Below are 72,089 nucleotides of genomic sequence, written 5' to 3' on the forward strand. Positions count from 1 at the left end.
ATCTATCTATCTATCTATCTATCCAATACACAGTTAGGCAATATCAGATAAGGGAGCAAAAGTGGCCAGTAATCAAAAGAATGGTCTATTCCTAACTCATACTAGCTCTATTTCCTGTGTCCAACATGTTTGTATAGGCAACCCCCAAAAAACTCTTATATGCTCACACTAAAACATACGTGTTCTCTTAGTCCTGCAGACTTGAACCCTGACTGTCTCAGAATTAACCACTTCCTCTGTGGTGGCAGTAAAAAAACACAGCCATGAGTGTAGCAAGCACTGGATGGGTAGACCCTGCCTCCCATCTAAGTATGCTGAAAGTTTTGCGTCCTTGAGAATCAACTTTTCAGCATCAAACACACAGAAAAGTCATACTAATTGATGGTGCATCTGATTAAAATGAGTGGCTAATGAGAGTCGAGCCAAGAAGAATGTGAGAGAATCCGTGTTCAAGCTCAACTTTTAACCTTTCTGTCGGAGGGCGAACCACTTTGATGTTCCTTGGTCTTTTCATCAGGCCCGTTTTTGGTTATGAAAAAGGCATTTTCAAAGTACAAAGGCGAAACTCACATTTGTAATTTGTCTCCTCTTCAGGAACAAATGGTCATCAGAAACATCGTTTTTTTCCCCCCTTGTGAACTATGTAGAGGGGAACTATAAATAAAGCTGCAAAATGAGAGGTGAGGAGGCCGAGGGCTGTGCTGTCAATCCACTGACTAGATTGGGAGGTTCAGATCTGCAGCCATTCTGCCTGGAGTCTTACACCCAGAGCAACTACACTGTGATCACACCCTCTACAGACTTAGAGGCTCTCGCCTAGTTAGAGGGAGAGGGAGCGGGAATTGGCGAGGGGTTGTAGGAGTTGTGCATGTGGGAGTGTGTGTGCGTGTGTGTCATAGTGGGTGCAAAGGGGAGAGCAGGCGATACATGGATGGAAATAAAGGTCGAAATCCTTGACTGCGAAAACTGTCATAGCGGGGGACATGTGCAGAGCCTGTTTGCCTAATAACCTGGGTCTTGTAAAAATATGAATGTGGAGTCCTCTGGAGCATATAATTTAACACCCCTATGCCATGGAAGATGAGTGAGAATTGAAGCGAGTACACCTTGACAAAGGCTATTCTCTTGGTTTCACACCAGCGGAGCAGTACCATGCAGGGTGCTGCTGCTGAGGCTAGGGCTGGCACAGCAACCAGCCTATATGAATTAAAGCTGCACAAAAAAAGTCACATTCATGCAAAGTCACTCATCTTATACACCTCTTATGCTCCTCCTTAACACTGCAAAACATGCTATAGAGTGCATCACACATCACTGGTTGGTATTTTAACATGGTATCACATAATTTTCAAAAGTGTGCACAGTTTTAGTATGTAGTAGTGATTGTATTCCATGTTGGAATTTGTGAAGAGACCAAGAACAAGACATGGCACTTGAGAACAGATAAGAGCACAGTCATCCCTGGGTAATGGGGTGTCTTTCTTGAGGACCTCCAAACTTAATGAAACATGGCAACGCTCCATATTTAGATCATGACAGAAAAAGCAGCAGGAACTTACTGTTGTAGTTTGTCTTCAAAATGCATATGATTGTTTACAATGAAAAAAGGAAGCCACTTGGCTCTGATGGCTGATCCCACAGGTGCTCTTTGGTAGGGCAGATGAATGTACATAAAACAAGGATCAAGGAAGTCTTGCTTGTTATAAAATGGTGCAGACAACCCCGGAAAAAAAGGGCACTTGGACTTCAGGTGAAAAAATATTATAAGTGTAATATTTGAGCATATAGACAAGCTGACAGACCAATGTGTATTCATTCAAGGTCTACATCAGGGTCTGAAAAATACAGAATGAGTCTGAATTTCTACTGAACATGAGGTCTAGTACGAAACCCATAGAGGGTGCTAAAACAATAGCATTGGCCCCATACATGCCTACAAGCTAGGGAGAAATGTATCTACAAAAAGGCATAATAGTATTAACATTAGGTGAAAATGTATAAATTACTGAAAATGCCAAACAAATACTAACAAACAATAATTAATATTTCACTTAAGAAATAAGTACAGTTTAAGTATAAAATAACCCTGTCTGACTCAGAAGTCATCGAAAACCGCACTCGGGCAGTGACTTTTGGCATCAGACACTGACAACAAAAGCTTTTCTTTCACATCGGCATGGTACGCTGGTTGTCATTATTGTTTAACGGTGCCTGGCAGCATCGAGGAATTTCAGCAGGACAAATGTACGATAAATGGACTGCACTTACATAGCCCATTTCTAATCATCCAACCACTCAAAGCGATTTTTACACTACGAGCCACATTCACCCATTTGCACACATTCATACACTGGTGGCTGAGGCTACCATACAAGGTTCCACCTGCTACTCAGTTTTTAACACACTCACACACCAATGGAACAGCCATTGGGAGCAATTTGGGATTCAGTATCCTGCTCAAGGATACTTCGACATGCAGACAAATTCTGAATTCCGATTAGTGGAAAACCCGCTCTACCTCCTGAGCCATAGCCACCGACAACAACGAAATTTGTTCTAAACCCAACCACGTGTGTGTGGCAAAAAATTGCAGTGTTGCAGTGTAGTGTGTTGATTTTGGAATAGAGTGTATGCAAACTGTACATTTCCTGTGAAAACAGTAGTGGATTTTGAAAACAGACAATGCATGTAACAGGCTGAAGTTGACATAGCGTCCCTGAATGTCAACAACCAAAGCAACCAGGGTACCTTGCACGTCATATGTTGACATGGAAAGTCCAGGACCAAATGTCAATATGTGATGAGGTTGGAGTGAGAATGTGTTGTACAAAAAGGCAATGCAATGAAGCAACAAGGTTTAGTAGGTGCTCTTTCACCAAAAAAAGGGAATTCTCCAAGGCTCAAGCGTGGGTAAACAAATCTCAGTTTGATAAATAGTGATGTGTTCCCCTGCAGAGTGGCCAAATTGTTAAAGTAAGCTCTGGAGTCTATTATATATTAACACTGACATATGTAAGTGATAACCATCTCCACTTTTGCCATATCGAAGAATATTATATTATGCTTGAGTCAGTAAAAGTCAAATACTATTGTCTCAAGTAAGTGGGGCATTCTACCGATTTTGTGCAAAGTGCTGTCCCTTACCAGAAAAACAACAAAAATAATAAAATTGAGTATTCAGACATAGATATTTACAAAGCTTATGTTATGACCTATTTAAACCCAGGACAAATGAGAAAGTGATAAGCTAAATATATACACAATCACCATTTATAGGGTGCTTTCTATTGGAAAGTAGCTGTCCCCAACCCTGACCTCTAAAATTCAATTGATGTAAATAACACTTAAAACATTTTTGATATTTTTTTCAAAAGTCTAATTTAAAACATCTTTGTGATTAAGTTTAAACAGAAGTTGAAAGATTTAGATGTGTTGTGGGATTAATTTTTAAATTAAGAAATTATGCTAAAAATGTAGCGTCCCTTGTTTTCATGTCACTACCGAAACACAAGAATTTTAATGCTCTGGTTGAGTCTGGATTTTAGCCACACCCCTGAATTTCTGAGAAGGAGGGTAGTACAGCACCCCCGTCCCAGATGGCTGCATGGTAAGTCGCCGACTCCCATCATTTTTTAAATGTCTTCCAAAGTCTGAAAATCAGTGTGTAACTTTTAAAGTTGTCACTATCGAACACATGTTCTCTTCAATTATGTAAACATTTGGGGGTTTATGCAAAATATTATGTTTTTCTGTGTGAACAACTCTTCAAACGTGTGCTTGTTAGCCATGTGACTGCTAGCATTCTTTAGTTATCCTGAAAAATAGCTAGGAATGTCACTACCGAAACAGTCACTACTGAAACCTATGGTAAAGTTTCGGTAGTGACATGATCATTTTGGTAGTGACAAAATGGAATGGTCAGTAGTTAAACCACATAATTCTGTGGTCCAAAGTCTTGCTTTTCTCTGCTCTGCTCTCCTCTACTCTACCCTGGTCTACTCTACTCTGCTTTACTCTGTACTCTACTCTTCACTTCTCTTCTCTACTCTACTCTGCTCTGCTCTACTCCTCTCTACTCTACTTTGCTCTGTCCTGCTCTGGTCTACTTTGCTCTACTCTACTCTACTCTACTTTGCTCTCCTCTATTCTGCTCTGTTCTACTCTGCTCTACTTTGTATTAATCTGCTCTACTCTACTATACTCTTCTCTACTCTGCTCTGCTCTACTCCACTATGCTCTGCTCTACTCTACTCTACTCTACTCTGCTCTGCTCTACTATAATCTGCTTTACTCTATTCTGCTCTACTCTGCTCTACTTTGCTCTACTCTGCTCTACTCTGCTCTGCCCTCTCAAAAATTAAATTGTTTTATTGACCACAAAACATTTGTCTTTGAATTTGTAATTCCCACCATAAGGCATACATTTGAGGAAATATGATGCAACCTTAAAGACAGAATAATGGTCACTACCGAAACAGGACAGTCACTACCGAAACAGTGCAGTCACTACCGAAACACTAGGTGTTTTGTAAAAAATAAAGTATATTGATTTAGCAACTAAAGTATTAGGATGCTAATCAGTTACATTTATGTTCTGTTTCATCAATTATTAACTCTGAAATCAATCTGATCAGCGTTATGCATTTTACAAAGAAAGACTGCATTTAGATTTTGAAGAATTCTATAATTTGAACTTCAAAATTAAATCTTTAAACAAGGGAAGGAACAAGCATAACAGGTTGATATATCTTTTTTTGTGTAATATAATACTATATGTTTCGGTAGTGACAAATTATGGGAGAGGAAAAACATTCCAAAACAGTCTGAAAATACAATATAAAAATTTACAGTCATTTTACTAGATATGTGACCTTTACATATGGTACAATATATATAGGGACAAAGTTCTGGAAATAAAAAATACAAAATTTCAAAATACTTCCAGCCCAACTTTGCACACATTCAGTAGAATGTCCCAAGTATGTATTGACTTATTATAGTCACTAAAAAATAGATGCAGGCTGTTCTCATACACTGTTCATACCTTTGAAAAGGAATGCACCAAATTCATAAATACCCCATGTGAGTTAGTAAAGTTAGTAATTTCTGTATAACCCACATAAGCAGGAAGGCAGCAATTAGGTGAACAGTGCATTGACAGAATAATTAACTGAGTAGTCTACATAAGGAGTCTACATAAGGACACAGGCTGAAGTGGGGGATAGGACATTAACACAGGACTTTTCCCTGTGTTGTCACAATGTTTTTTTTTTTGTTTGTTTGTTTTTTGTAAACCTAACCAAAATAACTTTACTCACCCAAACCAAGCCTATGTGACCTCTGACCTATGATACCTCTGTGCTGTTGACATTCTGGGACACCACAATCAATGCCTGCGCATAAACAAAAGCACTTGGTTAGGTTAAGAAAAAAACATAGTTTGGTTCTACATTCACACAGGAAGCGAACACCTGGCTCCTGAGTGAAAGCCCAGGGTGTGTTAGACACATCCACCACCCCGCCCACCTGCCCAATAGGGACTTTCCAGCTCCTTATACTATGTTGTTAACAGCAGTATTTCAACCTGACACCATCCAGTGGCATATCATAACACTGAAAGCATCCATCCAGCTGGATTACAAATTTAAAAACACTGTGCTTGTTTCACAAACTTTCATCTGATGAGGCTGCTTTTTTTTTTTTTGCCAAATGCAATCCGTGAAATTGCAAAACTGTATGGACATTGCTGAAAAGCAAATACAAGCAGAGCTACAGAGCAGCTTGACCCATTCTCATTCATAGGGTCCACTGGGCACACAGCTCTTCACTGGCTCAATCACAAGTCATTCACTCAGTTCAGTCATGGGGCTTTGGAGGACTTTTGCTGCTGAGATGGAATGAGAAACAAGAGTGCTGCTTTCTTTTGTCTCCTTCTTCTCATTCCTGGTACCAGTGCTGGCTCTGTCCTGCATCTGTGAGGTGGATTAGGCTGACAACACGGAGGTTGCATTATGTCCTGAGGGGGCTGTACTGTAAGGTTCGCCGCCAGTTCTCTCTCCCTCTGTCTCACCCCACTTAATGTACCGCTTCACTCAAAAGCAGCTAAATCTTTGTTAACATGGAAACTATGAACTCACAGGGAGTTAATCAGAGTCAGTGCAAGCCTGGCTATTTGCATGTGAATTGGCTGTGGCTGTATACCAGGCCTCTTTATGTCATTCACTCCACAGTGCCTCGGGCTTCTGTCCTCTGAGACATCACACTGTCACAGGTACATGTTAGGGAGAAATATCTGTTATGTCCTTACTTGGAGGAAATCTGCCCTTAAAACAGCCAGAATAACCTTGGACAGTGATTTGAGTTTGTGGTCGGCACCAAGAAATTCAGATTTTTCAAAGCGCTGAAATGTGCATTTTATGTTGTCAGGAGCAAAAACAAAATAATAATAAATAAAACAGCTTTATTCTCTCTTCCAGCTTGGCCACTTTTACAGCTTTAAAGCTTCTTGTCAGACGCTTTCTATAAAATATTGCAGTAAATGGGTAGACTCTGACAAAAGAAGATTTGAATTTCTTTAGTTTTATTGAAGCTGTGTTAACATCCCTCCCTAAAGCCAAACTTCCTTCCTTCTCCTTCTTTTTCTATATGGTTTGAATTGGAGAGGTTATTGAGAGGGGGAGGAGAGAGGATGTTAAAGAAGAGACTAAATCTGATGTGGAAATGTAGACTTAGAAGGATTTATCCATTTGAGAAAAGACCTTTTCACTTGTTTTGTTGGTTTATCCCCTAAACCCCATCTCACCCCCCTGCCTAAAAGCTTTTGACATCTTCATCTTGTTCACAGTGGGCAGGCTTTGTTTGCTCTGCTTGAAAAAGCGGATGGGGCTCGGCCCTCCCCTCTCTGTGGCACAAGTGTAGGACTTTGCCATGGCAAAGGGGGGATTTCTCTTTCCTCCTGCCCCCTCCCTTTCCACATAACTACAATATGGTCATTGTCTGCCAGTGAATAATGTGGCCACTCGGGCAGCATGGACTGCTCCTCGGGCTTTGACTGTGAACCAGCTCTTTTCTTCAGCGTGAAAGGACTCTAATCCATGTAAATATAAGACTCAGAGTACAGCTTGGCCACGGTGGGGAGAGCGAAAGGGAGGAATGGAGGGGAGGGTCAGCAATTTAACCTTTGACCCAACAAATAAGAGGCATGTAAGTTTTAGAATTGCTCTCCAAAGAGGGGCTCCTGTGGCAGAATGAGCTTCTTTTGTAATCCTTGCAGTCTGGGGTAGATTGACAGGAGCTGGGATGGGAGCACGGTACAGCACAAAACCAGGAGAAAAACAGTACCACATCGCTGCAATGAGAAAGAAGACAAACAGACCGTGCTAATTATTATTTATCTCCTTCCAGGATAAAACCTTGTAATCTTGCAAATTTGAATAATTTAATACAAAAACGTTTGTGCGAGAATTTCAGACTTTGACGGTTCTGCTCTCAGAACGTATAAAAATTAAATCATTATGAAAAGGCTGGTTTTCTTATTTCCTCAATCATTTTGAGTGACCAACATTTTTCTCTTTATTCAGCTCATGTACCACAGCAGCACATTATGCTGTCTCCTCAACTTTATTACCATCAACAGCCATTAAAGCCATAAAGCACAATGCTGATCAGATGCAGAGTTGGACAGAATCAGCTGAAGATTCCCCACCGAGACATGACTTTGACTACCTCTTTGAACAGCCCTTTTACAGAACAGTAGAGTACATTGAGCCTCATCCTGACAGCACTGTGTCTAATATACTGCCTGATTAAAGGAAATGGCCACTTTAGAATGAAAATACAGACAGTACTTACTGACCCTCATGGCGACAAGAAGTCCAATATAGTTTTATAATCCACAAAACTCGTTCGGGGTATCGGGGGATAACAGCTAGCTGGAATAACAGCTACACTTGAAGTGCAGGGAACCCACATTTTGAAAATGTAATAAAACTCCGCTAATGCATTTCAAAAACATCAGAACGACTTGTCTGTCATAATCCAAGTACCCTGAAGCCGCATCATGCAAAATTGAAAACACGTAATTTACTCCACTTTTATAGCATCATTTCTCACCTTGGTTAGTTAGCCTGCCCTGCAGGAGTGCTGTGTTTACATGTCAACTCACACGAGACTAGGTGATGGCTAGTGGTGGTGCTAGTTCTTGAGTCTCGTGCGAGTTGTCATGTAAACACAGCACACAAGCAGTGATGAATGGGCCCTCGCACTATTGCGCAATTCGGGGGAGCTGGCAGGACGCCGGCTGACGCAACAGGTCATTTCTGTGAAAGTCAGACATCACACGCAGGAGTGAGATGGCATATCCTTCATAGAGTGTGGGTGCTGGAATGACCTATTTCGCATTTTGTATCACTCCCTCCCACCCTACTATGGGGTGCTGGAGAATGTGCTAATAATACATCATGTTATTGTACAGCAAATATAGACCACAGCATGTAAATTTCAAGTAAATCAAAAGATAAGTGTCTGAAAAGACAAACTTCTTGTTGCCACTGGGTAGCGCTATGACTATCATGGAATACTGTCATATAGATGTGTTCAGTTCAGGACGGGACTATTATGAATCATGTGAACCATTTACTTGTATATAACTTTTGATCACAAAGTAGTATAGCTCGCACAAACCAATTTTGAAGTCAAGCAGATTAAATATCTAGGAGTAATTCAATAAAATGTGAAACATGGAAAATGCCTAAATTGACCATGAAATCAAAAATGTTGGGTTTGGCCTATGGGTCCAAGAGGCTTTTTTTTCAGGGCGTGATACCTGATATATCTGTGTACCTATTTTCGTGCATGTCAGTGAAACATGCCTTGGGAGCTGCTCTTTAAAAGGTGTGGCCAAGCCATATCATGTGTCCAGGCCTAGACTATTAATGAGCGTGTGAAGTTTCAGGCAGATTAAACAAACTACACTAAAGTTAATGCCAATTGCTGTGTTTTGGCAAAACATCATTTGGTGACACCTCACCGTCGTCACAATATAACGTAGTCTTATAACAAAGGTCTTAAGGCCTTTATGACAGCATTTGACTTGGATATGGTCAACCTACCAGGAGGAGCATGTTAAAGTCTTAAACATGTCATTTCCTGTCGCCACTAGGTGGCGCTCTAAGTATCAAGGAATCAGGGCATGACTAGTAATTTCATGTTTCTTGACAAGACATCAAATTGCCCTTCAGTGTGAGGTAGATCTTGTAATAACATTTGACCACAGAGTAGTCAAGCTTGCACAAACCAATTTTGAAGTCAGTTCAAAGAAATCTGTATGACTTTGTTAAAATAGAATAGGTGGGAAACATCAAAAGTGACCTCAGAATTCAAAATGGCCAACTTCCTGTTGGGTTTTAGGCAAAGTGTCCAAGAGACCTTTTTGTGCGTCAAAGCGTGAAACATGCTCTTTAAGGGACTGGCTAAGTACTTTGCCCCGTCCAACAATGAAAGTCATATCACACATACATTTACACAGCAACTGAAGCACATTTTGTTTTGTGGTATATTTTGTTTTTATGAGGCATATAAAAAATAATTGTAAATTGAAGCGCATGCAAAAATTGATGCATTCTCAAGCATGTTAAAAGCCCCAAAAAGCCAATACTATTTCATGCAGTTTCTAGGGTCCTTGCACCAAGGTCAGAGCTCAGGCCCTAATTATAAAATAGAACAGAATGAAATGAATATCCAAAAATAATAAAACAGAAATATATGCACATTGTTCATTAATCAGCCAGTAATTTGGACATTGACCAGCTGATTTAATTCATTTTTTGACACTACATGTGTAACACAGAGGAGGACCTACAAATATTTGTTGATACCTCTCACATAGCTAAATGATTGTGATGATTGTGAGAAAAGTCATTATAAATGCATCAGTAATCATATGGTTGCATAATCCTTCGATCTTCTGCATTTCAACGTGTGACTTCTCAGTTTGATAATAAAACTACATTTTTACAATGAGTTGTGGAATTTAATTAAGCTCTTAGTTACAGTCCCCTGCTTTAAGTACAAATACTTCATTTTTATTTCTTTTACACCGAATCTCCACCACACCACGTCAGAAAAACACGTTGTACTTTTTACTCCACTGTATTTGTTTGGCATCTCTAATTACTTTGCAGATTGTATAAAGAAAACATGTGATCAGTTTATGAAATGTGATTCATCATTGTAGTACCCAACAGTATTTATGGTAGCAAAAATCAATCGAATGATATACACAACACATTAGTAAAAATTTCAATGCAGGACTTGTGTTGATTTTTTAGTAAAAGTACTCAAATACTTTTTCCACCACTGTTTCCAACATTACACTCATTTCCAAAAGTCTAATTTATCTGGCTAATCACACTAATTCAGTCTTCCAGCTTCACTAGAATTAGTATGAAACAGGTATTTAAATTAAAAATATAAATATTTCTTCATGAATCCACTGGTCTTACTTAAAAAAATGAAGGTAACAATTTGCTTGCATCTTTATGAGTAGTTCCAACTTTGGCATTATCTAGTAAGTCCAATGAGTCTTTTATAATCTAACGAACTCAATTCAGTTAGTACGATAAACATGATTTGCTTTGACCCCAAAAAGCTTAAATGAGTTTAACCAATTTATATATGCAAAAGTTGTGGTTATATTTAGTGGTGAAATTATTATTATGTTATTAAAGATAATTTCTAACTTGTTATTTCAATTCGATCATACTCAAAAATGTTAAAAATATTTTTTATATTGACCAACTTCTTAAAATAATTTGTCAACTGACTAAAACATGTTAATGAAGCAAACATAATTCCTTTATGCTGGAAAAAACTCTTCTTTATTTTAAGTCATATCCACTAACCCCATCAATATTTTTTAGTGTGTGGGTGGAGTACTGACCTTTAACCTTCAGCCTTAATTAAGCCCTTGAAAAAAAGGTGAATTCAGAATTCTTATTATATCATTACAGTCTTTACATCTCAGATCTGTCTTGTTTTTAACATGTGGACCTGATACTTATTCTTAAAATATTTGATTCTACACTGAAGCTGTACTTTCCTTAGCCTTGCACCGCAGATTTTTTCCCACATTGAAAAATGGCAGGATATGTAAATAATTTAAAACACATTTCCTAAGCTCACTAACATTTCATTCTTATTTGTATCCATGTAGTTTATATCTGTGTAGAATCCTTTCCAGCTCCCTCTCCATCCCATCACTGGAACCCCATGCATTTTCTCTCAATTTCTGACACCATGTCAGTGTGAGCATATGCAGTCTCAGTGTAAGCAATGGCTCCTGCTTTATGTTGTGCTGAAAAGTGGAGAATAAAGAAACGTCAGGGCATTTTAACTCAGAGCATCTGTGTTCTTCACTGCCCTCCTCAATTCACTGCTCTTTCCTCCTGCCATTACTGTGACTACCTGTAATTTTGGACAGATCATTACAGAGGTATTCCTGTTGGGCCGTACTCTACATTTCTGTCTGTGTATTTCTTGATACTTTCAGTCACTGGTGTTTTTCCCCAGCGCTTGCTGGAAATCACCTGTCAATCAAACAATATGGTGACTAACTTAGTGGAGTTGCAGTTTTGAACTAACTGCATTTGTTCAGTTACATTTAGAATTCCTCATTTCCTTCTCCCATCTCCTTCTTTCCTTTGTGAACCAGAAACTGATTTGAGTGCTGCCATCTTCCTAGCTGTCCCAGTGCTGTATGAAATGAATTAAGTGGTTTGGGAAAATGAGCCTTAACATATACAGCCCCAACTGCTTACCAAGTATTTATTCAAATTTTAAAAGGTCATAAAAGGAGAAAAGGTCATGTATTTAACATGTCTGTATCGTTAAACAAGAGGGTTGGGAGTTTTACATCAAACATACCTTGTTTTTGCTGTTTCTGAGTGTTTTTTAATGATGTATCAAGAAAAGAGAAGAAATTCACTAACCTCTCAAGGCATTAATATATTTTTTTTATGATTAACTGTTGGATGGATAGATGTTGCAATATCATGAGCAAGTGTCCCAATTCTCTCTTGTCTCCTTCACTTCCCTCCCTTCCTTTCTCACTTCCTCTAAATCACTTCCTGCCAGGAGAAAGGTGATAGAAAGGGTGGACAGGAAACGAGCAATAAAACAAATCTGGATACAGGCTGACTCATTACTGTACAGAGCAGTGTTTTCCAAACGTATGGCCTCAACTTGATAGAAATGTGTGCTTACAGCCCTGTGTCACTTATTGAAGTGACATATGGCTATGAATTAATCAGTGACTTTCCTGTCTTTTTTTTCATTTCAGCAATTTTAGAGGCCCTTAAACGACAGTACCACCAGATGATTTGATTTTGAATTATTTTCAGATAAATTGAAGGATTTAGGGTTGTTTCGTTGGTTGATAAAATGCTCTTACTGTACTTCTTCAAAAAAAAATATATTTATAAAGGTCCCTGTTTCGACTCAAACCAGGCATGTTAATGTTAATGGATGGTGCCTTACACCCAAAGCCACAGGGCAGGAGCGTAGCTCCAAATTCTGGGCCTTATGCACAAGCAGTTCCTGTGGGCCCCCTGCTCTGCCTCTCTTGCCTCTCCACGTGTCTGTCATACACCTTTTGCATTTTTTTTTCAAAAACTGTGGCATGATAGCACGATCCAGGTATTTTTAAAGATCAAGTGAAATAGCCAGTAGTGCATCTTGAGCTGTTTTTAGGTTTCATAATGTGATATTTTTCCGAGTGAAACAAAACGAGTAGTGCAAAAAAACCCAAAACAAAACAAAAAAAAACAGCACCAACATACATTGTTGTGTCCTTCCCCAAAAAGAGGGAAATTTGGGTTCCAAAAAAGAAAAGAAAAAAAGGAAAGGGATAGAAAGCAAACTGACCTTGTAAAAAAAATGGATTCCCTCACCAAGAAACCCCTACCAAAAAAGCTCACAGACTTCCACTTATTAACTGAGGAGGTCTGATGTGTCTTTTGACCCTTTATGAGGTCCCCAGCCTCAGGTTGTGGACCCCAGGCATAGAGAGTTTAAAATGCCTTTTGTTTGGATGAGAATGAACGCGATGGTTGCATTCTATCTGATGTGCTCTCAGTGTACTCCATAAGAAAACATGCTCCATGGATGAAATCTGAGAGGCTCAGCTGCACTGTCTAAAGCACGCTATGTGTTTACGCTCATGTGTGATTCTTCCTCGCATTAAATATGTGTCTGTATACATGCCGGATGGTGGATGGTGCACATAGGGAGTAGGTGACGCACCACCTGCCCCCCCCCCCCCTGTGTTTTTAGTCTCCTCTGCTTTGTTCCCTATCTTAATTACAGCCGAGCTCTCCTCAGAGCGCGTAACCCACTCCCCACTTCCACAGCAGCATCCCATTAAAGCCACGCACCCCGATGCCTCCCCTTTACCTTTATGCAGAATACAATTAAAAAACGGGGGGAGATCAAAAAGATGCCAGAAGCCTGACGAGGGTGATGTTTTTCTGAGAAATGCAGATTTGTCTTATTGATGGCTGCCCCGTTTGGAAATCATTACGGGACGGGAGTAATCAGTAGAGCCGCATCAGCATTTTACATGCAACAACACCACCTCCTAACACACACACACACACACACACACACACACACACACACACAGTATATACACACAGTATATGCTTTCAACAAAGTATTTCGCTCCTCACCTCTGAACTTGTTGTTGCATTTGCTCAATTAAACAACAGCATGAGCCTCATATCAGCTCATCATTTTTAATACTTCTACTTCTATTAAATATCATATAAATTATGATATTAATATACATGATTTGCCAGTCTAAGCTGACATAAGGGTGTATTTCCTCTATCCTTTCCCCAGTCTCATTAGTCTCAGTCAGTGGTGTTGTTAGGCATTTGTGGTTTCAGCCCTAAATGTTTTAAAAATAGCCCCTGATCTAAATATATTGGTAATATATGTTTTAATAAATAAGAATAGGTCTAATAATTTAAAAAAGCCATAGAGTCATAGAGGGCCTTGGGAATGAGTCCTGATAATGACATAAGGTCTGTGGTTAACACAAGCTTAAGAGACTTTCAAATTTTATTTTACCACATAAAATATGTCAGTAAATGCCCAACTCCTGAATTGTGAAGCTTTTATGTATCTTAAAAACAACGGTTGCTAACAAGTTGCTAAATGAGACTACAGAACATCCTCACACTGAACACAGGTTTACAGCCTTGTTTTGGTAGGGATGTTAAATCATGTGACTGTAGTTAGTTTATAGCCTAAAATTAGCTTTTGAATTCTGGTGATTGCATTTAGGCTTCAAAAGTCATAAATGAGGTACCCATTGGTGTAGACTGTCTTGCTGAACAAAACTTATAAGTATCATAAATGCTTGTTTCCCACAAAGTTTCTTTTCTGCAATAATCCAAAATCCAATGGAAAATCACAAAGGCTTTTTGATGAGGGAATCCGTGTGATGCTAACTTTCGCACTGGCCTACATAAAACACATTTCAACACGTATATTTATTAGTAACAACTACTAATATTTTTAACATCACAATTCATAATTAATAAAAAAGTTTTAAAAACTAAGCACCAAAAAAAAAAATTAAGGGTAAATAAGGTACCAGAGTGCATGAATATGCATCAAAACTGAGCTTGTTTGTAAAAAGAATAGAAATAACAAAATAGACCCCCTGCAGGAGTCTGGGCTGGGCCCCCTATGTCCTGAAACCCTACAAACGCCCCTGCTCTCAGTTTCAGTGTCCTGAATGAGGCATTGTAAATCTTCACCTTGATAGGAGGTAAGTTTTGTAGGAAACATTGTTTTTTTTTTTGTTTTTTTTTTTTAATGTTTTGGCATTCAAGTTGGCAAACTTACTTTTTTTATGAGACCTCAATAATCCAAAAATGTTGGCCACATTATTTGAGGTTGGAGTGACTGGTGTGGATAAAATCCTACATCATTTGATATTGTGACTGGTACCAGGATACTGACGTTTTGTATACTGGAGTTTTTGTGGGTTTCATCAAACTAAAGGGAGATGACAAATAAAAAAAAAGGTATTGTGGAATGGGCTTTGATGCTGCATTGAGACCTCCATGTTGGTTAATAAATCTGAAAGAAAATCTGCATAAGTACTTAATCAAATAAAATGAAAATATCCAAAATAATGAATACAGTTTGGTGATTTTGCTGTTGGTGGAAAACTTGTTTTGGGGGGTGTCAGGGGGGCCCATTCATCTAAAGTCATGGTTATAGCCCTTACCATGATATCAGTTTGTACCAACATACTATGCTTTTATTTTACTGAGAAATAAAAATGCCTGTTTATGGCAACAATTTACATATCCAAATGTGTCACCAACTTGTGATGAATGTCATTCCTCAGAGGCAACTCTTTCGCATGTTGCATGTGCTGAGGTTGCATCTTTTTGGTCTGATGAATTCAACAACATCTCAGAAATGATTAACAATTCACCAGAACCTATATTAATCATTCTTGGTGTATCTGACGCATTAAGACAATTCACCACTGTCAAACAACAAAAATGTCCCTTACTGTATCATTGCACCAAAAATCTGCTACTCATGTCATGGAAAGGAACAGGAGTTTTGCAATATGTGGCTACGTGATCTAACCAGTGCACTGCATTTGGGAAGGATAACATATGTCTTAAAGGGCAGACTCCTTCAGAATATCACAATCTGGCAACCTCCCCTATGACAAAGTGCCATTCCATTGTTTTGTCTTGTTTCCATTACTATTTCCTGCACTTATTATTTCAAAATGTTTTAACATAAATTAACATGAGCACGGCACTACAATATGATATATGTACTTCCATCTTTGACTCAATAAAAATTCTTGAAGACAATTTATAAAATACCTACAATTTGTATGCATCTTTATTTCCAACTCTGGCATTATTGAGAAAATCCTATGAGTCTTTAACAATGTGACAAACTCAATTAGTTTAGTACAGCCAGCATGATTTGCTTCGACCTTGAAAAGCTTATTAAGGTTAAACCAACTTAATATTAAACCAAAAGTAATGGTGATACTTAGTGGTCAAATTATTTTATTTAAGATATTCCAACTTGTTATTTTATTTCAAACTTACCCAAAAACGTCAAAAATGTTTTGGATTTTGACCAAAAGTATGTTTTCAGCTGACTAAGACACTTTAATGTAACCATTGCAGTTTCTCATTATCCACTAACCCCAAGAAGCATTTTAAGTGTGTTAGGTACCACAATGTAAACAGCATGACAAAACCTCTGACAGTGGACACATTTATATCATTTTACAGTATATACCATCATATCATCCAGACCTAATATGAACTCGGCAAGCATTATAAAATCAAATACTGATACCAAATTCATACCAAAACTAGGGTTTCCTAAAATTGTTGCAACCAAATCTCATAGATCAATGTTAAAATTTTAGAAGTAGAAAAAATATAGAACTACATTCAAAATAATTTACTTGACAATTAGCTCATATGTAGTCCTTGCTTGATCATTAGTATTAGTTTAAAATGATCCTGGCACAATGTAGCGAATTCTCACAATGGATCCTGAATTAATTGTTTTAATGTGAAATCTGTTCAGAACAGTTTAAACCTTTTGAGTTACTAAACTTTTTATGATGAAACTCTCAGTAAAGTTGCCTTTTTTTATATACAGTAATATGTCATAGTGAGTGGTATGAATCTGATGGAAGTGTATGTATAAAGCTTAAATAATGGTATCCTGGTGTTGGTGATGGTCTGCCTTTTGATTCTCTGTCTTGCATCTTTTTATCTCCCAGCACTGAAGATGTGAGTCTACTGCCCCCATGTAAAAAAGAGAAAAAGCGTGTGTGTGTGTGTGTGTGTGTGTGTGTGTGTGTGTGTGTTTGTGCGCGCGCGCGCGCGTGTGTGGGGGGGTCTGGCTGAAGTGTAATTAATTCAGTTTTACCTTTTTAAATAAATGTACCATAGATGAATTAAATATTGGACTATTTTAACCAGCGCGGATCTGCCTTAACACTCTTGATACTGTTGTTAATTAGCATATTGTGAGTTTTCTCCTCCTCTGCTGAATATTGTGAACACATATTACTGAGAATGTTCCAACATATAGTCCAGACCTCGGCCTACATTTACATAAATCATCTCTAAATTCTGTGTAAACGTGTTCTTCTTCATCATCATACTACGAAGCGACTTAAACCAGTGGAACAAGCCAGTCTCGCTTTTCTGATACAAATACATACAAACTGATATTTTTCCCCCCCCCTTAATCTTACACTCCCACCTAATATTATATTTCATACACGCCCGCAGAAATGCCCGTTGCCGCTATGTTTAATGTATAAACCCAGTCTTACAGCAGATAGAAAACGCAGATGATAAATATGCATGTATTCAATTAAGGGTATTACAGAGGAGTTGATTTGCATAAGGATTTAGGAGCTTAACATCATATTTGTGCTATAAAACTTCACAATAGCCTAAACGAGAGCTGTTACGCACGGGAGGGGGCAGGACAGGTATTTGTGAAAGAAGCGAGGAAAAGAAAAGGAATTCAAAATATCAAGCAAACTGAAAATAATAATAATTCTGATATTGTTTAAGCGCATAAATTTACAGCTATAACATGATTCTGGTATATAAAAAGTCAGGAGGTTGGATGGCTGGATGGATTTCGTTTTAATGATTTAATTAACTGCTTAAATTGACTTCAGTTTCAAACAACAAAAGACAGAGCGGTGATGTGATAACGTGTAATTTTCTCCCACACCGCTGTAACTACCGTCTTTTGTGCAAGATCAAACCTCTCCTACTGTCCTCAAACACGTCCTCTGATGACGACGTCCACTTTCCCCTCCCAATTAAGAGCAGAGAGCTAATTAGAACAGAGCGGATCCGGGATCAGTTCAGCCTCACGCTGCAGCTCCCGCTGCTGAACCAAACTGCTCGCTCTGTCTGTGGTGGGAATACAAGACTGAAGCCGCTGGGTAACAAATGACATCAAATGACAGAGTGGGGTTCACGAGATGAAGCTCGTTCTGTTGAATAAATAAATAAATAGAATCACTGACGCTTAAATGTAGAGATGACAAGGAATGGTGCCAAAATTATGTTTATAACACTAAGTTGACCAATCCTATTAATGGCAGTGTTGCGACACACTTCCCGCCCTTATCAATAAATTTTGGGGCCTGATGTTCTGCTGTCTTGATTTGATTTTATTATCTCTGGAGAAAGGTGACATTTAATAATGTCATTCTAAGGGCCGCGCCTTTAGACCTTACCACAAATAGCTTTAGTAGTTAAAATAAATCAGTTCTGAGTTGAAATTAGCCCAATTTACCTTTCACAGAATAGAGGTCAAATGTGGCATTACATGAATAAGTCAAAGTTGTGGATACAGTTAATGAGAAGCTAAATTATCTTTAGTTTCAGGTAAAAGTGTTTTCATGGGTTGTTTTGTGGTTCTATTGCTTGTCCTTTTTAAACAACAAAAACAACAAAAGTCGGATTAAAAAGCGAAACGCAGTTTCTTTATTTTATGGCTGGTTTGGGATACTTCATGCCATTTTGCTCACCCCTGCAGGTTCTATGCAGAGCCTTTTGGTGTCATAGAGAGGCTGTGAGCAGCAACAGTGTGGTGCTGTGTGGAACCCTATCTGTGCGTCACTTGAGTAAAGGTCCCAGTAGACCTACTCAGTACACACAGACAGATGAACAGACAGACAGCTCCAACACCTCAGAAGACCGAAGACGGGGAGATCCTGCTCTGACTCCTCTTCTCTTTCTTTCAAAGTGACCTTTCAAACTGCAGCTCCAGACAGACAGATAAGTCCGTGTGTAAGGGAGGCAGAGAGGCGCTGCTGCTTTTTCAAACCGGTCGGTAAAAGTATGGCCAAACAGTTCGGTGACGGCAGAACAGCCAATGAACATAAATGGTGCGTCGTGACGCAACAGGGCCCCGTTGATAAGGAGCGGAGGGTCCAACCGGGACCTGAGAAGGAGGAACGGCAGTTTTGGAGGGCCAGCAAACACTCGCCTATCATCAGTCAACGTAGAGCCAACTCCTCCTCTTCTGCTGTTACGCACATGTATGCAGCCTACTTGGCAAAAGACAAACATTAACCAAACAGACTACTGTAAAGGAAAACTGCTTCTCCCAGACGACCAGCGGGATTCTATAAAGCAAAGACTGTGTGCTGCTATGTTTTCTCATTTTCTCTTAAAAGCAAAAGTAATTTGAGCGACATTAATCCGCTGCAGTAAGCACCAACTTGGACTGTTGAACCTGGAGGAGAGGAGGAAGCTCCCTGTCAGCTTTTTTGGACATATCTTTTTTTGTTATTTCTGACTGATGCATTAGAAGGCTGCTACCCTGTGCTGGCAGTGCTAGTTGCACAGAGTTACTTATTGTTCTGCAGAAAAGGGGGAGACATTTGCCAATGCCTTGCAGACAGTCGAAATCCTGAAATATTACTCCCGGCGAGGAGGAGGCATCGGTGCTGAGACCCATGCAGCGGAGGCTTCCATAGTTGGTATGTTTATTCATCGTAAATGGAAAAGAATATCTAGAAAGAGAGATTGGTAGTAAAAAAAAGAAATAACACCATACCTGAGAGAAAATTGATTCCAGTAAAAGAAGCGAAATCTGTGCGGTTATTTATGAATTAATCATATCTTATTAATAATGAGAGCTGCAGAGATTCGGATGATGGTTTCCATTGGCAGATGAGACGTAGTGTGGAGAACACGTGTCCAATTTTCCCTCATATTTTTTCCTCCCTGATCTGGATTTCTCACTTGTCACGGCAAGAAAGGAAACCCTTCAAAAAAGCGAGAATTTCAAGTGGCATTATTGCGCTGGGTTTTGCCTCTGATGGACATCTTGGCTTGCAAACCCGAAGAGAACAGTTATAATATCCTCCCCTCTGCGGCAACGATGCTTTTCCATGGCCTCCCTGGAGGCGACGTACACGGTGTGGTGGAAGAAATGGACCGGAGAGGAAAGAGCGAGTCAGCAGCCATCAGCTCGGCCATCGATATGGGGGAATCAGAGACGGTAGGAGAGATTCATTTGGCCCTCTCGGCTTGTTAGCGCAGGCAGCATGGCATCCTAGAAACATGTGACAGTGGCTGCATTCTCACAGCTCCAAGCACCTTGATTCATTTTTTTAACAACAACAAAAAAACTTTAATTCACTCTGAAAAACTGTTCAACAAATACCCCAGCTTATTTTTAGTTAATTTTTAAACGCCTCTCAAAGTTCCTCCAAAGGCCTGAAGGTTGTGATTTCTTCAGCCACTGTTTAACCCAAAACTTCTTTTAGTTCCAGCAAAGCTTCAACCAAACGGACACAGAGCTAAAATTATTCAAAAAAACAAAACGATCACATTTATTTTTAAAACTCAGCTATTCATTTCTTTAAGTGTGCCTTTTATGATGCATGACAACACAGGCAAGTTGGTGGTGGTTCACAAGCCAAAGTAAATGCATATTTTTGCACCGGCAATTTAGCACAAACAATAACAGCAGTTCAAAGTGTTTTTACTCTAATTTGGAAAATCGACATGTAGCTTTAGATTCTGTTTATTTGCTATTTTGTGAACACATTACAATTCAATGAAATTGCATACATGTAATGATTAGAAAGTTCAATAAAAAAAAAATCTGAAATGCGCTGCACTGAAAATTCAGAAAAGTGGAGAAAATCTAAATTTTAACCCAGCTTCCATTTTCAGTTGCAAAGTATTTGTGAATTGTATGCGTTTGTGTGCGTGCACATGTTTGTGTCTATTTTGCAGGCCTCTTGAAAATAGCAATTCATGACAGTCCTGTGTCATAAACCTGTTTTTTTTTGGTACCTTAAATCATTTTTTTGAGAAATTAACAGCACATATAACTGATGGCCTCCACTAAAAATAATATTTCCAAGACCATACAGAGCGTGTTATTGGCTCTTAATAGTAACTTTACAAATTACTTTGTTTTTGTTCTTTAATCTGCTGCTGTGGGATGGTACTATCAGACATACAGTCATATTACAATGGCCTTATCATACCTTATATAGTCTCCTGTGGTAACAGAGTAATTTATATTCATAACTTTCGAGTATTTTTATCCTACTTTTTCTCTATTGTAACAAAATATTCCTATGCTTTTTTTAAAAAAAATATTTAATTTATTTATTTCTTACATTGTGGTTGTAGAGCCGTTGTCTTTTTCTGACTGGATTGTATTTTAATATCATGATTTTATTCACGTTTAGTATTATCGAAGTTGTTGTTTTAAACTACCTTTTATGTTTCTTCATAAAAGTTGTAAAATCATCCCACATTTGAGTGGTGGATGTGGTCATTTTAAGTCTTTAATATTCTTATCATAAAGCGAACAGAACAGTCTTTTGACTTGTTAGGCTTTTATTTGATTTCCTCCCCCATGTTAGCTTGACTACATGTTTCAGAGTGTACAGAATCTTGTTTTTCTCACCAAAATCATGTCCTGACGCTGTGTCCTCGTGCCTCTCTCCCGTGTTGACCTGCAGTCCATGCCGTGTATGAACAGCGAGCGCGTGGCTCTGTGCGCGGGCTGCGGCAGGAAGATCGCGGACCGCTATTACCTGCTGGCAGTGGACAAACAGTGGCACATGCGCTGCCTCAAGTGCTGCGAGTGCAAACTCAACCTGGAGTCTGAGCTCACCTGCTTCAGCAAGGACGGCAGCATCTACTGCAAGGAGGACTACTATAGGTAGGAGGGCGTGCAGCGCCTGGAGCTCCACAGTCCAGCCAAAAGTGTCCGGGATACACCGCTGTGTAGGATTTCTTAAGTGACAGTATGTGTTTCAAAATATGGTGGTTGGTGAAAATACTTTTTTTTTCTTTTTTTTTTTTTTTAAGTTAGGCTAGATTAACACCACACATGACCAAGGATGGTACATTAAAAAAAGGCTGATTGAAATGTAAAAATGTCAGTAACATGTTTATTGAAATTTCAGTTTCATTTAAAAAAGAAAGCACGATCTACATTTTTGCTTTTCTCACAGCTTCTATCTTTGTAATAAGGGTTTGTAAAAACTGATACTGACATTTTCCCACTAATGACAGCTTATATTTTTTTGTAATGTAATTCCATTTCATTTCAATATAATTCACGTGTTTCTCGCAGGACCTGGCTATACATATTTCATTCATTTACAATATCACCAAGTTGATGCAGGCTATCTGTCTAATTGACCTGATTAGTGTGCGGGAAAAGTTAAGCCATTGGTTTTTGAGTGCATGAAAGTCCGAATGCTTCGAATAATTAAGCGCCACAGATAGTTTATCCAGCCTGGCCCACACTAACACAGCAGCAGGCCTGCCAGGCTCGGTGTCCAGCCGCTGATGAGGTTTCTGTGTTGTCCGCAGAAGATTTTCGGTGCAGAGATGCGCTCGGTGCCACCTGGGGATCTCTGCCTCGGAGATGGTGATGAGGGCCAGAGACCTGGTCTACCACCTCAACTGCTTCACGTGCACCACCTGCAGCAAGATGCTCACAACTGGGGACCACTTTGGCATGAAGGACAGTCTAGTGTACTGTCGGCTGCACTTTGAGACTCTCATCCAGGGAGAATATCAGACACATTTTAACCACGCGGACGTTGTCCCACACAAAGGCCTGGGCCCGGCCAACACGCTCGGACTATCCTACTTCAATGGCGTGGGGACAGTGCAGAAAGGCCGGCCCAGGAAGAGGAAAAGCCCCGGGCCGGGCGCCGAGCTGGCCGCTTATAATGCAGGTAAGAAGGAGATTTATAAAGGCATTCAAAACCAAGCATGTTCACCTACTGTTGCGGGATGATATTGTTCACAAAATATGGACAGAGTTCAGGAAGAAGCTGTCGTGGCTACTTAAAAAAAAAAAAAAAAAAAAAAAAAAGCATAAAATTAATGTCTTTTTCGTACTTTATCCTGTTTTGATGCCGAGTTTAGGCCTACATCAAAATATTAAAAAAAAAGTAGGTTATTTTTGATCTTAAAAAAAAAACCTTGAAAACTGAAAAAACCCCAAACAAATCGCTGCTTAGTACAAACTAAATCTCACTCCACTGTTTTAATGAACAGCGACCCAACGTGAGCTGATTAAGACCGACAGGCTTCATTAATGAAAAATCTTTGTAACATTCCTATAGGGGGTTATATTGTCTCTGCGCTCTCCCCGGTAATGACTTCATCATAACTTCATCACTGAAAACTTTACAGTGTGTCTTTCATTCCCTGCGGTTTCATATCCCTTTAATATTTCTATAGGGAGTTTATAATAGTAGGCCTGGTTTTAAACAGGTCTGGGTGTCACTGTAATATATATTTAACACCCCTAAAGAGACTTATTGTGCTAAATATTGAGTTTATAGCGGCCTCAGTGCATTGTGTATTTTTTTTTATATGATCTTCCTTTTGGAAGTTAGTTTGCTTGTGTACGCTTTTGTGTTATTTGAGAATCTTTCACATTATGATAGTCTCCACTGAGCTAAGGATTTCTGGCAGAAACAACAGCAGCATGTTCATGATGAGGCCAAACATTTTGCTTGAATAAGCCTGAACACCAACTAATGCACAAAGAGGAAAGCATGCAGGCCAAGTATGAGGCCAGGCAGGACGAAAGCAAAGCTATGTACAGAGGAGAACAGTGAATATACTGTCAGATGGGAGGAAAAAAAGGGGGGTTTGCAGTGAGAGGTTTGTCAATAAAGTAAGGCTTCTAACATGAATACATTTAGATCATAGTTACATTTTTTTTGCAAACACTTTAAAGCTCCAGTGTGTGGATTAAAATTTTCATGCAGCTCCATATAGATTTCATTAGGTCAGTGAGCTACAGCAATTCTTAAACTTGCATGTAGTCAAGGTCTTTCTGGATGGTCATCTAGAAAATAATCATTTTTCATTGTTGGTGGTTTGTAGTCATGTTTCAGTTTAGTCAATCTGTCATGAAAAGAAGACTTTTAATGCTTTCGCTCTTTTCCACTTGTTAGACTCCATAGACATCTACAGACCCTAACACCGCCCCTGCCACACACACACACACACACACACACACACACACACACACACACACACACACACACTACTGGGGCCTTTTTGCATTGAAGCTGGGTCAAACTGGGTGTGTACCAGAGAGATCAATGTGATGTGATGAGTTATTCACTGGAACAGAGAGCAGGGAACACAAGAACATTCAGCAGAACTATCTGGAATCTCATTTATGTGGCTTTTACATTAATTCATTAATATTTGAACTGAATAGATTCGAATGTTCATATAAAAAGAAAGTTGATAACAAACTAAACAAAGGAGTCTGTTTTGTTAATCGTTTCGCAAAACTTTTTTTGTTTTGATTTGTTTTACACTTAAGTCAGTTAAGCTTAAATAATGTGCAACATGATTTATCGGGTTAGTGGATAATGCTAAATATAACTTTTTCAGCATAAAAAATAGGTTTGTTACATTACAGTATTTTAGGAAGTTGGTCAAAATCATGAACATTTGTGACATTTTTGAAACGGATTAATTAAAATAAATGAGTTAGAATATGTTAAATAAAATTTGACTATTAAATATCACACAACGTTTGGATAGACATTCATTTGGTTCAACTTAATTAAGCTTTTTGAGGTCAAGGCAAGTCATGTTGGTTTTACTAAAATAATTGAGTTTCTCAGGTTCTAAAAGACTTTTAGGACTGATACATTAATGCCAGAGTTGGAGCTATAACAATGCATGCAAATCTTTACCTTATTTATGTATCTATTTTAATTTGAAGCAGTAGATTCTTTACTTTCCAATCCAAATCAGCTTATTTCCCTTTTCCCTCCTGGATCAAGTTATTCTATTTTTTTGTTATCATTATTATTATTATTATTATTATTATTATTATTATTATTATTATTATTATCATTATCATAGTAGTAGTAGTAGTAGTAGTATTGCTATTATTTATTAATCATTGTAATTTCTGATACAAGCAAAGCTACTTTTAAAACAAGTCAAATGATCTCACCTATCAGTGATGGACTTTGCTTTTAGAAAATACAATCTTTCAGAAAATGTAAGAACACAACATTTCATCATAATGATAAAAGGAAGAAATGAGGGGAAAAAACTCTTTTTTCATTGTGGTATTCAGTAAATACATTAAAGAAAATGAATTAGAATTAGAATTAGGAGAGTTAAAGAGGCAGTGCGCCCTCTCCTGTTTACAGCCAGAAACAACATCCACACCTCACCTGAGCAATCACATGAGAACATGTGGCAACCTGGAGGAGCCTGAAGCTCTGAGATGGTATTAACACTGCGAATAAGACGTTGTGTATGAGGACAAAGAGACAAGCAAGAAACAGGCTGCTTTTTTTGTTAAAATGCTGCAGCATATGCTTTGGCCAAAAAGCAGCATTTGTTCTGCCTGGTGTGTATGGGCTAATTAAGTGAAGTGTTATTCTGATGGTTTTCACTCACTTCATATTCATCATTTGCGTTCTGATATTGAACACGAACTGTTATGCATGCAGCAACACTTTGATTATTGCCAAGAAATTTGCAGGCTGGGACACATGCATGTGTGTTGTTGTTGTTGTTGTTGTTGTTGTGTGTGTGTGTGTGTGTGTGTGTGTGTTGAAGCTAGGCTAGCACCTCCTCCTAGGATGGAATCCCATGTAGACGGGGACAGACAGAAAGACAGACAGCCGAGGTGTGGAGTGGAAGGTGATCTGCAGCTGGAGGAAACAGCTGTCAGGTCACAGCGTCTCCTCGGATCAGATTGATTTTATGGATTTAAACGAAGAGAAAGATTCCAGATTGACATTACCACATTTTTCTAAAATGTTAAAAAGCAAGATGTACAATAACAAAAAAAAAGCTAAAAACAGTTTTTTAACAGCAAAATTGTAGCCTCAATCACCTTAAAATCTTTCTTTCTTTCTTTCTTTCTTTCTTTCTTTCTTTCTTTCTTTCTTTCTTTCCATGTTTGATATAATGCACCTAAATGCGGATTCGCTTACATACAAAGTTTTGGGACATTTCTTGATTGCCGTAGGAGATTAATAGGTTTTTCAGCTATGTATTACCGCTAAGTACACTCACCAGTAAAAGGCATGATAACATGCATGTATATGATGCATTTTGGAGCTGCCTCTGTGCTCTCAAAAATGGAATTTTTAGAATAAAAATGGGGTGAGAAAAAGGAAGTAGTCCCTACAGTGCTCAATGCAAAACAGCCAATCTGAAGTGAAGGACTAAACAAATCTCAGTGATGATGATTGGTGATTGGATCAGAGTCCCCTCTCTCTAACAAGCTGCTCTCTCCTGTTCCCTGTAGCGCTGAGCTGTAATGAGAATGATGGCGAGTCCATGGATCGGGACTCTCAGTACAGCTCCAGTCAGAAGACCAAGCGCATGCGGACATCCTTCAAGCACCACCAGCTGAGGACCATGAAGTCCTACTTTGCCATCAACCACAACCCAGACGCCAAGGACCTCAAGCAGCTTGCCCAGAAGACTGGCCTGACCAAGCGGGTCTTACAGGTAGCCACAGCAGCCTCTCACTTCAGATGACACCACAATCTGTTTCCTTTGCTTCACCAGGGAGAAGGAGACAAATGCCAACAGGAGTGAAGGAATTTTACATGTTTCCAATGAAAATCAACCTGCTTCCAAGTGTAAAATATATGACGTAGGTTTTCCCTAAAGAAGCCAAATCAGCTGCTCTTTTTGAAGATAGTGCTGTTTTTCATTCTAGTGAAATGCTTGGAAAACTTTCAGGAAACTGCAAACAACCTGAAGAGAATCAGAAATAGATTGTCTTGTTCCCTTTTCCTTCTTATTTTAATAAAAGCACAATAAGAAAAATAAATAATTCAGGGTTCCCACAGTTTTGGAAAACCTGGAAAAGTCATGGAATTAGTAAAAATCATTGAACGCTTTGGAAATGTCATGGGATTTTCTTGTGTGTAATGAAATTGTTACAGTAATCTTATGTGGATAATGGATAATGTAACATAATAGCAAGTGTATGTTCTTTGGCTGTTGATGTAATGTAGTGTTATGTGTGACAGCGTTTTGTTTACCATCACACATGTTTGTTCTTTTTTTTTGTTGTTGTTCATTCTCTCCCTTCATGTATGTCAGGTAGCTGAAATGATGTGTAAATAGAGTTTGAAACTGATATGTTTAAAAACACCTGGCAAGTGGGGCAAGAAATGGAAAAAAGTATTATGGGTCCTTGAACAGTCATGGAAAAGATTTGAAATTGTGTCCATGAAAATGCTGGGAACCCTGTAAATTCATTTAAAAAGCTCCACTAAAAAGAAGCAGAGTTTTTAATTTTCCTCAAGGAAAACAAAACAAAGTCAAGGTGTTTTCATATTGCATGATTACCTGGAAATTAAAAGAAAGGCATAACAAAAGAAAACAAACAAAAAACAAAAAAACAAAAAACAAAAAAACAAAAAAACAAAAACAAATGTAATCTATTTAAGTGGACGATGTGATGTTATGTTGAGGACTGAGGGATGAAAAACAAAAAGCTCTGTAGTACACACGAAGAAAGAGGAAGCACAATAGAGTGTTTGATTTCCACAAAAGACGACAGCAAATTATCTGGGGGACTGAGAGGAAGAAAAATGAGACAAAAAGGTTTCTGAATCAAATTTTTTCTGAGAAGGGGAAAAAAAATCATCCTGCTGCTTTAATTAACGCTTGCAGAAAACAAAGCAGTCGTTTTGCTTTGATGCATTCGAGTTTTCATGCCTGTTATTCCAGCTGAAGCGCTTCTCCCTTCGCCTGTTTCCCATGGCTCCGTCATGATAACAGTGCTAACACGCTCCAACACTCGGCTCAGTACAGACTGCCAGTTCACCCACTCACTCACCACATCTCAGATACACCTTTTTACTATTGGAAAAGAGAGCAAAGATTAAATGTAGGAATATGAATACAAAAAAAGGAAAGAAAATAGATTAACATCAGGGACAATGAGGAGCAGGATGCTTGTTCCAAAATTGGGGTGCAGTGCCTTCTTGAATGGGTTCATGAGGTCCTCAGGACAGCAACGAAGATCCGTTCATTTGTTGCCATTGCAAATATAAGCATAATGACTGAAATCATAGCTGCTTTTATCCCTGTACAAACTATAGACAGGTCCATTATTATCTCTAACTATCGTTGAAAACAGGAAGCAATGGCTCTCTATTTTCAAGTGCAAACATAAAAGAAAATGTTTTTTTTTTTTTCCTGTGGCTACCACTGCCCTTTTCTCTGAGACTAGCCCTTAGCCTACATAAAGGTTGTTTTAACTTTTGCAGACAGAGGAGTGCCCAAGCATTTAAATGTTCTTTTATCCTTGACTCCAGCTGAGCATCTGCAAACAGACTTTTAAAAGACATGGGGAGATGCTCACTGGTATGGACTCTTAACTAGTGAATGGAAGGAATGTAGTGTGGTGGTGGTGATAATTGATAATGTAGTTCTGCTTGGGGTTCTGCAACATCAAAGTGTTTTAAGGATCATATCCATATTTTACTTTACACATTTCAGCCCTTTTGGGGCAAAATTTCTTAAATCCGCCAAACTAAACAACAAAATATGTAGTTTGTCATCAGCAGGGTGACATAATTTTTCAGTGGGTTTCAAGACTGTTCTAGAAATTAGTCATATGACTGCTCCTCATCTGTTATAGCTTGGGTTACCGTTTGGTTAGGTGTAGGCACAATATGTCTTGGTTTGTGTTAAGGAGATATACAACAAAACAAAATTTAAACACAACACTTTTGTTGTTGCTTCCATTTTCAACAGTTAAAGTTAAAGTCTAATATCTGTGTTAGTGAGCACTCCTCCTTTTCCAATATAATCCATCCACCTGATAGGTGTGCAGAAGAAGTATTTGTTTCCTTAATAAATCTGTATGGATTTTGGAAAGTAAGAAAATCTACTAGTAGGCTTCAGAAAATGGTTGGCAGCTAAATGTTTGCAGTTACTGTGCCTACATATGCAAAAGCACAGGTGTGGTCAATTATTAGTAGGTGAGTGGAATTTTGCTTTGGTTGCTCACAGCATTGAAAAAATACATTTATATAATCAGTACCATCATGTCTTTTCGGAAAGGTGTCCTTATTACTCTTGATAATTGACATACTTTGCAGTGAACGTTGAACAGCTATCATTTGAATTTCTCATCATGAAAATTGTTTACAGTGTTCTCTAGGTTATCTAGAGCAACAGGAACACTGTGGAAAAACATGCAACTGCAGATATGAGTTTTAAAGATAATTATATGTAATTTTTCATACTGTAAGATTTACACACTATAAAAAAGAATCCACTGGTTCAACTTTTAAAAAAATCAAGATAACAATTTGCATGCATCTCTGTAAGTAGTTCCAACTCTGGCCTTATTGCGTCAGTCCTAATCTGACAAACCCAATTAGTTAAGTATAACCAACACGATTTACTTTGACCTTGAAAAGCTTAATTAAGTTAAACCAACTTAAAATTTATCCAAAAGTTGTGGCAATGTATAGTGGTCAACTTTTATTGTTGAAGATATTCTAACTAATTTCTTTTAATTCCATTCCATTCCACAGTATCAAAAATATCAAAAATTTTAAGAATATTATTAAGTGTAGAAATCTGTGGTGGAAAGTTCCATTAAGCATTAGCTCACTTTAGTAGATCACTTCTCCTGTAGTAATTGATTTTGTTATTTTATTCCCGCAGGTCTGGTTTCAAAACGCCCGAGCCAAGTTCAGGAGGAACCTGCTGCGGCAGGAGAGCACTGGGGTGGACAAGGCATCCGACGGCTCCACACTGCAGGGTGGGACGCCATCAGGCCCGGCCTCGGAAATCTCCAACGCCTCCATGAGCCCCTCCAGCACCCCCACCACCCTGACAGACTTGACCAACCCCACCATGCCCACTGTCACCTCCGTACTCACTTCGGTGCCGGGCGGCATGGACGTCCATGAGTGCAGGAGTCCGTCACAGACCACACTGACCAGCCTGTTCTGATGGACAGAGTCCTTCACCACAGCCTCAGCCCCACCCTGTCCCCTCTCACCTCTGCTCACCTCACTGGATCTAAAACTGAGCACTGTTGACTCCTTAAAACATTAAACGGATTAGGAAAGAAAAGGTAACAGAAACATTAAAAAAAAAAAAAAAAAAAAAAAGATTTCATTTTGCTCTGAGCCCATTAGAGACTATTTGCATAGTGAGGCGGCCAAGCCTTACAGATGGAACAGTTGTTGTTATTTTGATGTTGTTGTCTTGTTGAGAACTGAGGAGACTTGATTTGCATTTTTCAATGTTTACAGAAAGAGACTGCGGGAAAAAGAATCTGCTTAATTTTTAATTAATTCATTTTTTTTCCAGCACAGTATTTATGTTGTTGTACAAGAGTCACTGTTAGAGAGATTGTAAAAAAAAATCTTTTTTTTGAAATTCTGAGATTAAACACAGGTTACAATATCCTACGACTGCCATGTGCCTTACAGTCCATTTTATCCCAACTGCTGTTCTCAGTAGTCGGCCACAATCTGACACCAACAATTTATACCTCTTTTGCTTGCGCGCGTGTGTGTTATGGTTAGTTTCCTTTTGTGTTTGTGTATTTTATGCACAGTGATATACATTCTGCTGTGCTTTGATTTCAAATGTTACATTTCACGATTCAACCTGAGTTAGAACCAACTTACTATCCTCCTCGTCATGCTTTTACCTACTAGAATCCTCTGTCTTACGTTGTTAAAAAGAGAATTTAAAGAGAGCTCAGACCTGCTGTATATGAGGACACAATGGGCCTCATACAGCAACATTCTCTTAAATGTCTCCCATATCTCCACCTTATTTGTGTTCTGACAAAAAATAAGAGACATCAACTCCAGATGCACCAAACATTCTTAACCATCCAAATCTGCTCTTACCCAGGTGTGCTGAATGATGATCATAAGAAACTTTAAATTATTACTGGCAACATCCCCATAACACTAAGGACAGGTGTTGTGTCATGCGCAAAGACTCTGGCACATGAATCAGAGAGATGCCACCGAAAAAGGCTGTAAAAAGAAAAAGAATTTGTGCAGGAGTGAAACTGACATACTGTTAAATGAACTTAAATAAAGTAAATGTCACTGGTACTGGTGTTACTGGAAAATCACAATCCCAGCAATGGCAAAACATTTGCTGTGTCAGCAGAAGTGGTGAAGGAAGTATTCAGCTCCTTTACTTAAGTAAAAGTACTAATACCACACTATAAATATACTTTATTACTGGTAAAAGTCCTGCATTAATGTATGGTCAGGGAAATGTTTACATACATTTAATAAATCTAAATAATTAAAAGAAAAAGCAACACATGCTCATACATATATGTGAGGAGCTGGAACCATTGAATGTTTTTGCACGAAAAATGACTAAAATGATTATCAGAATAGATGCCATTTAATTTTGATTTTGAATAGACTAGTAGTTTCAGCTGCACTTGAATATCTTCATAGGGTTTGTGTGCAAAAAATCTTGATTTGTAAAGTAATTGCAGTTATCAAATAATTGTGGTGGAGTAAAAAGTAAAATATTTTCCTCTGAAGTGTAGTGGAGTCAAAGTCGAAAGTGGCATGAGATTAAAATACATAAGCAAAGTTAAAGTACTTCAGGTTTGTACTTAAGTACAGTACTTGTGTAAATGTACTTAGTTACATTCCAAATTACAGTACTTGGGATCAGTAGACTAAGTGTAGTAGTATTTCTTTAGTCCTCCCATATATGATACTCATGCATTTTCAGAAGTTCCTAAAATATAAAATCTGTTTTTTCTTGCATTGGACAACAATTTGTGGACCATGAGAAGAGAATGTTTTTCTCTCCTCTTGCTCAGAGTGCTCTTTACCACTCATAAAATGTTGTCTTATTTAAGAGAAGAGCAAAAATATGAAAACACTGGTGAATCCTGCACATAAATGGATACAAACAACATAAGAACAAATTGTGGATACGAACAAATATAAGAGAAAATTTGTTCGTATATTGTTTCTTGCATGAGGCCAATTATTAAACACCAGGTATTCTTTTAGTTTAACACAGGTCAGATGGAGAATTCTTACTTTCAACCAAGACGCTGGAGTAACCCTGATGATGACATTTCAGATTTGTCACATTAATCTTAGACTTTTAACATGAGTTTGCTAATGCACATTTTTCATTTCAATTCAAGACATTTGGAGGCTTTGAATAGTCTCAATTTGTCAAATTCAAATCTACACCTTCCACTGATGAGGCTTATGTAATTAGCTTGTATAGCATGCCAACAATATTCCATATCTCTGTGCATGGAAAATGTCACTGTAGACACATATAATATGATTTTTAAAGCAAGAGAGACATATCTCTTTTAAGACGCAATACAATTATTTGATTCTCTAAAGATACAACACATATTAATATCCAGATTATTTCACAATATTCAAAAAGATCTTTCATTAGTAGTAACAATCAATGTAACTATCTCACATTAACAACATTTTTCTTAAAGAAATGTTGAGTTTGAATTTGTCAAGTTGGATATTTTTGAGTACGATAGAAAACTGCTATGATTGGGAGGAGAGCTGCTAGTGATGCACACTGAGTAGTCTCGTACTGCTGTAACGATCTTGCGAGAGCTTCTCTTGCTGTGCGGCTTCTGCATATTCTTGTACACGTCCCTGTTGTCCTCACTTCTAGAAGAAATACAAACACTACCAATTATAAGACTATTTAAAGATAATTTGTGCCTCCAAGTGCAAGTGTTCTTCATCGACTGATGTGTACACAGTACTGTATATACACAATGGTGCACTGCTCTGATTGGTCAGAGGGATTTGGTATTATGGTGCTTCTAAACCAGAGCTATGAGTAGAAATGCAGTTAAGTACAACCACAAGGAGGCTAGGGTGCACATATATAAATCCATCATAAAACACGTCAGCAGCAGTAGAGGTGAAATCCCTCTGGTTTACATGCATTTCTACTAATTCTTCTTCTTCTTCTTCTTCTTCTTCTTCTTCTTCTTCTACGTCTTTCATTCCTGCTCATAACCATTCAGCTGTTTAATGCACATTTAGCTTTTTTAGTTTTTTATTTCAGGGTGGAAATACTACAAGTTTTTTTCACAGTTGTGTGAAGGGAAAAAGTTGGTGTGTCGACACAGAAAAGGTCTGATAAAGGTTTACAGAGACAGATTTTTCTTTCAAAAAGTTATTAAATCTGCTTCCTTTTCTTTTTTTCCTTTTTCCTCCATTCCACTAAAAAAAAAGAAAAGAAAAAAGAAACATGGCAGCAGACAGCAACCACCACAGGCATTCATCTTTATGATGGGAGCAAACACTAAATCCCATTTTGTTTTAATGACTTTTTTGGTCATTTTGCTAGAAATTTTTACAACATTAGGATAGAATCATACCTACTTAAACATAAACAAGTTAGCCAGTTAATTATGTTTTCATTTGCATGTCACTTTTCATTGAAGGCAACAAGTTCACTCACATTCTCTGTGAGGGCCCACTGGGCACGCCCCACTGCCATTTTTGCCTGTCTTCAATAGTTGAGAGTGTAGAGACATAAAAGAAAAATCATGGGGGAAACCAGTGTATGACACACAACAAAGATCCCTGGCTGTAGTTAAAATTTGCCAGTTTCAGGTTTAATTTGAGATTTAGTTTTAACATATATATTTTTTAATCGCTGCAGTGCAGACTTAGGCTTCAACTACACTAAGGCTACATTAAAATTACAGGTGTCCTTTGATGGATTCCTATGCTATTTTGTATGGTGCCTTACAGATTTTGGTAGTGAGGAGTATCAGTGTGGCTTTGGTAGAATGCATCACTTAACTCACTTTACTGCTCACTATTAGTGGGGGTTTATGTATACGTGCCAAGGGGATCCATTGTCTCATAATACGCCCATGCTCTGGGTGGTCAGTGAAAGGCAATATGGGAAATGTAGTAACACAGCTTTAAAAAAAAATGTAAAAGCTCCATAATCGGTCCATAATAATATATATGCATATTATGGACCATTACATTCAACCCCTTTCACCAAATGTGGCACTAAAATCAGAAGAAAGGAAAAGAAATACTGCACTCCTCCAGTCACTTAAAATAAGCATCTGTGCCTAAGCTGAGAGTGATAGTAGCTGACAGCCTTCCCGAAAGTGTAATCATAAAAAAAAAATCTGTTTTCATGGGCAGCTTTTCCTCAGTCTGCCAGAGCAAAATGTTACATATTTCCCATGGCTCCAGTAGCAGGGACTTGAGCTGATCATAAAGGTAGGAAGATTTTCCACTTAAAAATATCACTTTACAATCCCTTCCAACACGGAAGTTTGACAAGGAGGTGGTGAGTGGGCGGTGGAGGGAGAGGTCTACAGAATTGCAGTCTTTACACTTTGTAAGCAAAACATGAATTATGAAAAACAGACCTTAACTTCCCCTGCAGTGCATAATTAGAAATGGGTGTACATAAAAAACCCTCACAGCATACAGACTTGGTAATTATCTCGGCAACAGTGTGAGGACGTGACCACTGACAAAACACACTCCATGCGACAAAACCAGTTCACTGTTTGTCTAGAATATTGACAACATCCCTAAAGGTCTGTCTGCATGTTCATTTGACAAGAATATGAAGTGTGTGTGTGTGTGTGTGTGTGTGTGTGTGTGTGTGTGTGTGTGTATGTGTGTGTGTGTGTGTGTTTGGAGCCCTTACTCCAGAAAATTCAATTCAATTTCAATTTCATAAAGCCTAATATCACAAATCACAATTTGCCTCAGAGGGCTTTACAGCATACAACATCCCTCTGTCCTTTGGACCCTCACAGTGGATAAGGAAAAACTCCCAAAAAAATCCCTTTTAATGCTCAAAAAAAAAAAATGGTAGAAACCTCAGGAAGAGCAACTGAGGAGGGATCCCTCTTCCAGGACAGATGTGTAATAGATGTCATACAGAACAGATCAACATAATAAAACGGCAGTAATCCAGATGACAAAATGAAACATAAAGAGAGACAGAGACCGAAAGAGACAGAGCCAGTGAGAGATGCAGGGCAGACAGTAATGATAATAGCTACAGTAACATTAATTAAGTAAGTAATTAAGTAAATTGTGGTACAGTATGTAGTATGTATTAGTATATAACAGTATATGTACGTGACAATAATAATCATATGTGTATGATAACAGTAGAAGTATGATTAATAATAACAGCAGCAGTAGGAGGCATCAGGCAGGACCACGGCAGCAGCCCAACCACCACACATCATCCAGGCGTAGCTGCGGTACGAGGGAATCTGTGAGACAGTGGAGCACAAAGGCTTCGGAGAAGAGGCCGAGTTAGTGACATGCAGTAATAGGATGTGAATGTTAGCAAGTGAAGAAGAACCAGCGGAGACAGAGAGAAGGGGCTAGGTGTATTATAGGAGGTCCCCCAGCAGACCTCTGTCAGCCTAACTAGGGGCTGGTCCAAGACAACCCTGAGCCAGCCCTAACTATAGGCTTTATCAAAAAAGGAAAGTCTTAAGTCTAGTCTTAAATGTGGAGATGGTGTCTGCCTCCCGGACCGCAACAGGAAGATGATTCAACAGAAGAGGAGCCTGATAGCTGAAGGCTCTGGCTCCTGATCTACTTTTGGAGACTTTAGGAACTACAGGTAACCCTGCATTCTCAGAGCACAGTGTTCTGGTCAGATAATACGGCACTATGAGCTCTCTAAGATATGACGGCACCTGACCATTTAGAGATTGTAAGTTAGGAGAAGGATTTTAAAATCAATTTTGGATTTTACAGGGAACCAGTGCAGATAAATATGATCTCTTTTCTCAATACCTGTAAGTACATGTGCTGCCGCATTCTGGATCAGCTAGAGAGGTTTTAAAGACTTATTAGAGCTACCTGATAATAGGGAATTACAGCAATCCAGCCTAGAGGTAACAAAAGCATGGACCAATTTTTCTGCATCTTTTGGGGACAGGATAGGAGGAAAGAACACAGTCCATGAAGTTTGTTTTATAAATGAGTTAAAAGACCAATCTTGATCAAACATTACTCTGAGGTTTCTTACGGTAGTGCTAAAGGCCAGAGCAATGCCATCCAGAGAAACTATATCATCAGATAAAGAATTTTTGAGGGGTTTGGGGCCAAGAACAATAACTTCAGTTTTGTCTAAATTTAACATAAGGAAATTGGAGCTCATCCAGGTTTTTATGTCTTTAAGGCATTTTTGAATTTTAGTTAATTCTGGCTTCATTGATAGATATAATTGTCTATCATCTGCATAACAATGGAATTTACAGAGTGATTTCTAATGATGTTACCAAAGGGAAGCATATATAAAATGAATAGAATTGGTCTGAGCACAGAACCTTGTGGAACTCCAAAACAAGCTTTAGTATGTAAAGATGATTCATCATGCATGTAAACGAACTGAAATCGGTCGGATAAATAAGATTTATACCGGCTTAGTGCAGAACCTTTTAGGCCAATTAAATGCTCCAGTCTCTGTAGTAGAATTTAATGGTCCATTGTGTCAAATGTGGCACTAAGATCTAATAAAACAAGTACAGAGATGAATCCTTTGTCTGAAGCAATCAGAAGAGAGAAGAAAGATCATTTGTAATTTTAACTAGTGTTGTCTCAGTTGTATAATACACTCTAAATCCTGACTGAAATTCCTCTGATAGATTATTATCGTGGACAAAGTCACACAGCTGGTCTGCGACGACTTTTCAAGTATCTTTGAAAGAAAGGGAAGATTAGATATGGGTCTATAATTGGATCTCTGGATCTAGGGTGGGCTTTTTTAGGAGAGGTTTAATTACAGCTACCTTAAAGGACTGTGGTACATAGCCTGTTAATAAGGATATATTGATCATGTCTAGTAAAGAACTGTTAACTTAAGGTAAGACTTCCTTAAGTAGCCTAGTTGGGATGGGGTCTAAGAGACACAGTGATGATTTAGATGAAGAAATCATAAAGTTCAGATGTTGAAGAGTAATCTGGGAGAAACAATCAAAGTATTTATCAGGTTTTACAGCTGTGTTTAACTTCCCTGTGTTTGAAAGAAGATTGGTGCTGTTTGAGGGCAGGAGGTAATGAATTTTGCCTCTTAGGGGGTGATAACACAGAAATGAGACGCAACAGACACAGACGCTTCAAAGATGCTTGAAATGCTGAAAGCGCTTATTCAATGTGCGCTAGTTACTAGACGCTGGAAAAATGGCCATCTAAAAAGACACTTGAACACCGGTCAGACGCGCCGTATCATAGGAAAACAATGGTTTTACTGGCGTCGCGTTTCTAGCGTTTCATCTCAGTGTGATCGCTCCCTAATAGTTAGAATTTTCTCATTAAAAAAAATCATTACTGCTAAGGGCTAAAGGAATACAAGGCTCAATGGAGTGGTGACTTTCTGTCAGCCTGACTACAGTGCTGAAAAGAATCCTGGGGTTGTTCTTATTTTCTTCTATTAATGCTGAGTAATAGTTTGCTCTGGCATTGTGGAGGGCCCTCCTGTACATTTTAAGACTGTCTTTCCAGACTAAATGAGATTCTTTCAGCTTGGTTAATTGCCAATTCTTTTCAAGTTTCCGTGATATTTCTTTTAATTTTCGTATTTGGGACTTGTACCAAGGAGGGAACTTTCTTTGTTTTGTTAACTTCTTTTTAAGAGGTGCTACAGAGTCCAATGTTGTTCACAGTGAGCCTGCAGCTCTATCAACAAGATAATTGATTTTGGAGAGTTAAAAGTCAGTATGGGAAACCTCAGTTACAGAGAGACATGGTATTAACATTGATGGAATCATTTCTTTAAATTTTGCTACAGCACTAGTAACTGTTGCTGAGTTGAATTGAATTGTTTAGAGAGAAATCAAAGGGAGAAATGAATTCTGTGGAAGGACTATTAAGTTTTCAATTTCAATTCCATGCCTCAGAACTAGATCGAGGGTATGGTTAAAACAGTGAGTGGGTTTATGTACTCTAACTGAAGCTGTATGACCCATACAGCCCAGAATAATAACTTTATCTGATTTAAGAGCTAAACTAGATACAAACTCTGAGAAGTCAGATAAAAATTCAGTATACGGGTCAGGAGCACAGTACACTAAAAATAAAAGTGGCTGTGAGTTTTTCCAGGTCGGATGTGAAAGACTAAGGACAAGGCTATCAAAGGAATTATAATCTAGTTTAGGTTCAGGGCTGATTAAAGTTAAAAATGGCTGCAACTCCCCCTCCTTGCCTTAAGGAATGTGGGTATTATTATGACTGGGAGGACTGGATTCATTTAGACTGACATATTCATTGTGACACAGCCAGGTTTCAGTGAGGCTGAGTAAATCAATATGAAAATCTGATATTAATTTGTTTACTAACATTGGTTTAAATGACAGAGACCTGATATTTCACAGTCCACATTTAATTCTTCTGTTTTGTCTTTCTGTCACAGAAGAGGTTTTAATTTTATTAGGTTTATATGCACAACTCCTCTTTGTTTAACTTTAGATTTAAATAATTTAGGTGATCGGAGGACAGACACTTTAGGTGGGTATCTGCACTAGAAGCTTACAGAAGCATTTAAGACTACGACTCTGATTCCTGGTCTCAACTCTGGGTTGTCAGGGTTTTGAATTTCTAATAAACTTGGACAGGTTCCTAGAGACGAGAGTGGCTTCATCCAAAGTGGGATGAATGCCGTCTCTCCTAACCAGACCAGGTTTTCCCCAGAAAGTTGGCCAATTATTTACAAAGCCCACATCATTTGCTGAATGACGAATCAATCAGGTCAAACAAACATATGGATGTTTTGGCCAAGCCTGGCTGAAACTGCATATCTGTGTGATATAAGGACAAAACATAGTTCAGGCTATAAATTCTCACTGTTGAAAAAAACATATTTGGCTGCCTACTTTATGTTAATGTGTGATGTGAATTTGATCCAGTAATTACAGGGAAAGGAAGAGCCTTGGCAAGCATCACAGAGAAATAACACAACAAGCTCATAACTGAAAATTTACTGTGTGTTAATAGATGCTTATGTTTTTATTTTCCCAGAAATTGTTCTAATTCTAATTCTAAGGACAATAAACTGTCTATTAAGAATTCTCCAGAGCAAATGGGGAGGGTTCAACACCTTTACAAAATCCAATTGATATTAAAACCAACTTTAATTTCTGAATCAGTAGAATTCTTTTACTGTTTCAAATAACTGGCTGTATGCCAGTTTAGTGAGATGGCATGGCATCCATAGATCCAGATTTGACCTTTGACTTTTATTGTAAAACTGAACACAGATAAAACAGAGGATATGATCAAACCAGCGTTATAGCACATTTTATTTCATACATTGCCAGTGGTGTTGTTAGGCCTGGGTGTCCAAGGCTTCAGCCCCAAATGTTTTAGAAATAGCCCCGGATCTAAATAGGCTGTATATATTTTTCAAAAATAAGAATGGACCTAATACATAAATTAATAAATACATTAATGAATACCAATACTAATTACTATAATAATAACAATAGTGTGTAAGTTTGTTCATGCATTAAAGCCCTCAAAAATAACATGATAATAAATTTTGATGATGGGAGTTGCAAAGTATTCTACTATCAACTACTAATATTTGTAACATCTCAGTTCATCATTAAGCTGAATGAAATGGGATAAAATGAATGTTTTATGGGTACATGAGATGCCAGAATGCATAAAAACATGAAAATAGAGCTTGCTCATTAAAAGAAACTTCCTGGCAGACGATCCCCACAGATCCCCCTACAATGGTCTGGGCTAAGCCCCCAGTGTCCTCCATTCCTAGAAACACCCCTATACTGTACTACATTCAGTGTTGTCAAATCCATAGAAAACTGCAAAACTAAAAATGAACTGATCTAGACTTGAAACTGATTAGTCAGTTAATCAGCAAATATACTGCATTTGATTAATCACGTAACTTTTTCATGCCCTACACTTTCTTTTCACCTTCTGTAAACTAAGAATTTGATGCTTTTCTCTTGATAGTAAATAGAATATCTTTAGGACCTAGGGCTGTTGGCTGGATTGAATAAGACATTTAAATAAGCCTTGGAGATTTTTTTTTCACTTTTTGATAACCTACATAAAAAAATAATAATCAAGAAAATTATTTACAGAATGTCCCGGTGTCCCAACCGGATGTGACGTGAGTGAGTGCCAGTGAAAAAATCAGTTTGACTTCATTGCTTTCTATTGGACTGTCCTGATTTCCTACAGGCAACATGACACAACTCAGCGCAATGCGGCAAGCTGTTCTGGGCTGAACTTTTGTTGGACGCCCCATTTCTATTTTTATTTTGCCACTCGCATTGGAAGCACCACAATGAACAAGGAATGGCTGATTCACAGGATTTAAATGAGGAGTTACCTACAGGATACGCACTTATTTTACTATAAAAACCTAAATACATTGGCTGGAGGGAGATCTCCAGGAAGATGAAGGTTTCTTGTAAGAATTCAGTAGGATGCTCGCAAGCTGGCTTGTTTTAGAAAGTGGAAATGGTGGTATGATGTAGTGTGGGAGCTTCAACAATGATATCTATAAGTTACCCGCAATAGTATTGTTGAGAGTACGGTGGTGTCATCTTCTCCATCTTTTCCTCAGTGTTTACTGGTTTTTACATTTGAAAACCTCGACACAGCTAGCAAGCTAGAAGTCGTCAGAAGGAGAGTTTTCAGACTGGTGAGTTGATTTCCTCATTCTGATGAGTGATTCACAGCCACATGCCACCAATTCCCCAAGCCAACCACAAAAAGCAGCACCAAGACTTGCAAAATAGAAATAAGAGCCTACATTTAGCAAGTTTATCAGAGCTGACAGAGAGCCAACCAGAAATGTCTGCCCCTTCATTATGCTACTGCTTATTACAATAACTCAACAATGGTCAGCAGTCATGTAAAATTCATGCATTTTATGCAAAAACACCAATATGGTGTTTTGAAGGGGTGTTTTTAAGAAATAAAATAAAATAAACAGAAACTTCCAAAAGTGTTTTAGGACCTAAAAGCCATTACAAGCTAATAATTTCTAACTCTGTATCAACACATCTTATTGTCAGTCATTACAACATAACTATAGGTCAGGAGTGTATAAACTAACCCTCCTAACTAGCAGTATTTTTTCTCATAAGTCTTCTCTAGGACATGGTTTATTCACTGTGGAACTGAAGCCACATTCACATTTGCATTTCAGGCATTTAGCTGGCACACTTCTGCAGAGTGACGCACAACCACTTACAGCCACTTACGGAATAGCAGGAGAGGCTTAAATTCCTGGATCACCAACATTACAAGCAACCAAGAGTAAGTAGAGCAAGGGTCATCGTCTCTCTCTCTCTCTCTCTCTCTCTCTCTCTCTCTCTCTCTCTCTCTCTCTCTCACTCACACTCTCTCTCTCTCACACACACACACACACACACACACACAGCTCTCGAGCCTGTCCTGATTCAGGGCCACTTCTCCCAACCCAGCTTTCCCAGAGGAGCAGATGCCAGGCAAGCTTGGTGCTGAGGGCTTTAAGGTCTCATGTTAGGTGTCTGAGCCAGGATCTACAGAGGATGCCAAATACATTGGCCAGATGTACCCACACACTCATATAAAGTGGTGTGATGACGGTTTTAAAAGAGAGAGGCCAGTCTTAACAACGCATGACAGGCAATATAGAAACACTGGGCCCTGTAAAGTTTAATATGCAGGAACAGTTCCAGATTTCAGCATTAGAGCAGCCCTCTAAATACTCAGATTTTTTTCTTTGAACTGGGGAGTGGGGTGGATTCAAATGTTACAGACATGCCTGAAATATGCTATTTAATGACAACCAGCCATCCAATTAACACATAGACCATTTATATTGACATACAGTTCAAGTAGTTGTTAGTGAGTTAGTTTATCACGATTTGACTTTTTAAATAAGAATGTGAGTTAATGCTGCTCTCAGCTGTCACTCCTTGAACATGGGGTGTAGACAGTTGTGATCAGCTCAGAGGTCAGGCTTGAATGATATGGGCAGAAGCTCCACATGGATTGCTTTTTCTTCAAGTGTTGTTCATTGTTTGGTAAAACTGTCCTTTTTCACCCAATCCACATGAAAACTTGATTTTCATGGATGTTTGCAGACCCTCCTCACTATAATAGTGAATATTTACATTGCATTGCATCTACATTGCAAAATGAATCTTAATTCATATTGGTCCAACCTACTCTATAACTCCAGTTCAGGCAAATTCATATCTTTTCACAGACTATGATAGAGAGATTTCGTTCTTACTAAGCATTTGTAATTTCAGCAAACTAACAATTGTACTACATCCACATCAGTTCTGTTTGGGATTGTGCAAAAATTGTTAAAATGGTAAGGTGGGATCAGAAAAGGGGGAGGGTATTTTATATCAGCCTTTTCCCGCCATGTAGTTAAAAGCTGCAATAATATCTACATCATATAGAGTATCAGATGTTGCAGCTTTTGTTTGCCCTGTGGCTGATAAGGGTGCATTTTACCATACAGATGACAACAGTCCTGTTTATTTAACAGGGGTTCATTATGTCCATCATACTCAGCTGGTAGCTAACAGAACCATACATTTTGAGAAACACAAAAAAACACGAGGATCTTTCTAATTACTAAGTCACTACAATAATCATTATTTCTTTAAATAGCATTCCATTTTTTACCCAAAAGCCACTCACAACCAGCACTTTATTCTGTACTGTAAACCTCAATTTGCTCACTCAACATATTTTTCTTTTTTGGAAACACCTTACACACTTTTAGTTTATTACAATACAGTAACATAAATGTTTTGAGTACACCACACAAAATGAATGTGCCACATGTCAGTTTAACATATTGTTGTTGTTTGAGCATTTAATTTTGAACATAAACAAAATGAGTAAACATTTTTCAACATTTTGATTTGAATTTCATTTAGCTAAAAACATATGTTATATTGTGCTTAGGTTTCTCATGATCATAAGGATAAGGCAAAGAGATGAACTTTGAACTAAAAAATTCTCTTCATTTTACTTCAGCACAACTTTATGTCTAAAACCCACACAGGGGGGAGGTTCCTAACTGTGTATGTCACTTATCTCATGGTGCAAAATGTCTTTTATCACATTAACTGTGTGAGCGATTTACAACATATTTTAACACACTTTTTTTTTGCTTATGACCTTAAACACATTGTCTCACGACATGCTGTGGAAACTCCACCCATTTGTTGTCAGGCTCCCAGGTCCACCTCTGCCTTGCACCACTGTACCGAGGATGACCTTGTGCTTCAGCCGAGTTTAGGTTTGCTGGACCGCCTCAGCTGCCCTCCACTTCCCCCCTGTCCTCACCATGATCCCTGCCCCGGACACTTTGGCGTCTCTGGATCCAGAGCACTGCAGGTGTTCCCGTGCCACGATGAACTCCTCCCTGACCAAGCTGAAAGGGAGCCTGAGCTTGTTGGTGTTCCCATACAGTCCAATGTTACATAGGCTGCGTGGCAGTCTCAGCCATCTGCGAAGATAACTGTTCACTCTTTGCTCAAAACCTTCCACCACAGACATGGGACCCTCATAGATGAGCAGAGGCCAGAGGATTCTTGGGAGGATTCCATGCTGGTAGATCCAGACCTTGAATCTTCCATGGAGCCCAGACTTGTCCCCTGCTCTCAGCAAGCCCTATAGGTCAGCACCGGTCGCCTTGATGGAGTCCCTGTCATTCAGGCTGCAGCTGAAGACCTTCCCAAGGCTCTTCACTGGCTTCTCAGTGACTGATGGAATCAGATGTTCTCCCAGCCTGAAACGGAATTTGTCTGTGACCTTCCCCTTCTTTAGAACCAAGGACCTGGACTTTGCAGGCTTGAAGCTCATGCGCGCCCATGCCATGATCCTCTCCAACCCCTGGAGAATCCACCTGGCTCCTGGTACAGTCATCACCGTGAGGTCGTCCATGAAGGCTCTGATGGGCGGTTGCCTTACTCCAGACTTGCTGAGTGAGCCTCTGCATTCTGTTTCAGCTCCCTTGACCAGCATGTTCATTGCCAGCACGAAGAGGGTCACTGATATGGTGCAATCTGTAATTATGTCCACTTCCAGCTGGTGCCAGTCCTATGTCAACTGGCCAGATGAGACTCTCAAGCTGAACTCACTGTAATAGTCCAGGATGAGGTCTTTCACCTTCTGGGGTACATGGTGTTTCTCCAGTGCGACCTCCACCAGCTTATGGGGTATGGAGCCATAAGCATTGGTGAGATCTAGCCACAGTACAGCCAGGTCACCTCTGCCCTCTCTTGCCTCCCTGATGAGCTGGGTTACCACGCCTGGTAGTGTTCCAGGCAACCAGGAACTCCTGGTATTCCTCCCTTCTGCACTGACATGTCAATGTACTTATTACTCAATAGGAAGTTGGAGAGTCCCTTGGCCACGATGCTGAAGAAGATTTTGCTCTCCACACTGAGCAAGGAGATTACCCGGAACTGGTCGATGTTCTCAGACTTCTCATCTTTCGGTATGTACACTCCCTCAGCATACTTCCATGTCTTGGCAATCTTCCCTCTCCTCTAGATCACCTTCAGGGCCCTCCAAAGCTGATGTAGTAGCTTTGGGCAGTTCTTATACACCTTATAGGGCACGCCACTTGGGCCTGGTGCTGAGCTCGATCTTGCTCTCCTCACCACTTCCTCCACTTCACCTGGCAGCCTGTGACTTATTTTTAATAACAACATGGTGTGCTAGTGTGTGTAGCATGCCAGTGATGTATGTCTCATGATATATGTCATGTGACATTACATTACATTAGTAACAACCGTATTTATTTTAGGCCAAACCATGATATTTTATTCTCAACCTAACCATGTGCTTTTGTTGCATAAATCTCAGGAAGTAAACCAAAAAATAAAGTATTTTACCTAAGTTCTAATTTATTTTCAAAAAGCATCTAAGAAGTAGCAACTGCACATTTCCTGTGGAAACAGAAGAATTTTTGTTATGTGGATCATTAGAGTGGAGTGGATTATGTATTTTTGTTTGTTTGTTTTAAATATGACATTCAGCACCTTTTCATGTCCTAATCATTTCTGTACAGTCCCTTATTTGGGGTTGAGGTTAGAGTGACTTATTTTGGTTTAGGTTTAAGTTAGTTTGTGTTATAATTTTGCTTACTATACAGTACATGAGCACCCATAGATAAATTCACCTGCTCAGCTTCATTTTTAGACAAACCTATCGAAAAACGAACAGTAATGTTCATACAAAAGGTGTAATGAAAAAGTTCCTGTATATTCAGACTGATCGGTTCAGATCAGATGAGGCTGGTGGATGAGTCAGGCTTCCATTTTCATCTTTTAGAGGTAAGGTTATACTGCATACCCTGGCAGACAGTGGAGTGGCTGATGAATGATGGAGAAAGACAGCAACTTTAGGAGAGATTCAGTTGGGCAATATAGGGGAGGGAGTGAAGGGGGAGGGGGTGGAGAACTTGAATGTAATATATAATGAAAATGAGCTGTGCTCTGATCCCCATTCCCTTGGTCATTATGTGGCCATTTAGGCTGACTTTAGCCCCTTGCCTCTCACCCTGAGGGCCTCTCCATCTCAGGGCTAGCAGCTAATTAGCATGAGGAGCCTCAGCTAAAGCAGAGATGGCTCTCCCTCTGATCACATTCACTCAATGGCTAAGGATGCATGAAGAGATGAAATTAGAGTGATTAATTAGGCTTTGACACTCTGCCAAAGGTTCTCAATTTAGCGCTGTCACATCAATAAAAAAGGCATCTCCTCAACCACACCGACCTAAAAGAAAACGACGTGGGGGTATTACTAACAATTAAGACCAATTACTGGGAGCAACCCTCCAGTGGGAAGACATACATAAACATGGTAGAGCACAGAAAGTTATACCAAAGTAGCCTACTGAAGCCACCATATCTCTCTTGACCTTACACTGGAACAAAACAAAATGTTACTGTTTAACTATACTGTTTTTTCACTCATTGATTAATGTGGTTTTCAGTCATTTTGTGCTGTTGTTGTTAGATACAGATTAATGACTAATTTAGTGACATTTTACAAACCATTGTACGTCACTCCACTGCATCTCTCTAACTCTGTTTGTGTCCCACAGGCACAGCTGTGTGCCTCTCTCCATCTAGTTTCTCCCCCTTGTACCATCAGGCTTCTCTGTGCTGGACCATCAACTATCCTGGGACCTTTCTCTCTCCTGGTTGTTGGCTTCATTCCAGATATTTGGACCTGGATATTCACCCTCTAGGAGATTCAGCTTCTCCACTTGTCTCTCTTTCTCTATATTTATATCTATTTTCAGTCTATATTTTGGTCATCTTGATTGTCCATTCTATGACTTTACCTTGGCCTATTGTGTACACAAGACATCTATTGCATGTCTCTCTGTTCATGTCTGGAGAGGATCCCTCCTCAGCTGCTCTTCCTAAGGTTCCTTACAATTTTTCCCCATGGAAGGTTTTTACGGGGAGTTTTTCCTTGTCTGAATTGAGAGTTGAAAAGACAGCATCATGTGCTGTATAGATTTTAAAGCCCCTTGAAACAAATTTGTGATTTGTGATATTGGGCTATATAAATAGAATTGACATGACTTGACATAATAGTGTTAGCAAAGCAGTTGGTCAAGTTTAACAACATTAAAACAAGGATAGAGAGGAACACAACTGTCATCTGATTCTATTTTTTTATTTTATTTTTTATGTACAAATAACTTCAACTCAAAAATCAACATGGTCATTGGTTGTAACAATGTACGTATGTGCATGTGGACCCTAGGAATAATAGCTGCTACTTTGGCTACAGCGAACAGGAATCCTATTGAATTCAATGGAATATTCAGCACAATTTTATATCATAATACAAATGTACTTATCAAAATAACTCAACAAGTCCTCCAACTCATACAACACTGGTCGCAAATACATATCCTTTAACACAACAAGTGTGTACTAAATATGTCATGTGGATTACTGTAAATGTATTATGTTGATCTGTTCTATACGACATCTAATGCACTTCTGTCCATCCTGGAAGAAGGATCCCTCCTCAGTTGCCCCTCCTGAGGTTTCTACAATTTTTTTTCCCCTTAAAGGGTGTTTTTGGGAGTTTTTCCTTATTCCTGCCATTATTTGCAGATTCCAAGCAGATAAAACTTTGCACAGCTAGAATTCCTTCAGTGTTCATTTTTCAGGAGGTTTTTACCAGGAGCTGAATTATCCACAGAGGTCTCCTTTTCTCCAAAACAAACTGACCAGGTGATTAAACAGTTTCACCTTACAAATCAATGTAATTCCGATGCTTTTCTGCATCTCAGAGACAGGCAGTTCACCCACAACATGCGATTGTGCGCTCACATTGTGTGCTATCTTTACCACAGACGTTTGTTAGAATGTAGGATTTACTTTGGCAGTGGTTTAGCTAAAGCTATCTATATAGTTAGTGTCTTCAGTCAAACACCCATTTCTCTGTTTTTTCATTATGCAGCTTGATAATAATAAATTAATACCCGTACAGCTTAGAACACAATCTAAATGTTCCACAGATCTCAACCGTCCTCAACTTGACAGACAAGGAGGAGAGCTCATTTAATCCAATCCAGCCATTACTATGTCTATGGAAAAGGACTGCCTTGAACAACCAGAGAAGAAACACTGCTTCATTATCCGCCTTCCCAGGTGACAAATCCTCCCTGAACGGAGCAGAATGTAAAAGTTTTCCTGGGACACGCTGGGCTCCTGCTCTATTTAGATATACAGTGAAGTGCTGTCAGGGAAACGTGCAGCAGGTTTGGGGATCTGCACTTAGCATGGCGGTGCACAGAGCTGGGTTGGGAGCTGCAGGGCTCTCCCTGCGGGTGTTAGTGTGAGTACGACACAGGCAGCTGTCAGCAGAGAGGTGGCATTTCCTGGTCTGACGCTGACAGAGGCTGTCTGCAGGCAGTAGGAGCACAGCCAGACTGACACCCTGTTTATTCACAGATGACATCCGGGCTGGGGATGGGTGTCACTGGCATTTTGATTCACCTAGCAATGTGAAAACTTCCCTGAAACACTGTGTGATGAAGTCTTTGTAGAGTACACATAACCAGAATAATTGAGGAGCTCCATCGTGTGTGGGCCCCATCATCCCCGCTACCCGGCTGTGCAGGAGCTAACATGGAACTAACATACATGCGCGCGCACACACACACACACACACACACACACACACACACACACATGCACACACAGAAACACATTTTCTCTCATCGTTCCACCCACACATTCAGTGTAAAATCTGTCCCAGATTTGCTGCCCCAAAACACACAAAGTGGAGACTAAAATTTTCGCTAGATAAGCTGTAGATACCATGAATGTACCATATCCTGTACCACATGGCCTGTCTAACACCTGTCAGTGTGAGACAAAATCATCATGCCAATGAGAATGTGCATGGTTTAAGTTAAGTTTATTGTCCAGGGTAAAACCATTTTCTTTTTCCCTTCCCATTTATATGCCGCATACTTTTGATGTCAACTTGAATTTACCTGACCATGGAGGGAACCTACAACTCTCTATACATCATTACATGTAAATTGGTGTAGGTTTCAAAGGATAATTCAGATATGTACAATGTGAATCTCATTTTTGTGTTTGTTGATCATCATTTCTATTGATTACAATAGCACTGTACCAAATTATCTGTTGAGATCTTGGAACACAATGACATTTGGATAACAGATTCCAACAGGGCAAAACCACAAACAGTCAGATAAGTTTTAATCCTTTAAAAACTGACCTCATGTAGATGGCCACGGGATAATATAAGTATTGTCTTATTACGAGGGTAATTCCTCGTGATGGCCACAGGAGATTGCTGTTTGCATAATGGGTCAATCCTGTATGTACACATATTGATCTAAAATAAAAACCATAATCATAATATGAATCAGAATCAGCAATACTTTATTGATCTCCCAGGGAAATTCTGATTTGTTACAGTTGCTCCGATGTAGAGAATAGAGAATTTTAAGAAGTAAGAATGAGAGTATGAAATAGAACATTTACAGTCATACAATAAAATTAAAAGGAAAATAAAAACGTACATTATGCTACAATGTTTAAGTAAATTAGGAATAAAAATATGTTTACTGTGCTCAGTCTATAATTGGCTATTGGGTATTGTATTATACTACAATGTTCACTACAATATATACATCAATAGAATAAAAACAAGAATAAACATAAGAAATATGTACAGTTATGTGCATTATATGTTGAATAAATTCATAAATTTAACAATGGTTAGAATATTCATTCTTTTGCGGCAGGAAGCTCATAATGACATCTTTGCAAGACACTGCATGTGAAGCAAAACCATGTAGAAAATAATGTACATAGTTCATATAACTTATGGAATATTAAGAAATGTTTTGTTTATATTTCTACATGTAAAAAATCTTTTGGTTTATCATTTTTTGTGTTATTATTTTGTAAGAGCTGATAAAAAAAATAATTAAAAAAATCAAATTATGTATTCTATAATTTATAACCCAGTTTCAATACTTTTTGCAGTCATTGTGGTTTATTTACTTACATAACCTTTAAGCTCAGGTTGTTTAAGGAACATGAAGCAATAAAAGCTATCCAGGTAATGACATCACAATACGCAAAAATACCAATGTAGGCACTGACGGACCATTTCTATTGCAGATTTCAAAGGGTTTAACAAACCAAACTATTACCTAGATGATCTTAACCACTTTATTTGGAGGTAAAACTGAAAGTGAGCATTAGTGTTGATATTCCAAAATGTTTGATAATTTTTGTGTTAAAATCTGTTTGGAATTTCCCAATGATCTGTACTTGCTGGAGGTAAAATGTATCTCCGGTGTTAGTGATCAGTGGTGGCAGTACCAGCAAAGTAGAATGGCAACTTCCGAGGCTTAAAAGTACACAAATATTCAGTGCCAAAAACTGCTTCTTTAATGACCACTTGTTAGGTGGGCCATTCCTCTGCCATCGTAGGATTCACAAATTCACTTTGGGAGTAAATTTTTATATAACTCACCTGTTTGAATTTTATTAGGGTTAAAGTCATGCATAATTAAAGCAGTGACAGGATGTCACCAAGTATATGGCTCAGATCCACCCCTTGCTCCTCCACAGCTCCTCCCTCTTTTCTAAATTTAGTCTCATCTGGCTCCAAAATAACAAGATGGCGAACTTGAGGTGTCAGAACGTGACTCGACAAACCAATGGGCGACCTCATGGTGGCTACGTCTGTCATTTTATACAGTCTGTGATTCATTCCCTTTGATACAGCGTGAGCCTCCACTTCAATGGAGAGAGAGAAACAATGTGTCTGCCTCCCCATGTCAACAACAAGAGTTTGTCCTCTTTAGATATACTACCTGTATGGTTAAACAAAATGTGGGAGTAACATTACTTAAAACTGTGTTGTGCAAGGGAGGAAGCACTTCAAACTTTGCCAAGCGCCTCATTGACAGACACCAAGACCTCTCCAAGGTCTGCCATTCAGCAGTTAGCGAAACATTCTCAGCAGCTAGTGAAACACCCTAGTGCAGACTTTTTACTAGAGTTTGCCAGCCTGTCACTTGGCATTTTAAGATAATTACGAACAAGGCTGTTCTAGGCTGTCAATGCCTGATAGTCCACCACTTACATTTTCATAACATGTCGTCAACAAAAATGAAACATAGATTTCATCTTAGGTTTTATTATCAAGATCTGTCACAGCTCAGGTTTCTTAGGTTATTTTTATTCAGTTATGTTTCCTGTTTTACTTTGAAACTCACATCTCCTCTCATTTCAGATCACTTCACTTCCTGCCCTTGTGTGTTTTCCCTCCCTTTTGATGGCTTCACCTGTGTCTGATTGTCTGTCCCGCCCTGATTAGTCTCACCTGTGCCTTGTTATCCTTCCCCTCACCACAGTATTTAGTGTGTGCCTTGTTTTCTCTCTGTGCCAGTTTGTCTTAGCTCCTTGTGTGTCGACGTTCCAGCTTTTTGATTCCCTGTGCCTCTTTGTTGGTTTTTTGGACTTAGCCTGTTTTTTGACTCTGCCTCTGCCTTGTCCCTTTTTGGATACTTTTGCCTCTGCTGATCTCCCTGTGTGTACCTAAACCTATTTTGTCCAGTAAAGACTTTTTACTTACCTGAACTGCCTCTTGAGTCATGAGTTTGAGTCCATTCTTTCCTGGTTCACCAGTTTTAACAAGATCTATTTTTTTTTAGCTCTTTGCCATCTTGTTTTCAGCATGGAAAAATGGTCGTTGACAAAAAAATGTCTTTATAATGTTAATAAAAGAAATCAACACTGCTTTCCAAGAAAGGCAAAAAAAACCTTAAAAAAAGGTCAAAATATAAGATTATGACAACAATAGAGACTGTACCTTAAGTGTTATTTATGGTCCCTCTTTCCATAGGAATACTGTGTGCCGAGGCTGTAGCCATGGAGTCAACATTGAGGGGACCGAATCTGCATGCCCCCCCACCTTCCCAAACACACACCCCCTTACTTCCTGCCATTGAAATTCTAAAGTAAAATACGTACAAATTCACTAACATGAGATACGTTTCTTTTTTTTGAATGAAAAATGAAAATCTTATCAGCAAACTATTGACAAGAAAGCGTATTGATACACATCGTACACATGGGGGCCAACAGGAGTCTGTACATTAACAACTGCTGTAATGTCATTTTTGGATCTTAACCATCAATATTTGCTTCTCTCTCAATTCTCACTCACCTCCATGTCACCACCAGATAGACACACTCTCCCTGTGCTTTCATCCTCCAAATGTTCTCTCTCTCCCTCTGCCTCACTCTCTTTATTGTGAACACACCAAAGTGAACATGGAAGAAATATTATCAGATAACAAGTGGTGTCTCTTGCTCAGCTAGCCTACAGACCATTTCTGATCTGAATGACAATAATTCTTATATCAAGAAACACTGACTCTTTTTTTGTACTAACACTACCGTACTGTATAACTAATGTTACTTCTATAATCAGACTGATTGGGTAACACTACTCATTTTCTCACTGCTCTTATCTTACTTTGCTTCTTTTCTGAGACTGGCCAAAAAAAGTCGAATGTCTCTGCCACCCTTCCTCTTGCTCATGACAACTCACTATGAAATTAAACATGCAGCACTAACGTTATGAGAGACACTTCCAAGTTCAAACTTCACACAGGCCAGGCTTGTTGTTAGCTAGCTAGTTAGCTAGCTAGCCAGCTAGCTGTTATAATGTGGTTACAACACTGCAAAACAATAACCATTCAGGACATCAAAATGTCATATCATTTTATAAAATCACAATAAACAGTTACAATATAGCCTACGTAATGCTCATATTACCTTCTCATTTTCCACTTTTATTCAGTAATGAATCTACCTTATTTTTCACGGAAACACGGAGGCAAAACAGAACGCAGCCAGCTTCCGTTTTTTTGTGCAACACTTCTGGTCCAGCACTCTTACCACTGTATATATGGGAATCACCTTGTTGTTTACCTTGCTGAGTTTAGCTATATATATGTATATATCACATTTTTCACGTCACTATATCACCGTTTAGACTAATCTGATGTTTGTAAAGTCTATAAACACAATGTACATTAGTATTTTCTCTGTGTGTAATTAATAACATGGTTATTGTAGATTAGCTGGGCTAACCATTAGCTGTTAGCCGTTAGCCGTGTCTGTAATTCATTCATTTATTCATCTTCTAACCGCTTCATCCTCTTGAGGGTCGCGGGGGGGCTGGAGCCTATCCCAGCTGACATCGGGCAAGAGGCAGGGTACACCCTGGACAGGTTGCCAGACTATCACAGGGCTGACACATAGAGACAAACAACCATTCACGCTCACATTCACACCTACGGACAATTTAGAGTTACCAATTAACCTAGTCCCCAATCTGCATGTCTTTGGACTGTGGGAGGAAGCCGGAGTGCCCGGAGAGAACCCATGCTGACACGGGGAGAACATGCAAACTCCGCACAGAGGGACTCCCACGCCCGGGATCGAACCGGCAACCCTCTTGCTGTGAGGCGAGAGTGCTAACCACCACACCACCGTGCCGCCCAGCCGTGTCTGTAATAACTCACTAAACTCACAAAGTGGCCCGTTCAAAATTTTTTTCTCCAGCAGATGTCTTAGTTACAACATGATTGAGCTAACTGGAGTAGTTTCATGTCGTATCCGACAACGGGAGGCTTTTAACGGATGACGATCCTGATGTTAGCTTTGCTGCTAGTGTTAACGTTAGCTGTCCCTGTCAGCTGCAGCCACTGATGCTTTCTAGACATTGTGATTTACCAAAACTGAATAAATACCACACATAGCAACACAAAACTGCTTTTCTAGCTCAGTCATGTTGTAACGGCTGGATGGTTGATGCGTACATGCTGATTCAGGTGCTATCAGAGCCGATCCGCGCATCACTATGGCTTAATGATCAACTCAGTCAATTAAAACAATTGACTTGTGTTAGGAGTGTATGTTGCTGACAGAAAGAAAGAAAAGTGAAAAAAGATAGAAAAGCAGCGTACACCTCACATATTTATTTCTCACGGTTGCGCACATGTTTGACTGGCATGCAGAAGCACCGTCTGTGTGTCGAGGGTGCGAGACGCAGCTTCAGCTGCTCAGGTAGAGAGGCTTAGCCCGGTGTGTTTTTTCGCTGATTCGGTTCTGCAGGTTCTCTGCTGGTCCACTGGAGACAGGGATCAAGCAGTTTGTCTCACTCGGGATAGATTGTGCTTTTTTGGTTCATAGTTTATGATTGACGTGCGATTTATTCGCGTTTAGAGGGAATAAATTTCCGTTATAACGGAAACATGGGCACAGTTATTTATACAAAATACACAGAGTAACTAACTAACTAACTAACTAACTGATTGACTAACATAACCAACTGAAAATTGAAAAAAAAAAAAAAAAAAAGCTTGCACCGTTAGCTCTGGTAAGGGAAAGCGGCTGACCGGAAGTCACACACACAGAAACGGAAGTTGATCACTATTTACTTCCGTGTTTGAAAATAAGGTGGATAGAGAGACAAATTTACATTGCCTGCCTGGAACGTTACCCATACAGCAGTCGATGATGGCAACCATGGCAACCAGCCTTGGCATTCTGCTATGGCAACTCCACATGGACAAACCACAAGCAGAACTGCAATACTTGAACCGATAGTAATAATAACAGGGATTTGGTATGTTTAGTTATAATTATGATGTTTACATTATTTTGGATGGTGGTATGTGGTTGCCTATTGTAGAATAGTAATGGAAAAAAAACAACTTTTTCTGTTTCAGTTTCAGTTATATATTGGGGGGGACATTTTGGGCATATCTGAACATTGGTGGGGACGTGTCCCCCTCATTGTATATGGTGACTACTGCCCTGCTGTGTGCACACAGCTAAAACGAGTACAGTAGAGACTCTTTTCCACTGGACAAAAAACCCCACCAACACCCACTAACATTTGTCTTTTGTCTTTAGTGGGAAATGTTACAATCAGCATTCACTCCAGCGCACCTGGGAGGACAGGCTAATTATCACCCATTTTCCAGCACAATGCAATGATGTGTCGCCACAAATTCTGTCCATCTTCGCCCAAACAGTGTGCGAAAAGCATTCCAAATTAGTTGGCACCAAGTTTGATGGAGAGACACAATAACTAAAATAAAAAAATAGTACCCACAGTGACATTTTCACTGGCCTCTGTGCTGCTGTCTACTGTTAATTAGCTTGTTTTCTGGTGTGTTTATGACTCTGAATGTGACATTCAGAGAAAGGCAACGGTCTACTGCAGAGTAGGGCTGGGCAATATTATATCAATATTGTGATATGAGTCTAGAAATCATCTTACTGTTGTAGCTATTCTATTATTTGCCTTTATCCACTTTGTCATTGTATCCTTATTACTGATGATTATTTATCAGAAATCTCATTGTCTCAGTATTTTTGTGAATGCACCAATAGTCAACCCCACAATATCAACGCAATGTTAATATTGAGGTATTTGATCAAATTATGTGATATTTTATTTTCTCCATATTACCTAGCCCTGCAGCTTTTGTCCACTGGGAAAGGAGTCACCTATTTTCAGCAGGTATTCTGGCATCTAAAAAGCCTGTATGTATGTGCTAATTACGGGGCAAAACTCTGCTGTGAGCAATACAGAAAGCAGAGGAGAATCGTAAATGTGCGACCACATAGAGACAGAAGTGACATGCCATCATGTAAATAAGTTAAATAACATAAAGACCTATTCTATAGGCCTGGATATGATGCATCCAGAGCTAAGACGGGAAAAAAAAAAATCAGCAGCAGCGGTCATATAGTTGCATATAGGGGAAACACTGGCCCTCCAGAGGCAGATCAGTACATTAGTCATTTTTCTTTTCATGACTGAAATGTTTAACCACTAATCTTTAGCACTAGTGTGTTTATCAGTAAAAATAAAACATTTTTCTCACACAAAAAGCACAAACATATTGAAATCTAGGCATATTCTGCCATCATAACTTGGCTCTGAGAATTCACCAGACTGATGCCTTTAGATCAAATCTATACAAAATTTTCTCCCAGGGGAGCATGCCTCCAGACCCTAGAGGCTTTTTGGTCATTTTGGTATGAATTTTGCTAAAACTGGTTAAAAGGGTCTCTTTACCTCTCACCTCAATATGTCTCAGTGAAAATGGGTTTCTAGGGTCCTTACAATAGAAAATCTCTCCCTCCTCACTCTCTCAAAAGAGCATTATTGTTGTACTAAACCTACTAGTACAAAGTAGCCTGCCATAAAAAAACAAACAAACAAAAAAAAAACTATCACCTCATTGTATAGGGTTATGTACAGCCTACTATAAAGTAGCTATGAGCTAGAGTGGTCAAAACTGATGTTAAAATGCATATATTTTTTTAGTCAAATAATGTGAACATTTTCTGCAGCTGGGCCAAACCCCCCCCACCTTCCTTTTCAAATTCTGGACCGCACTAATTTCTAAACCCTGGCTACAGCCCTGGGTCTTAGCATGTCTCCAAAAGTCTGTTGTCCTCTTGACCAGTGTGATTGTGCCACTGTTGTTTAAACAAAAACAACACAATCAGGGCTTGTCATTAAAGCTTTTAAAAAAAATAAAATAAAATTAACAGAGATTTGGACTATTATTATAACTTATCAGTGCACAAAACATACAATTAGCAAAAAATAATTACATGGCTCGGACAGTTCTGACTTAAATATTGTTTTATTGCCTGTACCACTGGCTCAACATTGACCAATGGCCGGCTATCAGCTTGGGGTGACAGGACCTTAACTTGTGTGGTTCTTGGGAGAAAAAAAACAGCCCATCAAAGTCTCCTACCTTCTGTGGCAGAATTTATGTGGAAGAAACTAACAAAGCTTTTTGTCCAATACCCCTCCAGTCATCTTTAATATGTGGGGTGGCTGTGACTTAGAGGCTGTGATGTAAAGCGGGTTGTCCACTAATCAGAAGATCGGTGGTTTGATCCCCGGCTCCAGAACCCCAAATTGCAGCTGATGGCTGTTCCATTGGTGTGTGAGTGTGAGTGAATGGTTACTGGGTAGCAGGCTGCACCTTGTATGGTAGCCTTGGTCACCAGTGTGTGAATGTGTGTTTGAAGCGCTTTGAGTGGTCAGAACACTAGAAAGGCATTATATGAGTGCAGACCATTTACCATTTATTAGTATAGATTTGGGTGAACGCCAAATCTCAACTACAATACTGAGTCTCAGACTTAGTTGAGAGTCAGAGGGTCAGTCATATAAGTAAAGACATTATATTGAGGTTCTCTACTGACTGGTACAGATGTAATAGGCTGGCTTCTACAAAGCTTTTCTCAATAATTTGAAAATAAAAATCTTTTCAGCTCAGTTGTAACTGTCATTAGTTTTTACTCTTCATCAGTTGTCAGGAATACAGATACTAGTATCTTGGGAGTGTCAATCATGCTAATAAGAGGAGAGGAGGGGCCAAACCATTAGCATGTAGCGCATTGTACAAAAAGTAGCCAAAAGTAATACAGGCTGCCCAAAAACATTTTTAGACGCCAAATTAAATAAAAAAAAGTGGCAAATTTGGGCAGAAAAAGCATCCAATCTGCCAACAATGTTCCTAATAAATTGGAAATGTCCTTAAAAGAATCTTAAGAAAAAAAAGATCACAGTATTTAATATGAGTACTTTTTACTTTTTTAAAATTATTAACATTTTTAACTTTATTTGACAGAAGACAGTGTAGAAATAGAAGAGAGAGAGGGAGATAGAGGGTCATGACATGCAACAAAGGATCTGAAGCCATAATCAAACCTTTGACATTGCATCATTTCGCATACACAGTAATCGCTGAGCTACCAAGGCGCACCATGACAACAAACCTTTTTTTGAGTTGTTTCCTGACTCGGAGAGGAGGAGGAGAGGGTCAGAGTTTTCCCACCCTTTACATTACCAATGCACTGTGCTGTTTGCCAGTGCATTTGTCTATTAATAATACAATCTGTTAAGTTAATGTTGGTGCAAATATCTTTCTACAAATTAAAACAAAAGATGTATTGAAAATATCACAATGAAAACTGTCAAAGAAAACAACAAAACACAGAACTACAGTTAAACACTGGCACTACAATTATTGCATCACATTTTTTAATTCATTGAAATATTTTGATTCACTGAACTGTTTCTGAAGAATGACTGTTAATATCCCCAGCACATCCAGATCTGGCAAACTATCTCACTGTTATACTACTGGAGATGTGAGTTAGTCTAAAGACATACTGTAGGCAAGGAAAAGGTCAAAGGTCACTTCGAAGAGCTGAGCTCCATTTGCTATATGTTTCATCTGACAAGCATGCAAGTTAAGCATGTTAATTCCAGTGAAACATGAGAGGTTTATCTTTGCAATGGCAGAAATACTATTTTTAGATGAACTGAGTCATCCCCCAAACCTGCTGTAATGTCCACATCCAACACACACACACACACACACACACACACACACACACACACACTACACCACAGAGTGCCTGGTGATCAAGTTAACTTCCAGGGACCTGTTCGAACACCAAGCCAGGCTGAGGAGGCGTGGCTTTGTCAAGCCAGGTGTAACTTATTCAGGTGAATGCGCGTCCACGGCTTTCTTAAATAGACCCCAAGATTGATCACAGATTCACCGATGCAGCAATGGAGAGGGCATGTGCCGCATACTTCTCACCCAGTGAGCAGAGTCTCATCATGGACACTTATAAAGAGGTAAAACATATAATCACGAAGAAAGGAAACACTGCAGCGATAATAAAGCAGAGAGAGAGTGCGTGGCAAACAATTGCGAACCGACTGAATGCGTAAGTAATCTAAAAATATACACTTGCAGCGCAAATGAATCTGTCATAATTACAATTAAAGTTCCGTCCACAAATTAACAGTTGTAGACTTCACCTTAAAGGTGAGCAGTGGAAGTTAAGCAACTGCTGATTTCACACCAGCAGAAGAGCTCTCCCTGGATCAGAACCGAGCATGCCGATGATGGAGGATGGAGGGGGGTAAACCGCCCTCTTCATACAAGGTACATTATTCCAGTATACTGTACATGGAATCAATCATTTTATTCATTCATTAATCAACCATTGGCATTATGTGGACTGTCTGACTTTCGATTGTCTTGCAGTGTAATACAAATTGACAAATTAAAAGAAAAACCTTAAGGAAATTGGACTTAGAAATTAAGAAACTAGAGAAAGAAGTAAGTCATTTTAATGCACATTGTAAGCATGACGCAATGTATTAATCCATGTTATTTCTCTCTTTCTCTCCACAGCTCAAAGCAGACAGTGACTGATTTTAGTATTTTTCATTTAAATAAAATGAGGTCAAAGAATGTTGTGGTTTCATCTTCATGTTTTCATTCACTGATGTAAAGTACACTGGAGTTATTGGTCCACTTAACTGGGAATATAATTTGGGAAGGTCATACAGTTATGATATCTAATAACCACTAATTGTGTTAATGCCAAATACACCTACTTGTATGCTCATTCCAACAATTAATCCTTTTATTGGTAAGGATATGTGCATGTCAAAGTATGTTTGGGCTATGACAAAAATAATGTTTTAAATGTTAAATGTTTTTTTTATTATTATTGTAGGCTTAATGTATTTTGTTCAAAAATGACGCAAATACGTACATAACAACATGAAATGACGGTAAAACACACTGATTTCTGATTGCAGTGACAGCTGACTGGACAGATAAAGCACCAGGCTAAACTAAGCCTGGTTGTTAGCCTGGTTGGGACCAGGCTAAGTGCACAGGATAAAAATCCATGGCAACATATGTGCCTCTGCTTTCGAACAACCGAATCAACGCTAAGTTAAGCCAGGATAACCAACATATCCCGGCTTAATCCCTTATCTAGGTTTCGAACAACAGGCCCCAGGTATCTGAATGAAATGATTCTTTGTTAAATACGGGATGTATTAGGTCATAACAAGACAGTACATCACGTAGTATCATGTAAATAACTTGACGTAAATATGTAAAGTTAAAATCAGTCAACTGTCACTTTGGGTTACCCCAGCAACACAAACAGCAGTCTTCTATTTGAAAGTCCTCTGTTTGTTTGAACCATCCATCATCCCAACCTTTTTCTCTTCCTTATCACTCTTTAAACTGTGAGGATGTAAGATTAACCAGTGTCCATTGAGTGACATTGCTGAACCAGGGAATTTGTGTGTCCACCACGACAAAGGGTCCTAATTGACTTTACTTAGCCATTGTTTTTGTGGTGCTGGCATGTAATTTTAGGTGTCACCACCATCTAATGCAGTGTTAAGAGGCTGAGAAACACTGAGTGACTTTTGTTTTGTGCACAAGAAAACTTCACAGGGTACCGTTAAGTTAGTGTAGAGCACAAATAAGGTAATTTCAGAGCAAGAATCAGTGTCTGGGAATTTGCAGTGTTAAACATTTTGATTGCTAAATGACACGAATTGCAAAAAATGCGTGGTACTTATAATTATACCTAATACTGTTTTTCCCTCCCACAGTGATGATATGACATAAAATACGAAATACCTATGTTTGGAGATGGATGACAAATCCAACAACAGTTGCATATATCTGTGTTTCCTTTATTTATTTATTTTACAACTTACTCCAAATTTTCAAGCTTTATATATAAATATATAATATCATTCATCCTTTTATATTCTTCCTGTCTTGTCAAATTATTGTTTCTGCACTCACAAAGCTCAGGAGATGCATGCAACAAGCACCCGACACCCTACTTTCTGACCTGAATGCACACACAATGGATCAGCCTGCTGCTAATAGCGTGAGCCTTTGCCTGTGGCCTTTACAATGTGCACAGAATAAAGTTCAGGTGTCAGTAGTTCAACTGATTTATAATAGTGAACAGGCTGTGATTAAGCACTGATGTCACGGGATTCCTCACCACTCATTTGGGGAATCAAGTAGTTTGTATCCAAACAAGACAAATGGGCCACTGGCTGCTTGTAACCTTTTACATGTGCGTGTTCCCTCCAATCATATGCCACTGCTCCCTGGCTCTATGAGCTAGCTTTATTTATAGCCATGCTCCTCCTGCATGTATGTCTGTGTATTTTGTGCATGCTGTTTGTCTGTATTATGTTGTGAGAAAACAGTGTTGTTCATACTTAATCATGTGGAGTTAGGGCCCTCTAACAACAATTCATTTAGTCGTCACACTTCTCTTTGTAATAGGCCAACAATTAATTTTGGACTTGGAATTCCTCCCGCAATATAGCCAACATTCCAGTGTGTGTAACAAATAGACCTAACAGACCATTTTTGAAATTTAATCTGATAAATTCTCAGTCCCCTTAATCCCTTAAACCTGGATTTAGGTGGACTCGCAGTGGAGCAAACTTTAACAACCTTTTATGCATCCCTACATCTAGTGACTGTACAGATCAAAGCGGGACGGACAGTCTTGCTAATCACCTCAGATCTCAGTACACACACAGACCACCAGCTGCTAACCTACCACACAAGATATCCTCACCAGTGACCCTGAGTATAGAACTTTTAAATGTCAGCACTCATTTAAACAAGACTTTTATTATTAATGACATGATGTTAGATTGTAACATTGATTGTATGTTTTTAACTGAGACCTGGCTTAACACAGATGGAGCAGCTACATTCACTGAAGCCAAATTATATGGGAAATTATACACTGAACAAAAATAGAAACGCAACACTTTTGTTTTTGCTCCCATTTTTCACGAGCTGAACTCAAAGATCTATAACATTTTCTGTATAAAATATTTTTCAAAATAGCCACCCTTTGCTCTGATTACTGCTTTGCACACTCTTGGCATTCTCTCGATGATCTTCAAGAGATAGTCACCTGAAATGGTTTTCCAACAGTCTTGAAGGAGTTCCCAGAGGTGTTTAGCACTTGTTGGCCCCTTTGCCTTCACTCTGCGGTCCAGCTCACCCCAAACCATCTCGATTGGGTTCAGGTCCGGTGACTGTGGAGGCCAGGTCATCTGCCGCAGCACTCCATCACTCTCCTTCTTGGTCAAATAGCCCTTACACAGCCTGGAGGTGTGTTTGGGGTCATTGTCCTGTTGAAAAATAAATGATCGTCCAACTAAACGCAAAGCGGATGGGATGGCATGTCGCTGCAGGATGCTGTGGTAGCCATGCTGGTTCAGTGTGCCTTCAATTTTGAATAAATCCCCAACAGTGTCACCAGCAAAACACCCCCACACCATCACACCTCCTCCTCCATGCTTCACAGTGGGAACCAGGCATGTGGAATCCATTCGTTCACCTTTTCTGCGTCTCACAAAGACACGGCGGTTGGAACCAAAGATCTCAAATTTGGACTCATCAGACCAAAGCACAGATTTCCACTGGTCTAATGTCCATTCCTTGTGTTTCTTGGCCCAAACAAATCTCTTCTGCTTGTTGCCTCTCCTTAGCAGTGGTTTCCTAGCAGCTATTTGACCATGAAGGCCTGATTCGCGCAGTCTCCTCTTAACAGTTGTTCTAGAGATGGATCTGCTGCTAGAACTCTGTGTGGCATTCATCTGGTCTCTGATCTGAGCTGCTGTTAACTTGCGATTTCTGAGGCTGGTGACTCGGATGAACTTATCCTCAGAAGCAGAGGTGACTCTTGGTCTTCCTTTCCTGGGTCGGTCCTCATGTGTGCCAGTTTCGTTGTAGCGCTTGATGGTTTTTGCGACTCCACTTGGGGACACATTTAAAGTTTTTGCAATTTTCCGGACTGACTGACCTTCATTTCTTAAAGTAATGATGGCCACTAGTTTTTCTTTAGTTAGCTGATTGGTTCTTGCCATAATACTTCTGCACAACACAACTGATGGTCCCAACCCCATTGATAAAGCAAGAAATTCCACTAATTAACCCTGATAAGGCACACCTGTGAAGTGGAAACCATTTCATGTGACTACCTCTTGAAGCTCCTCAAGAGAATGCCAAGAGTGTGCAAAGCAGTAATCAGAGCAAAGGGTGGCTATTTTGAAGAAACTAGAATATAAAACATGTTTTCAGTTATTTCACCTTTTTTTGTTAAGTACATAACTCCACATGTGTTCATTCATAGTTTTGATGTGTTGGACTAAGAGTCTCATCCTACTCTCCAATGTGCTATGTGTGAGCTCAGTCCTGCGTGTTCTTTAATGAAGCAATAGGAGAAGATATTCGGTCTCAGTTAATGTAGTTTATTAAGCAGTAAAGGAATAAAATTACAGAGCTCTGGGTCTCAACTTCACGTCCCTGACGAACAACAAAGGTGTGTCAGTTCACGAAGTCTGACCTCCTGTCCTTTCCCTGACCCAGTATATTTGAGCGTAACAGAGTGTCATTGTGCACGCAAGGCGTTGTCCTCTTCTCATTGGCAGTTCCACTTCCTCCTTCACCACACCACGCCCCTGCCTCGTGTTAATCTGACTCCTTCCCGCTGGCGGTGGGGGCGTGGTTCCTGTTTTGAAAGACAAGAGAACAACACAACTCCCTACACGTGCTGTACCTTACTATCTGTACATCACTTTCTATTCTTTTTACCATATATGAAACTAATTATCTAAGCATTGCGATATGTGACTTCATGTCTCTTCCTCTCCTGTACTTCTCCACTTCTGCAAAGCAAACACATTCAGATCAGCTGAAATCATCTCAGTATTCTCATTGTTCACACATCTAAAATTTATATAGTGAAACACAACTGATAGTAAAACACATAAAATCATTCTATTCCCAGCACCGCTGACAGGTGTTGTGCCGTATTAAGCACGCCTGCCATGAGAAGCACCCCTGGTCGCGGCAGCAACGCGCATTCCCGCGACCAGGGGTGCTTTTCACGGCAGACGTGCTTAATACATCACAACATCGGCTAGACAAGGAGGATGACCCGTTGGCAACAGCCTGAAGCCTGTCGTCACTAACTCTTAAGTAAGGGGAAGATCTAATGATGAATTTATCTAACGCAAGTAACGACTTAAGAGTTTGATTAGTAACTGTAATGTGATTACTGCATTTAGAGACAGTAGTGTGTTGTAATGCATTACACCCAACACTGGTTACTGAACACAATAAATGTATGTAACACACGACAGCGATGGCGGGCACGACATGCCTGTATTAGCAGCTAAGGCTAGAAATAGTTAGCTGCCTTATTTACGGACATGATATCCACTGTAAACATAAAAATATGGCACCACAACTTAAGGATGAACTTAACATAAATGCGTAGGTCTTGCTTCCTGCTACATCAAGATTACGGTGTCAGTTAGTTACATTACAAAGCCAATACTGAGACCTTGTGGCGGAAACAGGTATCACCCTACAATTACTGCAGGTGAAGCAGGTGAGTGTTTTTAATAGTGACACAAAGTGTTTTGTCTACATGCTGGTTGACATGGCTGTTATACCACTGGGGACCCTAAGATCATGTTCTCAGTTTTATACAGCAGAGTATTGCGGCCACCATGACAAATACAACTCAGGTCCTTGTTAAAATGCGAAACGTTCTTACTATCTGTGGCAACAATATGCCAATATTTTTTGATTGCATTCTATGGCCTTGGGAATTGGTGATTACTGAAAAGCACAAACCACTCTGTGTTCTGTTTCTTTCAGTTCATGACAGATTACTGTTTTTTATGATAATATGTTACAACATGAGAAGGATCATGTAACAAGGTGGCATTAATACACTACCATACTGTCTGTTCTGTTATACTCAGTATGTTTTTTTAACTTAACTTTTTTCAACAAAAAACATATTTATTTTTCATTAATGATTAACTCATGTTGGTTTTAAAACACATTGCATTTATATTTTGCATTGTATTTGTCATGACTCAAAAAGAATCTCCAGAAAACAGAATGTTGAAAATCTCCTGAGATGAATATTCTATGAAGATATTCAATAAAATGCATGAGGCTATCTATTAAGCCTTTCAGTACAGTACAGTTAAGTAAAATGAAAAATAAATAAAGGACTTTATCACAGTAAAAGTGACCCCACATTGGCTTGCCTACATTGTGATATTTAGTTCATAGTGTACTGGTTATGTGGATTCGGTAATCTTGATAAGATTGTACCTGGATCAGGGTGGTTATCCAATGTAGCTTTGAAAAGCTGGTACAAAATTAAAGTGAATTATCTGATCCTCAATAGTAGGCTAAGACATGGTTGTAGGTAGTGTTGTCACGGTACCAAAATTGGGACCCACGGTATGATGCCAGTTAAAGTATCACGGTTCTGAGTACTATCATGATTCCACAGCAAAAATTAGGCAGATGTGCCTTTTGTCGTTTATAAAAAGATGAATCACTTTTCTATAATACATCAATGATATTTCAATGGAATAAAATTACTTATTGACTTATTCATACTTAAAAAATAGCATAATTTCTGGGCAGTCATGACACCAACAAAGAGGAAATTACTGAACCTGGAGTCAGGCATTTCTGTCGCCTTTAAGCCATTATCTTGCGCTGCAGAGCGCTATGCCACCGTATTTGACAGGAATACGGCCGTATTCCTGTCTGTGACCCCCATTCAACCCACAACCAGCAGCCTTTCGTTTCTGCTGCTGGTTGAAATCTGTACTCGCACAGCGTGCTCCTGAATGATTTCTTTTGCTTGCACAAAACTATTTTTAGTCGCAAATGCGAGTAAAATGCTGGCACCGTAGAGCTCTGTGGAAAACAAATCACTGTAGCATAAACAAATCTAGCCTACAAGTAAAAAGAAATAAATAATAACTTTCACTGCTTAAAGATACTCAATAGCTCAGCTAATACCTGAAATGTCACTGGAAAACAAACCACTGCAGCAGCATATTGAGTGCCAGGTGGCCAGTGCGCTGTTACTGGACAGCGCATGGACACTCACCCTCTTGCGATTGGACTTTGAACTTATCCCACAGTAGTGGTACCATGAGGTACCGTAGTACTACATTTCTCCAACATTATGGTATCATATGTACCGTGGTGTTTTAGTACCGCGGTCTACCGTTGGTACCAGTATACCGTGCAACACTAGTTGTAGGTGAGATAACTGTTGGGTTACAGGACTGTAAGGCGAACACTATTGACGGCACGGATGTAGGTTCTGTCGTGCAGGTGCAGGCATGGGCTTCACACAGCCAATAAATAAGGAGTTGAGACCAAAGTATGGTTCAGCATGACTGTATTCATATGTGTGTGTGGTGTTCTAAAATAAACAAAGAGATAAAGGCACTGAGTACAATACTGTTCAAAGTAATGTTACACAGTACATCATGCAATACTCCTCTCATTATCTGCACAGGAATGTACAGCCAAATATACAACTTAAAATGGGAGCAAATTATACCACACTACAGCTAATGCTTCTCTCATCACTCTAGTAGGCATTTACAGTAGCTATTCATTGTAGCCTGAACATACATCAAGGGAGCTATGTGAACAGTAGCCAAATTACTCTTATACCCAGACACATAATTAAAGCTATTCAGTCCTGATAACTAAGGAGTGTTAGCTAGCTTTAATACAGAGCAATATCCGCACTCCTAGCACCCAGGTTACAATCGTAACTACCATCATTAACTCCGCCAACAATAAACACTCAGTAATGGCGTTTAACTGCCCATAAAGCCATCAATAACATGATGGGTACATGAACTTGCTTCATCATTGACGCACACTTTCAACATGAATATGCGGCACATGATCCACAGGTAATACATGAGAGCTGTTTCACACATACAAGAACAAAAAGTCATAGAATAAATGAATTTACAGAATACATTTCCAAGATCTCAGATAAGCCTTTGCATTAAATAAAAATTAAATAATAAAAAACAAAATAAATAATTAATAATAACATAATAATACAATATTGTTATGTCAACACATAAATATATTTAACAATCTCTGTAATCTTAAATTTCATCAAATGCCAGGGAATACATAAAATACCTTTTCATAGTTATCTAAAAATTGTGTATTCTTTTAATTTTTAACCAGGGCTAAGGATTTATAAAGTGAATTAAATTCAACCAAAAACTGAGGAAAGGTTGGTTTGGAGGCTGAAAATTTTTGTTTATAAATAAAATATTTTCCCAATAAAATGTAAAAATTAACTAAATACTGAAGACACTTGTTCTTCTTATTTTAATAATAACATATAACATCTTTCAGCGAAAAACAGTATGACATTTTAACATGTGAGAACACAAGTCTGACCAAAATTGCATCGTGACATTACATTCAAAAAACAGATGGTTTAAAGTTTCATCAGCATGCTCACAAAAAACACAAGAGCTGTCCACATCCATGAACTTTGAAATGAAAGAGTTAGCAGGATATATTTTGTGAAGGATTTTGAAATGAGTTTCTTTTACTTTGTTATGAATACAGTATTTGTGAGGTAAAAGCCATGCTTTTTCCCAGTCTATGTCCTCTAAATGATAGTGCCAATAAAATTTTCCTCATGGAGAAAATCTTTTTATCTTGAAAAATTTTCCTTATATGTTTATTGTTACATTTCTTGTCTTGTATGTTGATACCATTCAAAAGCAAAACAGATGTGTCGTCTGGTCTAATAATTAAATTGTGAATGAAGCACAATTTCCAGGAAAGAAGTGATTGCTGATGATATTTATACAGCGTGACCAGAAGCTTGTCGGGTGAGTAGTTGCAAGTTAAAACAAAAGCAAACCCACCAATTTTTTTCAGAAATATGATTGGGGATGAAGAACCACAATGAATTTTGATGTGTCAAACATCTTTTTAGCCAATTGATTTTAAAAGTATTTATAATATCAATGAAATTAAACACTTCAACACCACCTTCCGCTCTATTGTTAGACAGAACTGCATTTTTAAGTTTGTGTGTTTTATTTCTCCAGATGAAGTCCAGAAATAGTTTGTTAATTTCGTTAGCTGTGGCATCATTCACAAAGAGAGAAAGAGATGGATAAACAAAATGGGAGATGCCTTCAGCTTTCAAAAAAAGGACCCTGCCATATAATGTTAAGTCTCTCTGAAGCCAAAGATTAAAGATATCTCTAGTTTTTTTTAATTCTTACAGAAAAGCTCAGTTGTTGCCTTGCTATTAATTTTTTTGTTATATGAATGCCCAAATACTTGACCGTGGTTTTTACTAGGATATTATCTATGACAGTATTGTCACAATTGTGTATGGGCAATAATTCACATTTAGATACATTGAGTTTCAGATCTGATGCTAATGAAAACTGTTTAACTAGATCAATAGCTTTCACCAACTGTTCTTTGTCTTTCAGGAAAAGGGTTGTATTGTCCGCCAGTTGAGAAATTCTTATTTCTCTATTAAATATAGAGATGCCTTTGAAATCTGTATCATGAACTATATTTAATGACAATAATTCAACAACTAAAATAAACAGAAAAGGTGAAATCGTGCATCCCCGCCTAACACCACGATTTATATCAAATCTATTAGAGGTGCTGTAGCTGAGAATCACTGAGCTATGAGCACTGAGTTCCTTTATAAAACATTTCAATAGTATCTATAAATTGACTTCCAAAACCAAACAATTTAAGACATTCTGTAAGAAACTTATGTTCAATGGTGTCGAAGGCTTGGTAAAAGTCTAAAAAGAGAATGAACGCTTCTGAGTGTACTGAATCTGCATAGTCTAATAAATCCAAAATAAGTCTGATGTTATTACTTATGTGTCTATCTTTAATGAAACCTGATTGTGTTTCAGCAACAATATGAGGTAGACCCATTTTTAATCTATTTGCATAAACTGATGCCAGAATCTTGTAATCAATAGTAAGGAGAGTGATAGGTCGGCAGTTTTCTATCAATAAGTTGTCTTTATCTGGTTTCGGGATTAGCGATATAACGCCTTGTTTCATAGTTGTAGTCATCTCTCCCTGACCAACACATTCACAGTACATACAAAATAAAGGTTCCTGAATGATGTCCTAAAAATGAACACAAAATTCAACTGAAAGCCCATCTATACCTGGGGATTTACCCTTTTTCATTGAGAAAAGAGCAGTTTTGATTTCCTCTCTGGTCAGGTTAGCGTCACAAGTTTTTTCTAAGTCCTCATCAGTTGTGACTATGGGCTCTACTTTCACAGACTGGACGAGGTGGGGATGCAGCCCACCTGTGCTTCGCCAACTGGGTGTGGCCAGGCGGATTTTGCAAGTTTGGAACACCATGCGCACTGGTGCAACTTCTCCTCTTTCCCACCTCCATCCCTCCTACCTGCGCAAGTCAGAAAGAGGGAGGAGAGAAGGCGTGGAGTGGGTTTTACACACATCACACCAATCAAATGAGCCCCTCTCCTTGCCCTTAAATGCGCTGCACGAAGGCGTAATGAGAGTTTACTCAATTCGCCATGGCAGAAGAGAGCAGCAGCGTCAGACGGCCAAACTTCTCCCAGGAGGAAACTGATGTTTTGGTCCGGGAGGTCTGCTCGCAGTTCCATATATTCGGACACTGCGAGCAGACCTCCCCGGGTCTGAGCACCATGGGCTGATGATGCAAAGGTAGCCTGGGAGGAGGTCACCACAATTGTAAATCAATGTTGCGTTTCTCTCGTGCGCGCACACTCTCTCTTTCTCTCTCGCAGTCTCACTCTGTTTCTTTTCTTGTGACTTTTCTAAGATGACAGATGCTGAATATATACTCCCTATCTGATGCTGTAGCTGTTTGTGGTTGGCTGAGAGGGACGTGAACTCATTAGTTTGCAGCTGTGTTAATCAAATCAAGTTGGGTTTCCATTACGCGTGCCAAACATGCCAAACGGTGCCAATCCCCTTTGATCTGACATCAGATGTGACGGGACAGTCGATATAGAGATACATTTATGTGCTGATTGCAGATAGTTTTATTGAATAGTGGTTTTTTGGGTATTTATTGCATCGTTAATGTGCCTGATATTCTCGAAACCTGCCTGTGAGGTTTTGGTGACGTGTGCGCACTGTCCGCCGGTCAGCCAAACTTCGGCTTACACAGGCTGTGCTCTGCCTGCGCTGACAGTAGACCTGGTTTCAGCTGGCAAGCTTTTAGCGCACCTTCGGTGAAGCCTTTTGGCACGAAACTGTCACTGCGCCAAGCTGGAACTGTTGACACCTCCCCCTGCTGCGCCGCCACACCCATCTCAGCACACCTCAGTCTGCCAAACTACCAAACTGAGTGCGGCTCGAAACTACCCCTGCGCCACCCTGCGCTGCACCGGGAAACTAGAGCCCTATGTGTTTTTCAATCCTACCAATAAACATTTCACAAGAAGGTTTGTTGAATTCTGATTTGTACCAAGTTGCTATAAAAGGAAAAACAGAATCAGATATTAATTTTTGATCCGTACATTTACTACCATTAATATTAAGCATACTTAGTGACTTTCTTTGACCATTTCTTTTCTCCAAAGCAAAAAAATAGCTGGAGTTTGTTTCCCCCTCTTCCAGCCACCTGGCTCTAGATCTCACAAATGCACCCTTGGCTAACTCAATATAAATCTGATCTATTTTTAACTGTATTTCCTTTACTTCTAACTCCTCTTCAGACGATAAGTTGTTTTTAGATAAGAGGAAACCAATGCTGCTCAGTAATTCAGCTTCTGTTTTATTTTTAATGGCTTGTAACTCTTTAATTCTCTTTACAGCAATACTTCTTGTCATAAACTCCAAGTACTCCCACTTTTGTGTATATTCGTTTTCCGCAATTTCATTAAAAATTTCACTGGCTAGGTTTTTTATACTATCATTAAAGCAATTGTCTTTAAGAAGGGCATTATTAAATTTCCAGTATCCTTGTAATTTAGTCATATTCTGTGAGCCCCCTAATTTCAGAGTGATTTTCTTATGATCTGACAATGGAACAAAAGAATGAGAGACATCTTTCACATAAGTGCAGAGGAAGAAATTAAAAAAAGATCAATCTTGGATCTAGATGAAACGTTAATATTAGACCATGTAAAATCCTGTATATCAGGGTTAAAAAAAACGCCATGTATTGGTCAGGGAGAGATCTGAGCAAAGTTTCGAAACAATATTGTTGTTCAGAAAAGATTGACACAGTTTTGGGGGGAATCTATCTATTGCATCATCAGCACACTCATTAAAGTCGCCACCTAAAATTACATAAGAGTTAGGATATTTGTGTAATAGCTCATTCATTTTTGAGGTTATCTGACTAAAAAGCACCTTATTGGACGAGTGACAGTTATGCCCATAAATATTACATACTATAAAATTTGAATTATCAAGCTTGAAAATTATGAGAATCCATCTACCATCATGTGAAGACACCACCTCTAAGATTCCCCCTTTAAATTTATGCAAAAAAATTTAGACTCCGGCAGAACGGTTAGTACCATGACTACAGTAAATCTTATTTCCCCACTGCCCTTACCAGAACTTTACATCTGACTCACTTGAATGTGTTTCTTGTAAAAATATTAGGTCAGCCTCACTATTTTTCCAAAATAGAAAAGTGGCTTTTCTTTTCAACAAATCGCGTATACCTCTGACATTCAATGACATAATCGTTAGAGAATCAAACTTAAAATCCATTAAGAATAATAGGATAAAATAATGAAATAGCTCTCACAAACATATAACAAGAACTTTGAAGTGTGTTTTAGATACCTTTAAATGAGGAAGTGGTAAGACAGCCAAAAAAAATTTGTGACTATAGAAAAATATAGTGTTGGTACCATAAAGATGCTTACTTTAAATAGATTTATTCAATAACTATCAAAAATGACGGGTTAAACCCAGAATATTACTGTTCAAACAGAAAGTGTTTTTTTCTTCTGCCTGTTTTTTAATTGTAAATTATATAAACTAAATATGATGAATATATTTTGCTGCTCAAAAATAATATTGCTCTAATAGTTAAGCAAAGTTGCAATGCAAGCTGTGAACACACAATTAACCCTGTAAGACCCAGATATAGAAATGAGAGAGAATTATTTTTTTGACCTCTCAGATATTGTTTTAGGAGGCCTTTGATGTAGAAATCAAAGAGTTTTCAAGTTGTTTACATTTTAGTTTTTAGGGAAATGTTGTAAATTTGCAACGTTGGGCATAGCTGGGAGCAGAACTTCTGTGTTTGTACTCACTTTGTCTGGACAGATATACAGAACATTTAAGTATTCATTTGCAGGGTTGATTGCTTACTTAGCCCCATAACAGTATATATCATGAGTAATAATCACACAACAATCATAGTTTTGTGAATAAGCATTTATAAATAAAAATATTGGGAAAAAAATATATTTACAAAACTTTTTCCTCCATCACTTTCAATGTGGTTTACTACATTCAAACAATACTGTCTGGCTGCTTATCATACTAAAAGGAACACATGCATCCCCCCAGAGCACTTACAGGTTCATATTCAAGACCATT

The 72,089-nt window shown here is 38.9% G+C and overlaps 1 protein-coding gene and 1 pseudogene across 2 annotated transcripts; one reads left to right on the forward strand and one right to left on the reverse strand.

Annotated features, from left to right (window-relative positions):
• Nucleotides 1-19,064: 19,064 nt before the first annotated feature.
• Nucleotides 19,065-30,251, forward strand: lhx2b (LIM homeobox 2b). 2 transcript variants are annotated; one of them, XM_049578815.1, is made up of 5 exons: nt 19,065-20,109; nt 21,593-21,795; nt 22,458-22,825; nt 26,401-26,606; nt 29,796-30,251. In XM_049578815.1, exons 1-5 carry the CDS (start codon nt 19,927-19,929, stop codon nt 30,084-30,086), a joined length of 1,251 nt encoding a protein of 416 aa, XP_049434772.1. In that variant the 5' UTR covers nt 19,065-19,926; the 3' UTR covers nt 30,087-30,251. The 2 variants fall into 2 exon arrangements, with proteins under 2 accessions (XP_049434772.1, XP_049434771.1); XM_049578814.1 differs by having other exon boundaries at nt 22,455-22,825; nt 29,796-30,249.
• A 13,064-nt stretch (nt 30,252-43,315) lies between these two features.
• On the reverse strand, nt 43,316-44,841 carry LOC125890496 (uncharacterized; annotated as a pseudogene).
• Between the last annotated feature and the right edge of the window lie 27,248 nt (nt 44,842-72,089).

This window comes from Epinephelus fuscoguttatus, linkage group LG6 (genome assembly GCF_011397635.1).
Source record: "Epinephelus fuscoguttatus linkage group LG6, E.fuscoguttatus.final_Chr_v1".
NCBI lineage: Eukaryota > Metazoa > Chordata > Actinopteri > Perciformes > Serranidae > Epinephelus > Epinephelus fuscoguttatus.

What these genes read in the sequence shown, in the direction of transcription:
- lhx2b (XM_049578814.1), top strand. Translation starts at nt 19,927, where the DNA reads ATGGACATCTTGGCTTGCAAACCCGAAGAGAACAGTTATAATATCCTC. An exon ending in TGCAAGGAGGACTACTATAG is followed by an intron (nt 21,796 to 22,454) that starts GTAGGAGGGCGT and finishes TGTTGTCCGCAG; the next exon opens with AAGATTTTCGGTGCAGAGAT. An exon ending in TGACCAAGCGGGTCTTACAG is followed by an intron (nt 26,607 to 29,795) that starts GTAGCCACAGCA and finishes TTATTCCCGCAG; the next exon opens with GTCTGGTTTCAAAACGCCCG.